This window comes from Arachis hypogaea, chromosome 11 (assembly GCF_003086295.3).
Source record: "Arachis hypogaea cultivar Tifrunner chromosome 11, arahy.Tifrunner.gnm2.J5K5, whole genome shotgun sequence".
Taxonomy (NCBI): Eukaryota; Viridiplantae; Streptophyta; class Magnoliopsida; order Fabales; family Fabaceae; genus Arachis; species Arachis hypogaea.
Genome location: NC_092046.1, coordinates 105,131,591 through 105,203,679, shown reverse-complemented (window position 1 = coordinate 105,203,679; position 72,089 = coordinate 105,131,591). Strand labels below are relative to the sequence as shown.

Below are 72,089 nucleotides of genomic sequence, written 5' to 3'. Positions count from 1 at the left end.
ATTCTTATTGTTCATATGTTACTATATTCACCTACTATTAAACATGAAATTCGCATTTGGCAAACTTTAAGAAATCCTTAAAACAGAGATTACTAATTCTTGTTACTTACCCTACTGCCATTTGCTTCTTCACCTCCAGCGGTAGACATTACTGTGTTTGCAGGAAGAGTTAATGTCTGGGCCAATTTATGAAACTCGTGGCGTACCGTTATTTGTACCTCTTGTTTCACCCTCAAAATTTTTGAATCAATGTATTCAGTTAAACATTGATACATTGGTTCTGAGAGTAAATTTAAATGTTGGTTGCTGACAAATATATTGTCAAAAGAGGCTTCTGTATTCTTCTTGGAAAGACTTTGGCTACACAATTGCGAAATTAAATTATATTTAAAAGAAATTTTTTTTTAAAGTGTCATACAAGTCTTTTCTTGTGAGAAAATATAAAAAGGGAAAAAATACCATAACAAGAACATATTTAATATTAATTTACTTTACATAGGATTAAGTTGTAAAAAATAAAACTGATAACCGAATACTGAACAAATAATTTTAAGACAGTTGACTTTTATAAAGCCGGAAATATATAGTTGTTAATGTTAAATATTTATTCATGGTTAATTAATGAATTTATGCATAAAAATTATTAAAACGGTAAAAAATTTAACGAAAATGTAACTAGCCAATCCATCCTATAAATCCCGATTATTGGAAATGTTGCAGTTGATTAATATAAAGTGTTTCTTCAACAATGACTAGTTAAAGGAAATATCAGACGTTTTCAAAAGATTAAGGAGATAATTTACATCTTGCACAATATATCACTCTTTTACTCGTCCTTGATATTAAAAAAAAATTAATTATTTAGATATTAATATAATATTACAAATATTATTACAGTTAAAAACTTAAGGTATTAATTAAGTAATTAATACCATACTTAAAATAAAGTGCTGTGTTTTTTTTTTTTCAGAACCAAATGTTAAGATAAATTAATACATAGTATAGTCCGTTATAAATTTTTTTTCATAAAATAAAGTTTTTTGATAAAGGAGCAATAATAACTATAATAAAATAGATTATAATTACAATATGATATGAATTAAAAATATTTTTAATGTACTCACCCATATAATTATCTATAACAATATATAATGGGAATATATAGGAAATACAGAGGGTTTGGTGTCCAATAAAATAGATTATAATTACAATTTTTGTGCTTTATTTTAAGTTTGTTAAACAAAAAAGTTCTAATGTTACCCCGCTTTAATTTTTTAGTTTTACCACAAATGAAAAAAAAAAGACTTTGTTTGTATTAAATAATAAAGAGAATACTCGAAAAAGAAAAAGTTAATTCTACTCTTTCATTATATTTATAGGAGTGTAAAGTATTCGCACAAGTGTTACAAAATCTTTTTTTCTTACTTTTTTTTTAAATTAGTATTCACTTTTGATTGTAATAATTATAAATTAATACATGGTGATAACTAATTGATATTGTAGAGAAGATCGAAGGAGACGAAGAGAGAACAAGCCAATATAAGCATGGAGATGAGCCAATGATAAATATGTAGATAGATAACGGAATAAAAAAGAATAATGAAAACAAAAATTAAAAATTCTAAAAGAATAATAAATCTAAAGATGATTTGAAATGTTGAATATAAAATTATGAAAAATAAAAATTTTTTAGCTATTACAATTATATGGAAGAAAAGAGTGATTTAAATATAAATTATTATATATACTCTATATTAAATAAAATTGAGAAATAAATAAATTTATAAATATTTATAATTTTTTATCTGCATTGTTACACATAATAACAACTTAATGACTTAAGTATTATACCTACATTAATTGAAATATAATTATTCTATATATTAAAAAATTAAAAAACTTATAGATTTTTTTTATTTTTTATTTAATTTTTCTATACAAAATCATTGAATGATTGATATCTTAATTTTTTTTTAAATGGTAAAAGATGATTTAACACGCAAGTATGAAACAATAAATATCTAAATAATAGTTATACATCTAGATATCTAAATCGAACAAAAAAAGTAATATCTTTAAAAAATCTTAAATAACAGTAAAGTTAATACAATGGATAGTTATGGATCAAAGCGATGAACAAAAAACGAGAGCTACTATAATGATATGGTGGAAATTGATTGTGGTAGGGGTTAGTAGAAGAAGAAAACAAGAAAAGGGAATAAGACAAGGTTAATAGTGGAGAGACAATAATAGTTATTGACATAATTTTAATTTAGACAAAACATGATATAAATAAGATCACGTTAATATTAAAATAAAAGAATATTTATCAAATAAATTTAAAAAATAAATAATACATTAACAAACAAATTAAAATAAATTTTTTAAAAACAATAGAAAAACGGATGAACAGTCCGTTGAGCCGCTAGTTTATATAACATGGCTTAAAAGTGTAACATAGTTGCTGAGATTATCGCAGTCTAATTTTAAATTGATCGAAAAAAAAGTTGAAGGTGCTCTAAAAAAATTATTGTTAATGGAATTTAAGTATAAAAAATAATTAGTGAATTATTTTCTGGAAGTCAAATAACTAATGTACAAAGTAAATTAAATTAGGAAATCATAGTTGTGGTTGGCAAAGATTGACTTTAAAATCAATTTTAAGAAAATTCGTTTACGTAATATAATTAATAAATATAGATAGGCTTGTTTATATAAACAAAAATCACATGTACAATAATTCCAAAAATACGCCTGAAGAAAAAATAATTCCAAAAATTTCGAAAAATGCACTCTAATTCATATGTGGTGGCCATGAAATAGGATTGACATGGGCGTGCATTTCTGGCACGGCGCCTACGAAATCAATGGGGAGGTTTTTTTTCACCTGAGCCATCCTAATATCTATTATCATGGACTTTCGCTTCATATTTTCACATTATTATTTTTAATACTGATTTAATAATGGTACGCTTTTTAATTGTAAATTATTCTACTGTTTTTTAAAATGTGTGATGATCTTATTTAGGGAGTATAAATTTGAGTTTAAAAATTTAAAAAAATTTGGAGTGTGTGACGAACGGATTTTTGATGGTTTAGAATTTCACAAATGAATTCTCGTTGTAAAGTATAGTTTCTAAACCAAGCAATAATCCTTTCATACAAAAAGTTGTTTGTCACTAGTACAAACCCCTAAAATTTATAAACCGAAGTATTGGACCTCGGGTCGTTCTCCCTAGGAATTACAATAAAGTGTTTTGTTATTGGTTATGAGTTATTTTGGGGTTTTGGATAAGAAGCATGAAAAGTAAATGGCAAGGAAAATAAACTAACAACTATAAAAGGCTCTTGGCAAGGTATGAAAATTAGAAGTCCTATCCTAGTTATCCTTCTCAATTGTGATGAGAATTGTTCATTGCTACCACTTAGTTAACCCTTACTAATTAAAGGAAAGTCAAGTGGATGAATTGACTTGAGCCACAAGTCCTAGCCAACCCCCAAGGAAAGACTAGCTTTAGTACACTCCAAACCAATTAGCAATCTCTCCAATTATCAATCAACAAAAGAATTAGATAACTCAAGTGTCACTAATTACTCTACCTAGGCCAAGAGGAACAAAATCTACACTAAAACTAAAAGAGGCATTTCAACAAACACATAGAGTGCAATAGAAGTAAACATTATTAATTGCAGGAATTAAAGGAATCTACAACTACAAAGGCAAGAGATCAACAATAGAAAAGCAAAGAAGAACAATTATTATGAATTACCTCTTATTGAATTGGAAGAAAGTAGAAGGAACAATACTAGATCTACAACAAAATATAAGAACAACATAAAGGAAATTACAATAAAAGAATAGAAGAAGATGAATGTAGCAACAAAGAATTGAGAGATAGGAGTGGAAGAAAGCATGAGATTAAAAACCTAGATCTAAGAACTAAACCTAACCCTAATCCTAATTCTAGAGAGAAGTGAGAGCTTCTCTCTCTAAAACTCTAAACTAAAATGATTATTTGTCAAAGGATGATTAGTCAAAAGTGTTGGTTGCCATCCCCTTAATCCTTCATCCTTTTATTCCTTTCCCTTAGCAATTTGGCGCCAAAAATGGGTTCAGAAACCCTCTCAAATCGCCAGGCACGTGTTGCATTAGTGAGGTCATGTGCCCTCATCGACGCGTGCGCGCACGGTACGCGTGCGCGTCCCTGGCTAATTCTGCGATGTGCGCGCGTGCCTTGTGCGCGTGCGCGTGCATGGCGGACTTTGCTTCTTTGCCTTTTTATGCTTCTCTCCACTTGTATGCTTCCTTCCTTGCTTCTTTTGATCCATGCCTAGCCTATTTCAATCCTGGAATTACTAGCAAACACATCAAGGCATCTTATAGAATCAAAGGAGAACTAGAATTCATCAAAATAAGGCTTAGAAAGCATGTTTTTACACTTAAGCACAAATATGGGAGAGATAACAAAATCATGCTAATTCCTAGGCTAAATGTGACAAAAGGTTATCAAAATACTCTAAATTCAATGCAAAACAAACCGTCAAATTGGGGTTTGTCAACCTCCCCACACTTAGGCCTTAGCATGTCCTCATGCTAAAATAAGAAGGAACTAAGGGTTATGACATTTATTGAATGCAACTAAACTATATGAGTCCTATCTAAATGCAATTATCTAAAGCAATTGGAAATGCTTAGTTCAAACAAATCAATTCCCAAGAGAGCATGCATAAGCACAAGAGCTAGGCATATAGGAACTAAGTCCAACCCACAATTGTATTGAATTGTCAAAAAGAGTTCAAACTTGCAAGAATATGGATAATATGGGTGAACACATGTGATTGAACTTTTGAACCTTCACCGGATGTGTATCCGCTCTATTCACTCAAGTGTTTAAGGGTTAATTCACTCAATTCTCTTCTAATCGTGTTTTCTAAAATTTGATTTTTTTCTAACAATCAACACTTATTCAATGCGTGCATACATTCATCATGAGGTCTTTTATTTAGGTTGTAATGGGGTTAGGGTCAAGGTAGGATCATTTATGGTCAAGTGGACTAGGATTTGAATCTTTGATTAGCATAGACTTTCCCACCTAACCTATTTAATTACCTATACAAATGCGAGCTATTCTAACTACCCATTCTTCACTTTTTCGTACATACTCATGCATTTTCTTTTCATTTCTCAATACTTATGCATTGATTCTTATTGAGCTTCACTTTGGGGCATTTTGTCCCCTTTTTTTGCTTCTCTTTTTTTTCTTTTTCTATATACATTTTTTCTTTTCTTTTCATCATTTTTTTTATATACATATTATTTTTTTTTTCTTTTTCTTCTTTCAAACTAAACGCGAGAACATCAATGCATAAGGTCTCTACATTTAATCAATACATGAATATGTGCCCAATTCCTAAACATAAAAGTGTGCTGCCCCTTTTTATCCCATCCAATATTCCCAAGCCTCACCAACTTGAATAATACACACTCTCACTAGCCTAGGCTAATCAAAGATCCAAACAAGGACTTTTCATTGGTTTTCCGCCTTGGGCTTGTAATGAGCTAAAATAAGAATGAGTTGGTTAAGCATAGGCTCAAAATTGGCTAGCAATGGAGAGTAAAAGGTTGGCTATTTGGGTGAGTGGCTAATGAAAGAATGACCTCAATCATATAAATGCACAAACACAAGAAATAAACGGATATATAGAATCAAGCAAATCAAGGATCACAATCATGGAAAGAGAACAATTTCACACAAGAATGGAAAATAAGTGGTTATAAAATGTAACCACATCAATAGGCTCAAGTCTCACAAGCTTGTGTTCTTAGCTCATAAATCATGTTCCACAAAATATATAATTCTAGCAAGTTCTATGAAAAGTTTTCCACTCAAATCAATTGGTGCCCTATAGATAGAGATCTTGAAAAATTCTCATTATCTTGACTAAGCTTATTGTGTATACATATGCAAAAATAAGAAAATGCAAGTAAAAATCCTAAAATCCTAAAATGAAATGCAAAAGTATTGGAGTTAGAAATTTGTCACCCAAGATTGCCGATCGGTCGGACGACCTCCCCACACTTAAAAGTTTGCACCGTCCTCGGTGCACTCAAAGATGAGCAAGGGGGTACGACGACTCTCTGGATTGCTATGTGTTCTTTCTTCCGCTTCCATGGTTGCTTGTGGTGCATTTGTTATGAAAAACAAAAATATAACACCATAAGATGAGAAGATATAAAAGCAAGGAAGCATACATTGTTGGAATGAGGTAAATCACTAGAATGAGGTGAGTGAATTAGTGTGACATTAAGAAATATTAGGTGTGTGAATTCTAAATTGCGCGGTTTAGAATACACATTAGCATAAAAGCTATGTCACAAAATAAGCATGCACTTCACTTATCCTAGTGTGCTTGAGATGCTTTAAGTAAGCTTGTAAGGTAAGACAAGCATTAGAGAAGCATGAAAGCATTCAAGTCAAACATATGGATGGATATAATCATGAAATACAATGCATTAAGGTAAATGCTCAACATTATCCATCAAGAGATTGCCTAATCAAAGAATACGGTTCAAATCACATGGTGGCTAGCTACAACATGCAATTCAAAAGAGTTATAAGCTCGAAGACAATTCTCATCACTTGCTATTTTTCAAAAGGTAAGCATGAAGAACTCAAAACCAAGTAACAAAATATAACCTCAGTCATAGAATCCAACAAAGATTATCTAAAATTATTCATGCTAAAATAGCATTTAGGCAATAAGGGATATAGCAATGTATAGTAAACAAAGTCAATACTCCAACACTTATAATGAAAAGAGAGAAAATAAAATGAAAACTAAACTAAAACTAACTAATCAACTAGCTAACTAACTAATTTGTTAACTAAAATAAATGGTTATCCATGGTGTTTGGAAGTGTTGGATGAGGGGTAGGAGAAGGGAAGAAGAAAGGAGAAGGAAAGAATTGGAAAGAGGAGAAGAAAAGAAAAGTGGATGGGAGAAAGAAATCCGCGCGTACGCACGCATGGCGCGCGCGCGTCGTTGGCTTATTTCGAGAGTGGCGCGTACGCGTCATGGGCGCGTGTGCGCAAGTGGGGTTTGTGCCAGAGGCACAACGTTGGCGCGGCGCAGGCACAACTCTCTGGAAAATGTATGGAGGTTGGAACTTCTCAATCCGCGCGTACGCACGCATGGCGCGCGCGCGTGGATGGTCGAAAATGCTGGAAGTGCGCGTACGCGCCATGTACGCGTACGCGTGGATGGTGCTCTGTTTTTCAAAAAAAAAATTTTCTATGTTTTTGCACCAATCCATGCATTCCAAACCTCCAAACAGCTACCAAAACACCATAAAACCTTATTTAACATGCTTAAACTACCAAACATACTCAACTAACTAAACAAAACATGAAATTAAACTAATTCTACCAATATATACAAAAGAGAAAATGAAAGGATTTTACCATGGTGGGTTGTCTCCCACCTAGCACTTTTGTTTATTGTCCTTAAGTTGGACTTATGGGGAGCTCCTCTCAAGGTGGCTTGTGCTTGAAGCTATCCTTGAACATCCACCAATGCTTGAATCTCCAATAAGCTCCATTCTTCAATTTTAATATCTTCAAGCCTTGATGGAGTTCTTCACAAACCATGGGCTCCCAAAATTGATCCTCATATATTCCCGGATCCCATATCTTATTTCCACACCCATCTTCAAGTTGATTATCATTATTCCATTTGGGTGGCATGACCTTAGAATTCTCAATAAAGTGACCAAACATTCTCCTAGACCCAAACAATCTAGCTCTATGCCAAACCGTGCAATTAAGCTTTGAACATGCAACCATAATGAGCCTAGAATAATGTTTCCAACCACTAGCCATTTCCTTTTTGCTTTTAAAGCCACAAATATGTCTAAGTTGACCATCCGTCTCAAGCAAACCAAATTCAAGGGGAATAATAAAGCTTGAGTATAAGGAATTTACCCACTTGAATGAAAGAATGGATGGTGGTGGCTTGGGGAGAGGTATCTCCAACGTGCTAGCAAGCCTTACTCCCTTGTGTTCTTCCTTATTAATCTCCACCTCTTCATAAGCTTCTTCACTTCCAATCCTTTGTTCATCAATTTCATCTAACTCTTCCTCATCATTCAAATCATAAATGGGAGGTTGAGAGAATTCTACCTCCACATTGCTTTCTATCTCATTGGGAGAAGGTTCTTCAAATTCAAAGGATTCACCACCAAGATGGTTGGATGCATGATCTTCATCACCAAGGGAACTCAATTCTTGCTTCATTCTCTCCAAGTCTTCATATAGAATATGCCTTGGAGGTTGTGCACATTCCTCCTCAACATCAAATTTACTCTTCTTGGAGGGATTTTCTTTGATTTTAGCTTCCCATGGAAGTTCCGCATCTCCTAAGTCTTCAACCACTTCTTCCTCTTCTTCAATGTTCATAGGTTCCTCCAATTGTTCTAACACAAAGTAGCCTTCCTCCTTTTCCACCGGAGTTTCCAATCTCTCCTTCATGCTATGCTCTTCTTGAGCCATGGGAGTTCCTTGAGTGTCCAAAAGTTGGGATGCTAACCGGTTTACCACCGCATCCAAGGCGGTCATGAATTGTTGCACATCCCTTGTCATCTCCTCATGTCCTTGAAGAAGAACACCAAGGGTTCCATCCATTAGAGGTTGGAGTGGATAAGAAAGTTCATTGTCTTGGAGAAAGGGTTCATTATAGGAAGGTGGTTCTTCTTGGTGAGGTGGTGGTGTGTATTGAAGTGGTTCTTGGGAGTAGTAATCTTGGAATTGTGGTTCCATGTATGGCTCATATGGTTCAAAAGGAGGTTGGTATGGTGGGTAAGGATCATGGTCATATGGAGGTGTTTGTTGAAAATAGGCTTGTGAGTGTGGTTGAGAGTCATGTTGAGGATATGACTCATAGGCATATAGTGGTGGTTCTTGGAAATCACAAGGAGATCCACCATAGCCATTTGATTGATATGCATCAAAGAATGGCTCTTCCTCATAGTGCATTGGTGGGGGTTGTTGCCATGATGATTGATCATAAGCATATGGCTCTTCCCACTTTTGATTGTCCTATCCTTGATACACATCTCCATTATAGCCCTCATCACCTACAACATAGTTGTAATCACACTCATAGCCAAAATGAGAATTCATAATGGAAAGAGAAAACAAAAATCAAAAGATAATGGAAAATAAGAGAAATAAAATTCTACAACTAGCAAATAAAGCAAAAAAAGGAAGATATTCACACTATTCACATATGTACAATAACCAATAACATAACACCATTGCAATTCCCCGGCAACGGCGCCATTTTGACGAACGGATTTTTGATGGTTTAGAATTTCACAAATGAATTCTCGTTGTAAAGTATAGTTTCTAAACCAAGCAATAATCCTTTCATACAAAAAGTTGTTTGTCACTAGTACAAACCCCTAAAATTTATAAACCGAAGTATTGGACCTCGGGTCGTTCTCCCTAGGAATTACAATAAAGTGTCTTGTTATTGGTTATGAGTTATTTTGGGGTTTTGGATAAGAAGCATGAAAAGTAAATGGCAAGGAAAATAAACTAACAACTATAAAAGGCTCTTGGCAAGATATGAGAACTAGAAGTCCTATCCTTGTTATCCTTCTCAATTGTGATGAGAATTGTTCATTGCTACCACTTAGTTAACCCTTACTAAAGAAAGGAAAGTCAAGTGGATGAATTGACTTGAGCCACAAGTCCTAGCCAACTCCCAAGGAAAGACTAGCTTTAGTGCACTCCAAACCAATTAGCAATCTCTCCAATTATCAATCAACAAAGGAATTAGATAACTCAAGTGTCACTAATTACTCTACCTAGGCCAAGAGGAACAAAATCTAACTAATAGCTATAAGAGACATTTCATCAAACACATAGAGTGCAATAGAAGTAAACATTATTAATTGCAGGAATTAAAGGAATCTACAACTACAAAGGCAAGAGATCAACAATAGAAAAGCAAAGAAGAACAATTATTATGAATTACCTCTTATTGAATTGGAAGAAAGTAGAAGGAACAATACTAGATCTACAACAAAATATAAGAACAACATAAAGGAAATTACAATAAAAGAATAGAAGAAGATGAATGTAGCAACAAAGAATTGAGAGATAGGAGTGGAAGAAAGCATGAGATTAAAAACCTAGATCTAAGAACTAAACCTAACCCTAATCCTAATTCTAGAGAGAAGTGAGAGCTTCTCTCTCTAAAACTCTAAACTAAAATGATTATTTGTCAAAGGATGATTAGTCAAAAGTGTTGGTTGCCATCCCCTTAATCCTTCATCCTTTTATTCCTTTCCCTTAGCAATTTGGCGCCAAAAATGGGTTCAGAAACCCTCTCAAATCGCCAGGCACGTGTTGCATTAGTGAGGTCATGTGCCCTCATCGACGCGTGCGCGCACGGTACGCGTGCGCGTCCCTGGCTAATTCTGCGATGTGCGCGCGAGCGCCTTGTGCGCGTGCGCGTGCATGGCTGACTTTGCTTCTTTGCCTTTTTATGCTTCTCTCCACTTGTATGCTTCCTTCCTTGCTTCTTTTGATCCATGCCTAGCCTATTTCAATCCTGGAATTACTAGCAAACACATCAAGGCATCTTATGGAATCAAAGGAGAACTAGAATTCATCAAAATAAGGCTTAGAAAGCATGTTTTTACACTTAAGCACAAATATGGGAGAGATAACAAAATCATGCTAATTCCTAGGCTAAATGTGACAAAAGGTTATCAAAATACTCTAAATTCAATGCAAAACAAACCGTCAAATTGGGGTTTGTCAGTGTGCACTCCAAAATGTATATCTGTGTACTCCAATTTAATTAAATTTTTCAAAGACATATCCGAAACTATGACTTTTTCTGTATCCCATTTTATTTTTTATTTTTTAAATAAAAATTAAAAAAAGTTTCAAAAACAAAATTAATGAAAAAAAATAAATATTTTTAATCAATCATGAATTCCAATTATTGGAGTCTTCACCTGTTTTTTCATGATCCTAAAAGTAGTTAAACTTTAGATTAATCATTGTAATTATGGAAATAAGTTAGCAGTATGTTTATATTATTAATTAGTCAATAAATTTTGAAAAATTGTACAAAATTATAGTAAGATGACTAGTAACTATAAGCCTGATATTGACCTAAGTTTGTTTACCAGTATATAAGATTAAAACATGAAAATAAAATTATAAAATTATATTTATTAAATAAGGTATAAACACATATATTATATTTAGCCACATAAAATTAATATATTTTGTATTTGTTTTATACGAAAGAAATAAAATATTAATTAAAAACTCAACTTTATTTTTATTTTTTATTATTCTTATCAGTTGTTTGTAATTAAATTTCTTGTCATTATATATATTTTGTAAAATTTTGTATGAAAAAAAACGATAAATACACTTTTATATTATAGTTTTTATGTTTAATTTATTATCAAATAAAATATAAAAACTGACTACTAAACTGTATATCTTTGTTCTTTGTGTTGCTTTGTATATATTTTGTTAGCATTCTGTATTCTCTCAAGTTTCATTAATTAATAGTGGAAATAATTTTAAGTTATCGATAAATAAAAAATAAATGAGAACTATAACTTTTATCTTCATAATAAAAAAATTATATTTTGAAAAGATTAATGATTATATATTTTTATATATTATGTTACGTATCTTGAATATGTATACTGTATTTAACATTAGTGGTCGATTTAGTAAAGTTTTTTAGTGTTCGTATAAAATAATTATCATGATAGTTTAAATAGATTAGTATCTGTTGAATAATTTTTAATTTGTAATAGATGTACCATTAAATCATATGACCGTAACTAAGTTTATCCATATTTGGTATGTAATCTAATAATCTTACCATTAGGGTGTGAAAATTTAACCAGTAATGCGGGATAATTGAACCTTTAAAATTTCGAATAAGAATAGTAGTATATAATTCGTGAATTTTCATTGGAGTTGGTAATTTGAAAATTTAATAATTAAGAATACCTTTAAATTGAGACTTACCTGGAGGATACGTCACAAATAGCATCTTGCGCGGTGATAATTTCGTTCTGCGTAGCTTTTTTTTCCATATCCTTTTTTTGCGTTGAGTTTACTCTTTAAACAAAATAAAAACACGTAAATAATATCAGATTGAGTTTTAAATAAGTTAATCATCTGTTAAAATTTTATAAGATAATACTAACACGTAGAAAATAAAAAACGAAGCATGGTATGGAACGAACAAAAATTTAACAAAAATTAAACTGAAATAAAGTTAGACACCAAAAAAACTAATAAAAAACTTGACGTTCCGAACCTCTTTGAGCTGCTCCTAGTTGCACGACCAGTCATGATGTCACTTTGATGGTAATGTGAGTGCTGAAAAGGGTAAATAACAGAAAAACATAAAACAAGTTATTAAGGAGGCCTGGATATTAGAGACTATGACAGTTATTTATAATGTTTCCATTGTCGTTTGAAATTTGAAAAGGTAATACTATCTAGCAAAAAAAGGAGGTTTAAGTTAACTTCTTTTCTTTCAATTTCAAATTAATTCGACTACACATGTGATATTTGTTACGGATTTTTATTATCCAATGGCCGTTTAACAATATTCAAATTTAAATTACTCTTTGCACAGGTGGCAAACGGTTTGAACTTCAATTTAAAAATGTTGCCATTTCAGACTTTAATTTAAATCTTTAATTATATTTCACTAATTTAATTTATAAAAAAAATCTTAGCGTTTTATTTATCCTAAAAATTATAAACTGAAATTAAAATTTATAACTTGTTTCAACAGATTTAAAATAAAATAAAAAATAAACGTTGAATAAAAATAAATGTACTAAAATTTGAATTTCGAAATTAAAAAAATTACAAAAATAAATATATTACTTGAACATTATTTTTTAAAGCACCTTATGAATAAATATTATATATCAAATAAATCATGATATATTGACACAACAAATATTATCTCTATATTGTTTGAAAAATAATAAACCTATGCCATTAATAACAACATTAGAACTTAAATTTAAAGGGTAATTGATATCATATATTGTGAAGATACCTAGAGTATATTAAAACGGTATGTTTATAATTTAAAGAGAAAAATTAGTCTATATAATTTTTATATAACAAAAAATTAGCCTCTTTCAACTAATTTAATTCCTTTATGAATAAAACTATCCTAATAAGAAAATCTGTAAGATTAAATTACATCCAACAAAATTATATGTGAAAAAATGGTTAGAGATTTTTTAATTTAACATAATTAACGAAAGAATTTATTTAATAATAAACCTATTTTATTAAAGCTTGAATGTAGATACTAATTATCATAATATATTGTATAAGTATGAATAGTGTATTAACATAGTATGATATTAATTTAAAGAGAAACATTGTTCTGTACGTTTAATTTAAAAAATCATCTTGTTTAAATTATTCGGTAAGTGGATCGATTTTTAAATCGTAGGTTGAAAATGAGCAGATTTTTTAAACTTCCTTGATGGTTAAAAGTGAAGCAGGTATATTTTTTTTTCTCGGGAGTTAATGTAGAATTTTACAAGTACATGCATGTAGTTCTAGATTACAAGAAATAGGGGTAAAATAGAAAAAGAGTATTTGATAATACATCTTTCATATTTCCATTATATATTGTTACAGGTGTTTTAGCGAGGAAATTTATTTTCTGTAAGATTTATTTAAAAAATTACTGTGTTAAAATTATTTTGCAAACTATTCTATCTTTATAATTTTACGTTGAGACTGAGCGATTTTTTTTAAATCTCTTCGATGGTTGAAAGTGACGCAGTTATATATTTTTGTCCTGACTTAATGTAGTATTAACAAAAATTAAGTACGTATTTCTACTTTTAGATTATAAATATCGGAGTATACTAGGAATACATAATTTGAGACCAAATTCTGCGTATTCTGCTGGTATATTGTTATAGATACATATTATTATAGATTTAAAAAGAAGGCAATTTTAGAAAAAATCATGTTACTTTTTAATATTTAATATTAATAATGTGTTTTCGGAAAGTTTGCACAAAATCACCGTTGACTTAGACTTATTTATTTACGTAAAGTTTGTTTATGGACTCGCAAATCTGTTTAGTTTTAATACAGTTTAAATTGTGTTACTATAATTTTTTTTTATAAATTTTATTTTTTTGTAAATCATTAATAATGTAAATTATAAAATTTGTATTACTTTGTAATTTAAAATTTTCTGATTTATTAAATTGCATGTGTTTGAATTATTGTGCTGGTATTATTAAGTTTAGTTATTAGCTTTTCTTAAAAAAAATTTAAGGTTGTTAAATTTTAACTTACAAATAAATACATTTATGTTATTTTTAAATTAAAATTTTTTAAATAAAAGTACTCTTATTATTTTAATTTTTTTATTTAAATAAACATATTCGTATAATTTTAACTCAAATTTAAAATTAAAAGTGTTTTTCACTAATCAATTGAATCTTGAAGAGACATATGATATTCAATCGATGGTGTTGTACGGCCAATTCGATTGATTTACCAAGAAACACGAATTTATTGGTGTTTAGAGATGGATCAAGGAAAAAAATTTGTTGATTAATAGAAGATGTGTTTCGTTGTTTCTTCTATTTTTATCATTATTAAATATGATACACGAATAAGAGATAATAATTTATAAAATATAAGATAAAATTAATAATTAAATAATATATAAAAGATGAAATTATAGTTAAAATTAAATAAGAATTATGTAACAATTATTTAAAAAATTTAAAAAACCTATCTTGTTACTGAAACTATATAGTAGTCCAAGTATGAGATATTCGAACCAACTAAATTGTCCAACGATATCTTCTACACAGAGAGGATGACTCATGATCAACATTAATCTCATGAGCATCGTTACGCGTAAACAAATCTCCAATAGTTTACATCAATACCATCTAAATTTTAAAATTAAGAAATTTTTAAATTCGATTTAAAAAAAAAACCATTTTTTTAGAGAATTAAAAGCAATAGTTTATCGTTCTAGCATGGGTTGGAAACGAAACTTTAAATTAAATTAAATACTTATAAAGTTATTTGCAAATAAATCATATACATAAACTGAAATTTAAAATCTAAAATTTCCAATTATTTATTAACAAAAAAAAGTCCAAAACCATATCGTTACAAGTTAGATATAACATACGTGGTTTCAAAAATTGAAGAATATTAGATGTATAGGCGTAATAGAATAATATTAATTATCGCTATCAATTTGTGTTTTTTTTAATTAAGTACGGTAAATGAAAACAATATAGATAAGTAAATTAGTGCACCGGGATAGAGAGGAGTGATACATTAAAGGTAGATAACTTGGCTCATGATCACCGTTAAATAAAACGGAATATCTAACAATAACAACAATACCATTTTAATTTTAAACTAAATAAATTCAGCAATTCGGTTAAAAAAAATTCGATTTATTTTTTTTTTAGTTTACTTGCATGATTTTTTTTTTTAAATGGTACAAAAACAACAAATATCTTTTTTCAACCCAGATCGTTACAGCCTCCACCGATTTATGCACGTGTCTCGATGCACATAAACCGCTATTGTCAGTCGCGGTTTATTGCTAAGCATCGATAAACAAAAACCGCGACAGCTTCTAGCGGTTTATGTGTTCCCCCATTTGCACGTAATATGCAGCTGGCTATAGCGGATTATGCGTTTACGTAAACTGCTACTGCTAATAGCAATTTCTAAAGATATAGAAAAAATGTGTTTGCGTCTTTATATTAGAATGAGATATTTTTGGATAAATTAAAAAAGGGAAACTATCACTTCAATTTAAAAGTTTAGTGTATTCAATTCAAATGTGGCTGACATGATGTAGATTGAAAACAAATTGAATTCCGTAACTTTAAATTTGAATTGCTAAAAATTCAATATTTGAAAGTTTAATTTCTGAAATCTACTCTGTCATTAGCCCTTATAAATTCGGAGCACACGGATCTACTCTAGTCAAAATTTTTTATAATTTACCTATTCGTACGAGAAAAATTTTAGTGAATTTTAGCTTGAATTCACTATTATCACGAGAACATGTCTTCGAGGGGGAGACGTAGGAGGCCGAGCAAGGAAAGAGGTAGATCTACCATCAATGTAACAAGCGAATCAACGGACAGCATTGACAAGAATAGGACAAAGCAGAGGAAAAGAACACTAAAACAAATAATAGATACATCCTCAAGGTAACCGGTCTAATTTTATTATACAACTAATTTTTTTTTTTATAGTATAATCGGTTTGTTTGATTAATATATGTAAGTCCAATTTTGTATTTTTCTTAATATTAATTTAATTCTGAACTATTATCCCGTAATATTTAATATAATAGAAAAAAACCTGTTTTATTATTTATTAGTACATATCTTTAGTACAAGATTTTAAACATTTTGTGAAATTTTGTAGATCAATTTTAATTATAATTTTTAAAACATGAATCATTTTTTTTTGTGTAAATAATTATTCTGCACCAGAGCTCATTGAACAATGTATCAGATTAATATTTCAGCGTACATTTAGTGAACAACGAAGTAATCATTTTTTCGCCTTCAATAAGCTACATTCTTTGTGATAATTTTTTAATAGGATTTAATTTTTATTAAATTTTATGTAATATTTAGAATACAATATTAACGCTTATTAATTATTTAGTATGTGTTGATGCTTTAAATAAGTGTTCTTAATTTGTGTGTTAATTGCAATATTTAAAATACAGTTTTCATGGAAGTTTAAATACGGGTAACAAGAAACAAAAGGAGGTGAGTTCACCCCTTAAGAAGAACCATTCTCAACACGGTGAAGCTCACTCACCACCCACCTACAACCAGTACCACCACCATTGTGAACTTAGTTTTACTAATGCAGTTGATAAGATGACAACAGCCATAACCTGTCTGACGAAAATTCTCGAAAAACAAAACCAAATGGTTTATCCATTGTACGTCGTTAATAGAACTAGATCGGACAATCCGTACATAGAAAATCTAGCTATTAATAATACCACGAATATTAATAATTCAAAAACTGATAACAAAGTTGACATAGATAGAATAATGAGCAAATTCATTCGATCCCAAGAATGTCAAAAAACAGTTGTACAACCCACCCTACACAAACTCCCCCTAGCAACGATTCTGATAACCACGCAAATGACGTGAATCTCAAGGAGCTCTTCAAAACAAATGCCTCTCCATGAAGATCATCTGAATTAGATTTGAATTCAAATACGGGAATATATATTGGTAAAAAGGGTACCTCATCATTTGTGCTGTCGCGGCGTTCATGTGGCCCGAAAGTTCCACAGGTATGTGTATAAAAACATGAAATTGTGTTGTGATGACTTTGTTTAGTATTACTTTTTTTTTAATTTTATTGTCTAATTACACATGATGATGATGTCGTGTTTGCAGTGGATGCCCATTAGTTTTAGACCACCGAAGGACATGATTCTAACGACGAATGAAGTTGCTTGTGCCGCCTATATTTTTGGCCCGGATTTAAGGTGTCAAGTTAATCGGTAAATCCTTATAACACTATTCGATTTGATGCAAGTCTAATTTATCAATTCGTAACGATAATTTTCTAAGCTAAATATTTGTATATGTATTCGTAAAGGGATGAAGTACTGGTGTCAACTCGTACCGCATATGCAAGTAGAGCAAGTTTAGCCACATTAATTCCAGGAGAACAAGTCATCCAAGATGTAAATATTTATTTTGTATTAGTTAACATTAAAAAAGTACAAAATGTTAATGGTATGTATCGTAAAATTGAAAATGTACAAATTTATTTGTTTGTAGGTTATAGATTCCCTTACTTGCATTCTCACACAAGATCATAAAAAGCTTAACAAGTTGCCATCCATATGGTTTCTGCCAACAACCTTTTCGGTAAGTTTCACTAAAAAAATACCCCAAAAAAATCTGTATTTGATATTTTGTTTACATTAATTTTCAAGCCGCATATGAATAATTTGATGTATTATTTTTTTATGACAATATATCAAGCAACTAGCACTTACATGGTCTAGACCACCGAATCAACTAAGGGAACAATATGCGGATAAGTACATGCATAAGATTGAGTATTTGAACAGGGTAAGTCCATTATTTTTTAGTAAATAATATATGATTTATTTAATCCAAGTTGTATGTTTATCTTAAAAGCATAGATTCACAAACCTCGTTATTTTGTAAATAAGTAGATTTTTGTCCCCATCAACGACCTCAATGAGCATTGGTTCCTGATGATCATAGACGTGAAAAAGGAAAAGATCTTTGTGCTTGATTCTTGTAAAATACAATTTAGAAACTATGGTAGGCTATTATCAGTTAAAACCATGGTAAGTGGTCCAGTTTGATTTTGTTAAAAGTACAATTAGTTTTTAAACATTTATTTTCTATTAATTTTGAATGTTTTGTATATAACGAAAAAAAAAACGATATCGTTTGAAATTATGATTTGAATTTGTATTTTAATATCATTGCTACTTTCAGTTTGTAAGTGATATAGTAATTTGTTTAATTTGAAATGAAGGTTCATTTGTTAACACTAATATCAAATTAATAAATTTTAAATTTTTTATAGTCTAACCATTTTATACATGTAATAAAAATTAACCCGTTACATTGCTTGTACTACACAGTAACCAACAATATTTTATGTCACACAGACTATATTCATCGAACGAATGTTAGAACACAAATCTTTCTACAATTCTAGTGAAATCACTGTACCTCGAATTTCTGAGTTTCGTGTCGTGGAACCGTCTGACCTGCCACAACAGAGGAAAGGCTCGTAAGTAATATTAATTTAAATTTTTCTTTTGCTGTCATGTCTATTGAGTTTGTTATGTACGAATCATGTGTTCGATTAAACTGATGAATTAGTACAATCACACATTTAACTAAACAGTAATGACTGCGGTATCTGGGTTGCTCAATGGATGAAAGAGTGCGGGTGGACTGATGATTTTGGAATCACGGTAACCAACTTGATTCATTTTTTAAATTTTTCATTATTATTAGGACGAAATGTAATATGTATCTAGGTATATATTAATTATTGTAATTGCATCGTACTTTTTAAAATTATTAGGTCTATGACAGTGATAGGATGAGGCTAGCAATCGATTTGGTTAGCAAGGAATTCAATTTGAAGAAGTCAGAAGTTATGGATAAGGCACATGCATATATGAAAGAAATACTACAAAAACAATCACGACTGCAGAAGGATATATAGTTTATTTTTTTCATCGCTTTTGATATTTGACGAGACACGTCATATTTTGTTATGCACGTTTTAACTTAAGTGATTCGTTTATTATGGGATATTTCGTTCTCTAATCGAACCTATTGTTGAGTCATTTTGATATTTATTTATGTGCTTAATAAAAGAGTTAACATAGTGAACGAATATTACAAGAATGTATATTAATTTTTAAAAAAAAATATTAAAAATAAAGATAATTTAAAAAATTAAATATAAAATTTAAAAAATATTTTTCATCAATTGATATAAAGTATGAATATAAAGAGTATTTGGAATATGAATTTTTCTCTACTTCAAATTAGATACTACTAAAGATAAATAAGTACAGTTAATAACGTTTATAAATAGTTAATTATTTATAATGTTTATAAATTATTTATAATTTATTATGTTGTTATTACAACATAATAAATTTATTTAATATTCATTTAATTTAAATCTATTAATTTTATATAATATAAATTAAAAAAATTTTATACATTTTTTAATGTTTTTATTTTTAATGTTTAAATTGTTATGTCCAATTAATAAGATTAAAATTAAAATTAAAAAAATTAATCTTTTAAAAAACTACTGAATATATTAAACTGCTAATATAATATTTAAGCAGGTCAGTACATTAATTTAAAATTATTATACATTACAAAAAATATTTTATTTTAATAATATTATTTACTATGACTTTTTATAAATTCCTGCAATATTGATAGGAGAAGTCTTTTCTTCCTTTTCATTCTTTCGAAATTCTATTTACATGATTTTATAAACCCGTTTAAAAAATTTTTAATCTTGGATAAATAGCCGCCTCTTTCCATTTTTCCCAAAATTTGGCGCAAAAGGAAATCTAAACCCGCCCAAACCAAAACATTCTTCTCCATCCTTCCCTAACTCCTTCGTCTTTGCTGAGCTTTTGTTCCCTAAACCCATCTTCTATCCTTCTCTAAACCCATCTTCTCGTCAGAAACTCTGTTCCTTGGCTGCTGCTGCTAATGGTTGCGTTGCCGACGCTCTTGCTTGCTGTTCGCCTGTTGCCACACTTCCTTCCTTCTTCCTATGTCTTTATTTAGCCTTGACCACTGAGCCACGAACCACCGCAATAGTTTTTCTCATGTGTTATGTAAGATTTAGAATGACATCGGAGTTATATTTTACGTGTTGTTGATCTTTGGGACAGGTGAAAGGAAGGCTTGAGGGAGGGCAATTGTATACTCCCGCCTATGTGGCCCGCATGAATGCAATGGTTTGGGGGGCAGCAAGGGGCATCACAGTGCCAACAAATTTGACGGTGTTGTGGAGCTCATTGCAGCAGTTACTGCAGGAAATGGGCGGCACCGGTGGTGTGGCGGTTGATGGATCTTTCTTCCAATCTTTGTTTAATGGACTTGTGAAGGAAGGCGAGATTCAAGGATCAGTTCGTGCAGGAATCCATTGGACACAAGTTGTAAGTGACATGTTTGCCATCGATTATGCATTGTCAAAGTGATGTCCAGATTAAGGTTTTATGGTTTCTTTCTTGGGCCTTTGTTTTGGTTGAACCCTTGATGATCCTTCTCTCAATGTTTGGTTGGCAACAATTGGAAGCAATCTTATCTTGTGTTGATGTATTGCATTTCCAGTTTTTACTCTTAATCCTCTGATTGATAGTGTCCAAGGTGGGAGTATTAAAGTGCTCTGCTATCTACGTTGGTGCTAATAATTTAGTTCCTCATTCAAACATTAAAGGAATTTATTATAGTTTTCACTTCTTACATCACATCACAGGAGTTTGCCATGGCTCAGAAGGAATCTGTGGATTGATTGTTTTCACAGGTATAGACTCACTTCTAATTACTCTTTTGTTGACCATATTCAATCTTTTTTATATTTATAGTACATCATCGGAGCTAGATGGCTGTATTATTTTTTCCAGTTGTATTCTTTGTCTTTATCGTTCATGTTGTGCTGGCTTCCATTGCATGCTTTAGAATTCTTTTATCAGCTATGAGGTTCTGCACAAACTTGGAATTCCACAGCCCATTCAGTTCTTGCAGGTAAGCATCTTGTCACCATGTCAATTCTTTTTTCCAAATAAAGAATACGATGATCATGCACCCACTCCTGTTTATTGAGTTAAAGTATATACTCTTTATGGTGCCTTAATCTCTTAGTCTGCTGTCCCTTAAAGACTGACACATGTCATTCTTTATTTATCTTCACAAATTGAAGTTCTTTTGAATTAATTATCATGTTGCTCGTAGTTTGTTATTTTAATTTATTTATGAAAATCTTTTTGTTTTTGTATTTTTAAAGATTTTATCTGAATCTAAAAATACCATGCAGTGTATAGGATATAACATATGATACATGAATATCTTATACCATTTGTTTACCTAGCTTATGTGATGAAGTCTAAGTTTGTGCAATCCAATTTAGTCCAGATATTTTGAAGGAAAACCTATAGTCACAACATTTGTTCACCAATCTATGATTGACATGATAGATGCTGCTACTGAGGATGCTATTGAACGTGGTAGTTGGTAAGGTCCTTATTATGTTCCTTGTGAACTTTTATAGCAACTCATGTTTGTTCCTTGTGTCCTTTCCTAACATTGTCGCAGGAGTGATTCTCTTTCCTTGTTGCCCTCATCTTTCACACCTCAAGATGCAGATAAAAAGCTGTCCCTCTGTCAACAGGCACGATTGGCTCTCAAGGTAATATTTGAGTTTGATTACATTCTACATCGTAAAATTTAGGTTCCCCTCATCTGTTGATAAATATAATTTACCTTGCAGTCTAATAAAGCGCACATTTTTGGAGAATTTTATGTATTAAGCAGCAGCTTTAAGAAGGTATGGTGATTGATATAAGTAAAAAAAAGGTACTGTTGAATAAAAGATCAGTAGCTGCTGCTATTTTTCTCATTGGTTTCCTGTTGCCATTTTTTCCTTTCTATAGGACATATGTGATCGCGTGGTGAAAGAGTTGGAGACATAAGGTGTTTCAGGGTCTTTTGGCTATAAGATGTCTGATGATCTACAAGTAGCCAATGAAGCAAAAAGATACGATTCAGGAAGGTAGAATGAGTCCAATGAAATGGCAAGTGATGCTGGGGCCAACAAGCATTCTAATAAAGGGTCCAAGAAAAAAAAAGGGGGAAAGCCACTGGAAATGCAGCAGCAAATCTATCTGAAAGTGGTCCAGCTAACCAGGAACAGGCATCCACAAAATCTAAGAAAAACCTTTGAAAGAGCAAGGATACATCGTCACAAACATCAGATTCAAAGTCAGGTTCAAGGAAAAAATTAGTTAAATGAAGGACGACAATCTTAGTAGTCCCTCAGAAGAATGGATCGTGCAGAACATTACTACCCTGTTTCCCGAGTTTGAAGAACAAGGTCTGTTGATTCTGACTTCAAATCTTTCCTTTCTTCCTATACAAGTTATTCTGTATTCTCAAATGCAGTGCTGTAAGTTTTATAGGTCTAGATGATCCTGAAACAATTCTTGAGCCTTTGGCTAACAAATTAAGGCCTACAATAATCAGTTCTTGGATGGATAAAAGGAAGGCATTACTAACAGAAAATGCAGACATAATGAAATGATTGCTTGATAATTTGCAGAAGAAACTTGATGAGGTTTGGTAAAGTGGCACAAACACAACTTTTGTGGTCTTTTATACATACAGTTTACTATCGTAATTGTTTTTTCCGTGTTTCCCTGGTGGCATTCTTTCTTAAACATGCAGCCTTATTAGAAAAGCCTTGGAATTGATTGAAGATGATCAATCAACTTATGTAAGTTCTGTTATGTTTTTTAGAAGTTTAATTATTCTGTTTTCATTGTTGAAATGTGCAAATTGACATGTAAATGATGGCAGGTTGTTTTACATAGGCATTTACTAAGAACAGTAGCAGCTCCTATGGTGGATATGCTTCTTCATGATCTGGTAATTCTATACAATGAACTGTCTGTAAACGTAATATATATCTTGAGGGTTTAATATGGTCTAACACAATAGATTCATCATCTGCAGGATGAACAGAACAAATTGAAGAATGGTGTTGAGCTTCAGGACGCTCCTAGTTCTGAATCTATTTCAGTTAGTCCTGGAGACAGAGTTGCAATTGTAAGAATAAGATGTTATTTGCATCAACGCCTGTATTGGTGGTGTTTGCTGCTGAGCATTAGTAGGAGCCGTAGAATGAGTACTTACATTTTGTTTATTATTTCCTTTTGTAGTCCAAGAGTTTTCCTAGACCTCTTGCAGTTGCAGATAAGGCTCTTGCTGTTGTAGAAGCATTAGAGGGAAAGGTTGGCATTTCTAATTTTACAACAAATCTTCTTGTTAAGGTTTATGTAATTCATTGCCAACCATTTTTCAATTTACAGTTGCAACCAGTTGGGTGAGAATATCATTTTTTTTAAGCATCAAAGCTATTCTCCTCTCTGATTTGTGAACAGTATAATTCAATGTTTTAGAAACCGAACCGGACCGGACAGTCGAACAGATTTAAGTGCGAACCGACAACATTAAAAAAACGGTAAAAAATCGTTGAACCGGACGAGAACCGGTCGGTCGGACCGAATCGGAACCTGGCCGGTTTACACAAAAAAGGTCAGCTCCTTCGTTTCTTTCTCCCTTTCTCCCTTTCTTTCTTTCATTTAGAAAGAAATCACACAAACCCTAGCACTGTAAGCCTACACCACCGCCGCAAGGAGTGGAATACTGCCGCCGTCCGTCGCACTCAAAGTTCGCCGTCCGTCGCACTCAAAGTTCGTCATCTAGCTTCCCTCGTGCTCCAAGTCTTCAACCCCTCTTCGCTGTCACCGATCGCGGCTGCTTCCTCGAGCTCGGCGTCCATCGTCTTTGTCTGCTCAGCCGTCCTTCCGTCTTCGTTCAGCTGTGGTCTTCGTTCGCGTTCTTCGCCGTTCACGTTCGCTAGGCGTTCACCGTTCGCGTTCACTCGCTCTTCACCGTTCGAGTTAGCATTCGTCTGGAAACCACGTTGCTCCGCTTCAAACTCTGCGACTAACCCGCGCGATCCGCCCAGCCGTCGAACTACTCTCTTTTGTCACCGTGAGTTCTCTAAACCCGCCACCAGACAATACACTCACACAACACCAATACTCTTCTTCAAACTCTGCATCTTCTGATTTCTATTACAATAAGTAATTATTTGACTTGGAAGTGGTTTGGATTTTTTCATAGACTGAATTAAAGTTATAGTAGTTATGTTCTCTTCTCTGTCACATTGAAATTAAGTTTTGAATTCTCTTATTTCGTTTTAATTTTACCGCACTCAACATGTTTGATGAAATGCTTTTTTTTTTTGGGACTGTTTGATGAAATGCTTTAACCATATTTCTGGTTGGTTTTATAAATTCTAGCTTCTAGAAACTTAGTAAATTGATTGCATGTGAAATTAGAATAATTGTATTTTAGTAATTGGATCAACATGTTTGATGAAATGCTTTAACCATATTAGCATGATGATTCCACTTGCATTAGTGTTCTTCTGGTAGATTTTAATTGTTATTATGAACTTGTTAATTTGCTAAGTTCTTGTGTTCTTCTGTTACTTTTAAATTTTTTTTTTTGCTGTGATTTTCTGTTCTTGAACTTGTTAAGTTGATAATTTACTAAATTGTTGGGCTGCTGTTGTTTTAATTTGCCAAATTGTTAGGTTGATACAACATAATTTGTTGGATTTTCTATTTAGGTCATGTTCTTGTTTATTTGCTAAATTGTTGTTGTGTATTTATTGTTTATTTGCTGGATATTGGTAATCATTGTCTTTGAGATTATTTACTATGCAGGTTTAGTGTCATCACTGTTTTGGGATTTTTTATAATGTACTAATGTTTGTTGCTGTTTTGTAATTGCTGGTTGCAGGTTTAGTGTGATTATTGGTTAATATTTTGTAATGTTTGGTGCTGAATGCTGATTGTTGAGTTCAGATATGGTTGTTTATTTTGACTTGGGTAAAGAGACTTATGGTCATTTTTTCCTGCCTTATACCAATTCAGAGGATTATTTACAGAGGATGAGCACTTGTTTATGTATCTTGAGAAACTGTCTTTGTGTTTTATGAGCATTTGGTGAAGCTTGTATTGTACCTATTCAAAGTTTAGTTTCACCAAATGGTCCTCAAAGCAACTCATCCAAAATGCTGCTGCACAAACCCAAGTCTGTTGTCTCTTAAAGCCTGTACCCAACTTCATTTAGTGAAAGCCTTTCTAGCACTACTCCAATACCAACTTTGTTATTAATAATGTTATCAAATTTATTTATCCAAGTACTATGCTTATTTTTTAGTTGGATTTATGATAATTCATTTGATATTCTTTCTATTCTTGTCAGATATTTCTTTTTTGTCAGATATTTCTATTCAGTTGAACTACTGGTTAGACCAGTTAGACTAATAAACCAGTGAACCAGTGACTAGAACGGTTTAATGACCGGTCCAGTTCTCAGAACCTTGGTATAATTAGAAGTTGAATTTGAATGTTCAAACCATAATGTTGTAGTATTCATGGACGCATTTAGAGCAGTAACTGAAGAGAGGCAATGTGTCTATTATTTAGTTGAGCTTCAGTAATGATTTGACCTCCAGTTCTTCTGTAGTGATTCAAGCCTTGCAATGTGATTTGATGTTGAATATTCTTTTTTTTCCTCAGTGCATAGCCTTTGAAAAAACTCGACACGAAACTCGAAAGAACACTTTTACATTCATATCGTAAGGTATTCATGCTTTCACCCGCATAAAGCTTTATCAGAATTTATTTGAAGCTACTAGATTCACAAATATACTGTCAATAACACTGGTAATGTATTAAATATCAGATTGGTAGACCAACTGAAAATTACCCAAAATATTAATGAATAAGTTCTTTTCAGCTGAAAGGAAAATTCTAATTTAAGTCCTGAGGAACAAATTTCCAAATAAACAAAACAACAACAACAAAGCCTTGTCCCACTAAGTGGGGTCGGCTAGGAACAAATTTCCAAATAAGAGGAAAATATTTATCAGAGTTGGCCTACCATTAACTTTTGTTATTTGAATATCAGGAATTAACATCCCAAGTTTCTGCTGAGACTGAACCTGTATCCCTTCTGCCAAAAGTTGTGTCATTACTTTATATCCAGGTAACTTTGGTTGTGTCATTTGTATCTTCTATCCAGATCCCCCTGGATTCAATGAAGTTGGGATATCTTATTTCCGGTATGGGGTCAGTGTCGATGTTTTCATGACTTATTTGACACTGATAATGTCTTCATGACATTGTTTGATTAATTGACATGCTCATTTTTATTAATTACAGGTTTATATGATGGTAAAAGCTGATGCTAGGGAAGCAATGATCACAATTGTAAAAAGATCATCCTTTTTTAATATTATACTCTTGCGGTGCCAATGACGGTTGGAATAAGCAGTATTTCTTTTGCTTTTGCAACAGATTAACAGAACGAGAGGGTGGACAGATTGACAGATCCCTATTGAAAAACATTGTAGATATATTTGTTGAGGTTGGTCTCGGGAAGTTGGATCATTACGAGCAGGATTTTGAGATACAAATGCTAGATGATACAGCCAATTACTACAAAAGCAAGTGCACATTATGGACTGAGGTTGACTCCTTTCAAGAATCTCTGTGGAAGGCAAATGCATCAAGAATTGGCCCCTAGATTTTGTGTTCTATTGGTTGACCAGCTCTAATAGTGTGTGTAGGCTCTGGAATGCTTGGGAAAAGAGAAGAATAGAGTATCTCATTATTTGCACTCTAGCACTTGGCAAAAATTGTATAAGGTCGTCTTTTGACTTATTCTTGATTACATGGATTTACCTGATGTTAACTATTATATCTTTTGGTTCATCAACTGCATCTACAATCACATACTGCATGATAATGATGTTTAACTAGGGTACTGTGCCGGTTAAACCTTGTTTTGATGATTAATTTAAATATTAATGATATTTTAATTAGATTCTGTTGTTTGTGAATTGACATGTTATCATATATACTTGAATAAATTTGGGATATACCTTTGGGTGATAACTTTGTAACTGACAAATAACAGCTAGGTTTTAATACTCATGGAGCAAAGTTTCCATGTTGCTAGTTTTCTGTTTTAAGATGTTGAGTGTCATTGCGAATCGGTCTCCCGTCACACAAATGCGGGGGATGTGAGTATTCCCCAAAATAAAATTCAACTCAACCCAACTATATATTGGTAATGTACCCAATTTTAATTGGTTCGGATATCAGAATTAAAATCGTGAAACTCAATTATCTAATTATCTAATATATTATATTAAATAAAAAAATAATATTTATATAACTTTTACTAATTCGAATCTCACTTTAGTTTTCATTTATTTTTTTTATTTTTTTCCTTTTATTTTTTAATTTGTCTTATAAATTTAATTTTAGTCGGGTACTGGATTACCCAATCCAACCCATATTTCATCAGTTTGGCATAGTTTGGTTTCAATTACAAAAGCACATTAATCCAATCCAACTCGAACCCATGAAATTTAATCGATTTGTTTCTCAAATTCACCCAAATCCAACCTGGCCTGATTACACCCATAGGAGCCAATCAGTGACGTGCAAACATTTTTCTTAATGAACTTATTTATACCCCCCTATGGATCTACATATATATATGGGTTATCTGGATTGGTGTTTTCGGTTGAACTAGAACTTAACATGTGTCAATCGTTGAACCTACATCGTCATGTACAACCAATTTAAGCCATTTTTTGAGTGAGTTGCCACCTCAAACCTCACAAGAAACAAGAAAATTCAATTTACCAAAGGACTTAACATTGTCTCTTCCAATCAAAACTCTACTATGTCTATGTGCTTCATATTATGAAAAATACAACATTAGTGTTATGTTTGTGCCTTCTAAGAAGAAAAGAGCCTATAAAACAAATAACCATGGCAACCCTGCACTGTATCTAGCAGAGGTGCAACTTGGCATGCATCATCAACATCGCGATTCTTCCATTTCTCTAGTATACCTTCGGCATAAGGAGCAAGTTGATGATGCAAAACTGTAGCAACCATGATGACTAATCATATTCAACCTTGCAGCAGCAGAAATAACACCCCTCATTGTGATGTACATATAAGCTCTTTGAGAATCAGTACTATCTAATCCTAGTGTGCCACATATAAGTCGAAATATAGGAGCATGGTGAAAAGATACAGTACCTGACCCCAAAGAAGCAGTACCTGACCCCAAAGAAGCATTTCTCATTGTTTTCAGAGAAGGGAGTTCCGAGAACACGGCCGAACCTACCCTCATTAGTGCAGACCCTTGTGAGATCGATGCCTTTCGGCTGACTTCATTTGTCAGTGTGGCATCCAATATTTTGTCAAGATTGAGCCAGGTTTCCAACTTGGGCGACACGGAAGCCAAGTGCACGAAAGGAAGGAGTAAGCCTCCTGTGTTCTCCAAGACATAGATAATGAATGTCTTGAGTTCATCTGGATTTGAGACCAGGTTGGACTGAACTGATGCTTCAAGGCCAAAAGAGTTAGCAAAGCCGCCGGTAGGTAGAAGAGAATCAAGCAACTGCCATTGGCTCCACTGTGCAATGGAGTCTGAAAGGCGAGGTCCGTTGTCACACCCTTCACTTATTTGCATTGTAAATGATAGTCAGCTGGGATCGACGACAAATATTAGACTCCCACAAAAGCCTAGAAGAAGAAACCAGGCTTATACATTCAAATTCTTTAAGGAAATTGAAAAACTTGCAGACATCATTTGAAAATGAATTACATATCATACAAGAAATAAAACTCAATGTCTTGACCAAAATTGAGCTCCCAAAAGCGTGATTATGAGGTCACACAAAGACAACTCAATCATTGCTCCAAACCTATCTTCAAACAAATGCTTAAAATCCGGAAGAACCGTGAAAATTCCTCGGTTCCCTTTCTTTAATTATTCTGAACTCTCTATGCCATGCTTATTAATATTAACCATAATTCACTTACGGAGGGAGTAGGACATTTATTTATCAGATCACATTATGAATTTGAACTCACTATGTTGTTCTATGTCCAAACAAGGATTTGCAAAAAATGTTTTTTTCAGTCCAATCAGAATCATATCTTACAACATAACAAATCGGCATGTTAAAATCAAATTGCACAAGAGTTGGAACAATCTATTAATGGTGATTCTACATTATGTGATAAAAAGACAAAACATTCAGTAGTTCCAACCTACAAACAAATACACCTATGCTATCACAAGAGGGGGGGACTAAGACTTGTTTTCTTGGGATTTATCATTGTCCCTGTTCATGAAATGGAATCCCATAATATACCTATATTCTCCGATACCAAGGCAACGGGAGCAGTAACCAAGACCGCTTCCGCCACAAGTTCTACACCATTTTGGCCATTCGCCTTTCGGGAGCATTTCCAAATGAACCTTGTTTGTCCTTCCCTTCCCACAACACTGGTGGCAATCGACTCGTCCACTCCCCTCACAGACTACACAATGTGGATCCGGCTTCTTTCTTCTCTTCTTCTTAACATTTGACTCCGTTATCACAACCCAAGATGGCTTAGTGAGTGAAATTAGGGATCCATGGCGGCGGAGAGAGGAGACAGAGGAACAAACGGAGATGGGGGAAGGAGATGCAGAAGATTAGGGCTCATTCTGTGGGAGCTTGATTTGGGGAAGAATCAAATATTGATTTTTTTGTAAATTACATAATTACCTACTATGGGCTATAATTTAATTATCAATAGTTTAACTATGGTTAACATAGCAACCAATTAGAAGATGACATGTCACGGGGGGTAAATTACATGTTATTATAGGAAGGGTAGATTAGAATTCACCTAATAAATAATATCGTATATCAAATATATTATACATGAATCGAAAGTATATTCTTGAGTGTCAAATAAAAAATTAAGCTAATCTTATGCAGAGTTTTAGCAAGTAATAAATAGCAGTGTTGCTCAAACTCAAAGTATGATTCCCTATCTTCTTTAGACTTGCCAATTGGGTCTCACTACTATGTATTCCTTCATCACCATCATATAACATTGTTCCCTTTTTAGCATCCTCTTTCGCATCAATGATAATGTTCTTGAAGCTTTTGAGAAACATGGAGTCAAAGAAGCTTTTGAGAAACATGGAGTCAAAGAAGCTTTTCAAGTGATCATTTTCCTGCAGCAGGCTTTTCATCCGACTTTGTCTATTTACATTCAATCTTGGTTTTGTTTCTGAAGGAAATGCCATATTTCTACTAAGATATCTCACAGCTTCAGCTGACAACTTTTCATGCTTTAATGTGGAACATATTCTCATCTTTTCATGATCACTTATTTCTGCATGAATCTATGAATTGTATCAGCAAAAGCCTTTAATTAAGCATCAAAGTGAATTCATCATAAACACTAAAAACCAAGAACAACATCTTAATGAACACAATTCAAGAAAAAACTAAAGTACCTTTAGAAAAATATCCGTGGCAATGTATAATTGATCATGAGATTCCCTTGCAGCATCTGTGAGTTATATTTGTAATTGATCATGAGTTATATTTCTACTAATGCCTCTTTCAAATCATTAAGTGGCAACACCTTTAGTGCGACTGGGCAGGTTCCAAAGATCCTTCAATTTCAAATATGCTACTTTTGTAACTCCAGAAACATTTGTGAATTATATTTATCAGAACATCAAATTAGGAAAAAATACAAGACACACACACAAAAGAATGGAAGCTAAGTAGAAAAGAGTGATACCAGAAATTTGTAGCTCAAGTGATCAAAGCCCTCTTGTAGCATCTAAAGGCTTAAGTCTTGGGTATACATGGTTCCCTTCTAGACTCTTGAATAATGAATGGTGACATAACAAAATCCACATAAAAATTATAATCCTAACATGAACAACACACACCAATAAATTGAGTTATATTAAATTCAATTGAATAAAACAAATTAGTTATATATGGAAGAAGCTTGCTTGCCTCATCTCTAAAGGCATAGACACCTTTCTTCTTAAATTTCCTTCTTCTCGAGATCTCAAAAACACATGCCTTGTTTTTCTGCAATATAGCTAATATTCTGTTAGAGAATGATCAATGACCAGTAACCAAAGGAGAAATTGTTTGTGATAGAATGTTTCTCATTCACATTATCAAGGTTTTTCCAATACCAATTGACCAAGAATTATTTTACCTGCCTAGATTGACCATTTCAGCCACCGATGCTGGTTCTAATCACATCTCACATTTCAGCACCCACACCATCAATGATGTCCGGCTCATTATCCTGGAATGCACAAACACAATAGTCTTGGAGAATATTTTGCAAGCCAAAGTGCCCATTAGATCAGTCTCTTCCTGTAGTCTCTTCTTCGCACGGGTGGTGATTATGGTGAGGTGGGTCTCTGTGAGAGTGGGTTAGGATTATGTCTTTCCAGACATCATCGACAGTTTTGGACGGAGGAGGAGGGGATGAAGAAGGTTTGAGGGATGAGAGGTGGTTGTTGTTGTGGTGAGGCACCGCGTCTGAAACAAATTCAAAGGAATTTGGATGAAATCGAGAAATTGAATTGAAACATGAAGGTATTTCGTGAGGAAGAGGGTAGGAGAAGAAGTGGAGGGCCATCGCGAAGAGGAAGAAGACAACAGGGAGCTGGGTTTAGTCTCAAGTTTTATATGGGGACAATTTTAAAATATCAAAAATTTGTATCTTTTATAGTAATTTTTAATAAATTATAAATAAATTAAATCTAAACCATTAGATCGTCGCTTTTTATTTTTTTTATGGAGCTAGGAATGGTGTGAGACATCATTATGGGGTACATGGGTGCATTACTGGAGTGTGGTGTCAGCGGAACTAAAATCGGACGGTCCGGATTTTGGGTGAGTAATCGGACGGTCCGATTAGAGGGGAGCAAATCGGACCGTCCGATTTGTTGCTTGCAAGGCCAGGTGTCGAGCATGCAGTCTCCCCAGCAGCGGTGGCCCCTCCATGCATGACTATCTCCCCCTTGAAGCCCCACTCTCCTTCAGAAGTCATTTTCCCTTCCTGCATCTCAAGTTTCACCATTTCTTCTCTGCTTCTTCATCCTTACTAGCAAAAATTTTTGCTTCTTCCACTGTAAAAAAAAATTTACAATGCCAAAAAAAAGAAAAGCTAAAGATGTTGATCGTCCTGAACTACATATTATCAATTATCTCTACCATTCTAATTATGTAAGTTAAATTTTTATTTTTTTTTCAAAATTTATGTTATTATTACAGATTTATTATTACTATTTTTTAGAAGTTTAGAAATGCATATTTAAGGATTAGTTAAAATATTATATATTTAGATTTAATTAGTTGTAATGAATAAGAATGTTTGAATTACATTAATATAATTGGTTAGTAGAAAATATATGTTTAGATCTTGGTGTAATAATTTTATAGATTATTTGTTTACGGCTAGTCTAATTATTTCTTCTAATAATCTTGAGAATTATGGATAAGAATTAGATTTTGTGTAATATATGATATATGTTATTGATATATTTTGTTACGGTAATTTCATATTGTTATTTATTGTTGGATATTTAAATTGATTTAATGTAAATATATTGTTGTAGTTGAGGATTTAATAATAGGTGAAATATTATTAATTGAATAAGAATTAGATTTATTTAATTATTAGTTGTTATTAATAGTTAGTTAGTAATTATAAATGTTGGGGATGTAAGAATTATTATTATTCGTTCAACGATGAATATGTAAATAAATAATTATGTAACAAGAAATTTAGTCAAATATTTACGTAACAGTATGTTGGAGTTAGATTAAAAAGTTAGATTATTAATAAGTATTAATAATTTTCATGTAAAGTGTTGAATTAGCATAAGTATAAAAATTTAATTAGCTACTACTATTAAGAAATTAGTTCGATCGAAATATTTTTAATAATGATACTTAAATAATTACTAAGTTAGTTGTTTCTATATATGCGCATGCATGTTACTTACTAAGTTAGTGTAATTAGTCTAGTAAATTAGTTACTATTATTACAGAGTTAGGGCCTTTTATATTGAATTAGGTTTACTAATAATTTAGTAACAAGAAATTTAGTCAAATATTTACGTAACAGTATGTTTGAGTTAGATTAAAAAGTTAGAATTATTAATAATTATTAATAATTTTCATGTAAATTGTTGAATTAGCATAAGTATAAAAATTTAATTAGCTACTACTATTAAGAAATTAGTTTGATCAAAATGTTTTTAATAATGATAGTTAAATAATTACTAAGTTAGTTGTTTCTATATATGCGCATGTATGTTACTTACTAATTTAGTGTTAGTCTAGTAAATTAGTTACTATTATTAGAGAATTAGGGCCATTTATATTGAATTAGGTTTACTAATAATTTACTAACAAGAAATTTAGTCAAATATTTACGTAACAGTATGTTGGAGTTGGATTAAAAAGTTAGAATTATTAAAAGTTATTAATAATTTTCATGTAAAGTGTTGAATTAGCATAAGTATAAAAATGTAATTAGCTACTACTATTAGGGAATTAGTTCGATCGAAATATTTTTAATAATGATAGTTAAATAATTACTAAGTTAGTTGTTTCTATATATGTGCATGCATGTTACTTACTAATTTAGTGTTAGTCAAGTAAATTAGTTACTATTATTAGAGAATTAGGGCCTTTTATATTGAATTAGGTTTATTATTAATTTACTAATAATTTGTTATGTTTTTGTAGAGTTCACGAAATTTGACATGTAATCACCTGTTGCCTCCGGATAGATACAATCATGCTGTGAAGGATCATTTACGGTTTATTGGTTTTTTTCATGTTTCTCAAATTGGAATAGTTCAATGCCAAAAAGGCCTAGTAAATACTCTTGTTGAGGGGTGGCATCCGGACACACACACCTTTCACCTTCCAGTTGGTGAGTGTGCTGTGACACTAGAAGACGTGGCTTTGATTCTCGGTCTTCCGACCAACGGTATGCCAGTTATAGGAGTGACTTTGAGTAGTCATGAAGCCTTAGAAGCTGAGTGTTTGCACCATTTTGGAGCTGTGCCGAGTAAGTCAGATTGTAGAGGAAGCTTTATAAAGTTGGGATGGCTTCGGGATTTAAAGGAGCGACTTCATTGCATTGATGAAGACAGTATTCAAAGGTACGTGAAGTGTCACATTATGTTGTTATTTGGTACGATATTGTTTGGAGACAAGTCTGGGGTAGGTGTGCACTGGAAGTTTCTGCCATTGCTGCGTGATTTTGGTAGTATCAGACAGTATAACTGGGGTTCGGCATGCCTAGCACACCTGTACAAGTCGTTATGCAGGGCTTCTCGTTTTGACTGCAAAGAAATCGATGGTCCGTGGTGCACAAAATTGTTACTCTCTTACAATTTCGCACACATGACCAGCAAGTGCACTGGGTCGTCCAAGTAATACCTCACGTGAGTAAGGGTCGAATCCCACGGAGATTGTTGGTTTGAAGCAATCTATGGTTATCTTGTAAATCTTAGTCAGGAAGTCAATTATGTTAATCAGTTGAATTGCAAATAAACAATAGAGCATGGATTAAGGGTTACTTGTTATGCAGTAATGGAGAATATGTTGGAGTTTTGGAGATGCTTTGTCTTCTGAATCTCTGCTTTCCTCTGTCTTCTTGTTCACGCACGCACGTCCTCCTATGGCAAGCTGTGTGTTGGTGGATCACCGTTGTCAATGGCTACCTTCTATCCTCCCAGTGAAAACTACGCTCACACGCTCTGTCACAGCACGGCTAATCACGGGTTGGTTCTCGATCCGGTTGGAATAGGATTTACTATCCTTTTGCGTTTGTCACTAACGCCCAACCTTCAGGAGTTTGAAGCTCGTCACAGTCATTCAATCCTTGAATCCTACTCGGAATACCACAGACAAGGTTTAGACTTTCCGGATTCTCATGAATGCCGCCATCAGTTCTAGCTTATACCACGGAGATTCTGATTAAGGAATCTAAGAGATACTCATTCAATCGGATATAGAACGGAGGTGGTTGTCAGGCACACGTTCATGGTTTGAGGAAGGTGATGAATGTCACAGATCATCACCTCCATCACAGTTAAGCGCGAATGAACATTTTAGATAGGAACAAGCGTGTTTGAATGGAAAACAGAAATACTTGCATTAATTCATCGAGACACAGCAGAGCTCCTCACCCCCAACAATGGGGTTTAGAGACTCATGCCGTCAGAGAATACAAAGTTTAGATCTAAAATGTCATGAGATACAAAATAAGTCTCTAAAAGTTGTTTAAATACTAAACTAGTAGCCTAGGGTTACAAAATATGAGTGGACTATGATGGATGATGCAGAGATCCACTTCTGGGGCCCACTTGGTGTGTGCTGGGCTGAGACTTAAGCAATTCACGTGCAGAGGCCATTTGTGGAGTTGAACGCCAGTTTTTATGCCAGTTTGGGCGTTCAACTCCAGCTTTTGATCCTTTTCTGGCGCTGGACGCCAGAATTGGGCAGAGAACTGGCGTTGAACGCCAGTTTACGTCGTTTATCCTTGTGAAAAGTATGGACTATTATATATTTCTGGAAAGCCCTGGATGTATACTTTCCAACGCAATTGGAAGCATGCCATTTTGAGTTCTGTAGCTCCAGAAAATCCACTTTGAGTGCAGGGAGGTCAGAATCCAACAGCATCAGCAGTCCTTTTTCAGCCTGAATCAGATTTTTGCTCAGCTCCTTCAATTTCAGCCAGAAAAATACCTGAAATTACAGAAAAACACACAACTCATAGTAAAGTCCAGAAATATGAATTTTTCCTAAAAACTAATGAAAATAGACTAAGAACTAACTAAAACATACTCAAAACTATATGAAATTATCCCCAAAAAGCGTATAAAATATCCGCTCATCAGTCCGCTAACACTGTTGCTAGCTTGGGCTTGGCTCCGTCTACCACATCTTGCGCCGGTTCCTAGGGAGCCCCACAGTTTTCCACTTGCAAACAGGTAACATTATTGACTTACATCGTATATTCATAGTTAGCATAGTACTGTGTTAATGAGATAAATTATATTAGGTGGCGTAACTGGGACCGTGGAGGTGGATGCTATAGATATCTTAGTCTTGCTCACTTTAGGAAGGCATTTGATGATCTTCAGGAAGGCCATGTTTGTTTTGAATAAAGGAGTATATGTATGAAATTATAGTGTAACTGTTGGATGTTTAGTAATCAGTTGTTTCTTTTGTTGTGTGCAGTTTGTGTGGCAGGCCTATGCCGTTGATCGCATTGAGCCCGACACAATTCCTCCAGAAATCTACATGGACTCAGTTGTGTGGAGCGCTACGGTGCCATTAGTATCATTTGAATGCATTGAGTGGCATTCAACCGATCGGATTACGCGACAGTTCGGTTTCATTCAGGTAGTCCCTCACCAGGAACGGAGTTTGGAACCGGCACACGGGGAGGTCCTTACTGGTCCTAAGAATCTTGACTGGACCACAGCCCCGACTCATTCATTTTGGGTGATGCAGTGGACCAATAGGTATAATCACATTCTTACTGATAATCCAGTGGCTCCACATCATGCATTAGAGATTTACATGGATTGGTACCGTAAAAAATATGGGAACCACCTGAACTTGTCGGATCTTGTGGTGCAAGAAAATGATGATGGTAATCCAGTTAGGGAGGATGACCCCCAAGAGCAGGAGAATGACCCCGAAGAGCAGGAGAATGATGAGCCACAGTCACCACCACCCCAACCTCAACCTCCAGAAGAACAACCACAGTCCTCGAATCCATATGTACCTCAGACATTGTTTACCCCGTCTATGCCTTTACATCAGCAGTACTGGGGTTCTTCACAGTTTGACACAGGAGAGGGGGCTTCATTTAGCCAATTACTTGGGTTCATGGCTGCAGATTCTACCCGGTCACATACTAGCCATCAGCCTGATATTATGGCGGGTAGGTATTCCTTGGATGCGAGGTTTCCGTGCCGCACCCCCTCAGTAACTTCTGGAGGGATAGTATCTGGAGACTCTAGTAGGAGTGAAGGTAGTCGAGGAATTCTTATCAGCCAAGACCCACGACGTGTTTCAATGGGTCTAATTGAGGAGAACCCTACAGCAACTGAGCAAGCGGTTGATGACTATCTAGTAGACGAGCCGGAGGACGATGAGTCCGAGGATGATGATATGGATGAGGATGATGACAAATCCGGAGACGATGACCCTGGTCATGCTTATGATGCAGGCTTGAGTAAGAGTTAACTCTTTTGTTGTTTCACTAGTTATGGTAGGTTCATATTAGCATTTGATGTTGATTGAGGTTAGGTTCGTAACTATTGTGATAGATTCATGTTTGGATGGTGCTGTTCATTAGTATTATAATGGTATTCATGTTTGATGGTGCTACTCATTTCTATTATTAGATTCATGTTTCGTTGGTGCTGTTTATTAGTATTATAATGGAATTCAGGTTCGATGGTGCTACTCATTTATATTCTTAGATTCATATTTGGATGGTGCTATTCATTAGTATTATTAAATTCAATGTTAGATGGTGCTGTTAATTAATATTTTTATATTCACCATTGGATGAGTTATTAAATTACTGTATATACAGGTGAGCCACGGACTCCAGCTGAGATAGGCAAAGCCTACAATATGAGGGTTGATCCGCCTCATCATAGTGCTAATCGATTCACCCCATCTGTGTTCAAGAAGGCCGCCAAGAAATGCAAGAAGTTTGTGAAAGATGTAAAGTGGTCCATGAGAAAGTAGTGGATGTTGTTTTTTAGAAGTTCAATGTGTATGAGTAAACTTTTCTATGTCGTTGTTAACTACCTTTTCATGACTATCATTTAGGTTCTTGTTTCGATTATTACTATGTTTGAAAAAGGCGGAAATATCATGGAGTTATATCGGTTGCTATCGTCATATATCAATAATTTTTCCTTCAATTATTGTTGTTGTTGCAACCTTGAATTTTGATTGGAAATGCACATGAATGTGATTAATTTTTTATCCAAATTTTGTACATAGCGTAGTTTAAAGTGTGAAAAGTTTGTTACAAATACAATACTAATGCAACTTAATAGCAATAACAACCATCAAGCATTGTTGCCTACATTAAGCAAGACAAAATGTCATATATCAAGCACAAATGTCATACTTTAAGCAGGATAAATTGTGAAATACATAACTCTACTGAGCATTGTTGCCTCCGGCTTGACGACATCTACTACGGCTGTGGCCCTCGGCCCCACATTGCCTACACCTCCTAGGACCACGTAGCATTCTTGTGTCCATCTCGTTCAAGAAACGAGTCATCCTTGGGCGACTTTTGGCAACCCGTCGCAAGAACGGATTTGGCACGAATCGAGGCCCGTTATAAGCAGGCCATGTAGTAGGATTCCCAAGTGGCCTAAACCTGGCTCGGTAAACACGTCGAATTTGGTCCATCTTATAAACGTCATGTAAATACACTTGCCAATCTAGCCGTTGATTCGCACAACAGGCAAACACATGTCGACAAGGAATACGGTCCACCTGGAACTCACCACAGTCACATCAGTGTCGATGGAGGTCGACGGCATACTCCACTCCACTTGGCATCTCACGCACCTCAAAGACCTCATTCTGTCTGTCGAAGCAACTCACCTGGATGTTTCCTGATGCAAGTTGATTTGCATGCAATTTGGAGGTCACAATCTCAGAAAAAACATGTCCAGCATTAATCCGGGCCTCCGCCTCGGCTCGTTTTCGTGTGAACAACTCATTAAGCCTGTAGAACGTCGCCTTGACAAGTGCAGTGATAGGGAGATTTCGTGCACCCTTCAAGACTGAGTTGATGCATTCCACTAGATTCGTGGTCATGTGTCCCCATCTGTAACCACCGTCAAACGCCAATGCATACTGTTCGCGGGGGATACGGCTTAACCAGTTAGTATAAGCCTCACCCCGTTCCCGTAAACGCTGGAAACGCAACTCGTACTCGCGGACTGTCCTCGAATATCCTGTGAAATAAGAAAAACAGAGGAAAAAACATAGATAAGAATCACTGCATGAAGATAACTCTATTAACTATGCACTTCGAATTACTAGGTGTTACCTATATTGACCACAAGTTTCTGCAAGTAAGGTGCCTTAAACTTTCTTAAAAAATTCGACTCTATATGCCTGATGCAAAACATGTGGAAGGCTCTAGGAGGCGACCAAGCTCCATTATTGCGGGCCACAGCTGCATTAATGGATTTGTGTCGGTCAGAGATCAGTCCCACACCATCTCGAGTAACCACATGTTGTCGCAAGTTGCTAAGAAAGAAGTGCCATGCATCAGAAGTCTCTCCCTCCACAATAGCAAATGCAATTGGGACAATATTGTTGTTACCATCCTGTGAAACCGCAACCAACAAACAACCCTTATACTTTCCGTACAAGTGTGTACCATCTACCTGGACAACGGGTTTAGAATATCTGAATGCTCTGATACATGGATAGTAACTCCAAAAGACTCGAGACAACACTCGGATATCAGTAACCAAGTCATCACCTTGATATGCAGGCATAGTCTCAAAGTGGACGAATGCTGATGGCTCCTTATGACACATTGCCTCAAACCATATGGGCAAAGCTTTGTACGATGCTTCCCAACCTCCAAAAATTTTTTTCACTGCCTTTTGCTTAGCCAACCATGCTTTCCGATAGCTGATGGTGTAATTGAACTTTGACTGCACTTCCGCAATAACTGATTTCACCTTTATCGAGGGATCAGCCTCAACCAACGGCTTTATCGCTTCTGCAATAGTGTTCGAATCCAGCTTCGAATGATCCTGTGATATCGTTGCTCTAGTACAAGTGTGACTACCATTATACCTCCTTATAACCCAACAGTACTTTCTGCTGATCATGCTAACCCTGATAAGCCAATCACAACCTGATCCATACTGCGTACACTTGGCGTAAAAGGTTAGCGGCTCCGACTCATACACTCTGTAGTCTACACCTCTTCGAATAGTATAATCTTTCATCGCCATAATAACAGCTTCCCTGAAACTGAATTCCATTTCAACAGCAAATTCACCATCTGCGACAATAGAAATTTATGCCACAAAAACAGTTGTACCTTAAAATAATTAAAAACAGATATTTCACGACTGAAATTAAAAGTCAAATCTATATATAACTTGTAACACAATCATACCAAAAATTTCATCTAACATAAATTAATCTTCATATGTCAAATCGATATCTACCATGTTAATCTACGGTTTAATATTAACATAAAGAATCGTTACTCAATACAGTTATACTAACATAAATAAATTTTACATCAAGTAATTATCTCAATTTTACATCACGTACCTGCATTCATATATTCAGGAAACTCCGGAGCATGCATGGCTTCCAAATCCAATGCTCGCATGAAAGATGGTTCCTCAAACGGATGGTCGTTCGCCAACGCATTTGCCACGTCCGTCACACTTGCCTCCCAAGTGCCGTCACCTTGAACTTCATCTCCCTCTTGACCAACAACTTCGTAATTGCTTTCAAACTCTTCTTCACTATCACTATTGTAATCTTCTCGTTCGATATTTCGGTCGGCCTCAGATTGCTCAAACTCAATATACAACTCAATGAACGGCATCTGAGCGCGACTTTCCATATACACTGAAAACATCTCTTGCATGCTCGCTTCATCAGTTACATATCTGGTTTGAAATTGAACGAATCCGCCAAATACCGGTATAGGATACTTGTATAAAATGCATGATATTTTTCTTGCCACCGCTAAATCTATCTTCTCACAAATCACACCTTTTAGTTCCTCGAATGAGATTATGAACGGAATAACAATATCTAATGGATTTTCACAGACAAATTTCACTCCTTCAGATGTTTCTAACAAAATCCGACCAAAATAATATACTTTTAAGAGGACTCTATCATCCATATCTCTCACTCATATTACTATAAATTTTTCACTCTCAATTTTTTTACACTCAACTGAAACAATGGAAATACACCTAAAAACTAAAGAAAGAGCTAGAACAGCTCCAGGAAGAAGAAGAAGAACTCGAGTGAAAAGAAGAGATTTGGAACTCGAATGGCACACAGATATATGTATACACTTACAAACAAAAGTAATCGTACCCCCGATTTATATCTGGACCGTTGAAATATTCATATTATATTAAATTCGGACGGTCCGATTTGCATTTTGCAAGATAAAAAAAAAATTTTTAAATTCCCTGAAATCGGACAGTCCGATTTCAGTGTCCAAAATTCGAAATTCTCCCTCCCTACAATTCGGACCGTCCGATTTATAACACCAAAAATTCATATCAAAGAAATCGGACGGTCCAATTTTTCTATTCTAAGATTGACGTAAAGCTGTTCCACATACCTGTATTGCACCCCTAGTTTCCATAACAAAGCATAACACACACAGGTTTTCAATATCAAAAAAAATGAGCCTTATATCGTTTATTAATTTAATCCAACGTTTTAAATTTCATAGTGCATCGATAAGCTCAAAAGGCTTGAGCTAATTTTAGCCAGACCCGTCTTATACTACCTTACCTGAGACTCTGACTTCAGTACTACTTCATCAACGCAGCAACACAAGAAGTAAGAATTCGCATTTGGCCCATATCTCTCACACTCTCACACTCTCTCCTCTTTTACATCACCGATCACGATTTTTGCTATTTTGAGCCCTATTTTTGCATGCATCTACTGCAAAGTGCAAACCATCTTAGAAAATAAGCAACATTGCTGAACCTAGTTTTTCATTTTCAAGTTACGGTGATTTTTTTTTAAATTATTGTTTTATAATCAGTATTTTACTGCTGTATAGATTGAATTGATAAGCTAGTGAGTACACAACGAGTTCCAAAAAAAAAAAAAAATTAGCCATTATAACCTTTCCAAGATTCAATAATGTGTTTGTTATATTATTTATTCAATAATGAATATCTGCGTATGAAGTATGGAATCCTTTATCAAACTACGACGAATGTAAGCATCTGAACTAGATATCGAAGATTGTTTTACTATTTAATACTTTTTCTTCCTAAAAGACTCAAAACACATATATTGAAACTGAAATGCAAACATGCAACACTGAAACCAATCAGATTCTAATTAGCTTTATTTCTGTTGAATTTCTAGAAGAAATAGAGGAGAGTAGCTTAAAGATGGACACTGCAGAAATTGTGGATTTATCTAGTGATGATGAAGGGGGTGAAGCTGGTTCCAGGGCTCTCCATTTTGATTCTGATATTGCGAGTGGTGCAAAGCAACAGAATGTGACCAACAGAGGCCACACACCCAAACATTACAGATCTCGAAGCCATTCTAATATACAAAATTCTGAAGAAAATATGAGCCCCAGCCGTCCGAATTCTTGTCATAGTTGTTCTGGTGATTTGAAGCAAGGTCTGTTGCCCGTTGGTGACGACGCAGGCCTCTCTGATTCATCACCAATTTGTGCAGCACTACCTTGTAGGCATTTTTGGAAAGCTGGAAATTATGATAATGGGCTTGTTCCTAAAGTCAGAGTCTCAAGTAATCAAACATAATTCCTCCCAAATTGATAGAGTGTAGTTTTTCTAATGGGTTCCATGATTTTAGCTCACTTAATCCTTGTTGCTACTCCTTTTTCTTGTCGAATCGTAGATGCAGGCAACTATCTCAATGTCCATCCTCTGTTCCTTCATTCGAATGCAACTTCACATAAGTGGGCATTTGGTGGTATGCTCAAATGATCCATGTAAACTTTCCCTTTATGAATTTTTTTTATTTTTAATTGGTCTTTTCCTTTGTTTTCCATTTGCAGCCATAGCTGAACTTCTGGATAATGCAGTTGATGAGGTGATTTTTCAATGCATGAACTATGAAATTAGCTGAATTCTTAAATGGGTTTTAAGCTATATAATTTTCTTTGACCTTGTATGGCTAACTAAGCTACTGGTTATGAATAGCTTTTTCTTCTCATTTTGTTTTCTCCCTGCCCTAGAATTAGTTTTCTTTTTGGGTCTTGATTTGCCAGTTTTTAACACCACCATAGACCATTTAAGCAGTGGAGGAAAATTGTAAAAATTTAAGAACTGTAAGAATCTTTTCACTTGGGAAAAAATTTAAGCAACATTTCATAACACCATAGACCAGATGTCCACTAAATAGAGGTTGAATTAAGCAGATAACATTTGGTCTTGATAATAAAAGTCATTATGTGCCTTTAATGCATCAGTTGTGCAATAGTTGGTTCTTGACGTTCATGCTATAGGATCAAATTTAGTACATACATTTTTAACTACACTTTGATGTCAGATTCAAGTTATACCAATATTTTATTTTAAAATTGTTACTATATAGATTATTGGAACTTCTTATTGTCTATTTCATATGCTGTTCTGTTCCTTTTATGCATATTTGCATTTCATTTTCTTATTCTTTATTTACATCATAGGCTTCTGTTCAAATGCTAGATCCAAAATGGGGCTACCTATGTTATTGTAGATAGAATTTCAAACCCAAAGGATAAAAGTCCAGCATTATTGATTCAAGGTATGTTGACTTATAGGAAGTTCCTTTTTATATTTTTGGAGTCTAATTGTTTGCTCTTTATGTGCACACTTGGCAATCAGATGATGGTGGTGGAATGGATCCAGAAGCAATGCGTCGTTGCATGAGTTTTGGATTTTCAGATAAGTCAAAATTTGCAATCGGACAGTGTATGGACTATGGCAATATTTTTGTGGTGATTCTGCTATTCTCTTCTCTATTTATATTTCAATTTGGCCATACAGATGGAAATGGCTTCAAGACTGGTACCATGAGACTGGGTGCAGATGTCATTGTCTTCAGCCGCCATCTGAATAACGGGTAGGGGTCTGAAAAAGTGATTCTCTTCTTACCCCCTCCCCCCCCTCTTCTTTTCTTTCTCTCCTTTTAATAGCATTGGAGAAATGCTGAAATATAAGGTGATTTAGAACATAAGTAAAGTACTATTAGTCTACTCTTAGGAATTTTAACTTTTTGTCAATGGAGGATGTAAGCATATACATGTTTATCATCTTATTGGTTATTTCCTTCCCAGTCTGTTGATATCTTATTGTCTTTGCTCATTCATGTGAAAGGATGGCAATAGCTTCACAAGAATACTGAATTTATGTTGACCAGGATACTGACTCAAAGCATTGGGCTTCTGTCTTATACATACATGATGCAAACACAGCTTGACAGAATTGTAGTACCCATGGTAAGTGATGTGTCCCAATTTTACTACTTGGAGGGTTCTTGGTTATTTGGTTCATTGATTGAAACAGTACTTATGCTGATTTATTTATTTGAAGTGAAATGATAACTGTATATATGAGGGTCTAGAGGATTTATCTAGAAAACTAGCTATCGCTATGTTCTGGTGTCCTTCATCCTGATTGGTTGAACTTGAATTAGCAATTATCATGTATCCTTTTTGGGTAAATTATATATTGTCTCCTTAAATTATAGCCTTTTCTCAACTTAACTCCATTATATCTCTCAATTTCACTTAATCCTCCATCTTTGTGGCTTAGTATGTGCGGATTTAGTTCCTAGAAATGTGGAATTAATGGTATTGTCTGCGGTGTTGGAGAATTTGAACACGAAAGAAAGATTGAGGAGGCTTAATATCATTCATGAAGGGGAGGGTTCTTGTGGGATGGAGGTTGAGGATGTTGGGCACTTATTTCTATATGGTGATTTTGTGGGTGAGATATCAGAATGGGGGAGTTGAGTAGGTGATGCCTAGAAACACAAAGGAGGCATTGGAGGTGTGGTGTGGGGTGGAGAGGGTAATGGTGAAAAGAAATGCGTTGATGGGACTGTTCTTTGCAACAATATGCTCAGTGTGGAAAGCACAAAATGAGCTTGTATTTGCAAATAAAATACCAAGGAGGGGGGGGGGGGTATGGGAGGCAGCGGAGTATTGGAGCAGAGTTTTGGTGGAAGAAAAAAGAAAACTAAGGAAAATTGGTTAGAAAAGATGGTGGGTGTGTGTATGCTATTTACCTGGTAATGGAAAGTATGGGGTTGGTGGATATTTTGAGAAAGGGAGTGGGGCTGGAAGTTTATGATGATTGAACTGACTGATGCTACCTTGGAGCAGTTTCTACAAGTTGTTCTTGAGGAGCTAGAGATCTCAAATGAGGAGGTGGAATTCATGGTACAATCGAGACTCATTCTTGATGGACTTGAAGGGAAGAAGATTAATTCGTTTTCATGGGAAATAAGGTTTGATTGGAATACAGTGTGCAACAAAGAATATGCTTTAAAGATACACAATTTGTATGGGAAAGTAAACGAGAATTCAGCTGGTGGAAACAACAATGGGAGGAGCTATCTCATCTTGTGTGTTCTTAGTAGGTATATGGTTCATGGGTCTATGATTAGATTTTTCATAATCTTTTTAATGGATTGAATGTACGGGGGTGCTATTCATCTGTGTGTGTGTGTGTGTGTTTTATTGACCAAGTGATCACGTCTATATCAGGTGCATTATCAGATCAATACATCAAGCGGATCCTTCGGAATATTAAATGACCAAGAGCATTTTATTTCCAATTTGTCCATAATGTTGCGCTGGTCTCCATTCACATCAGAAATAGAACTTTTGAAACAAGTTAGTTTCTTATTTATCTGTTGATCATGATTTTGCTGAAACTGCTTATCTTTTTTATTCTTTAGTTTTTCTTTTGTCATATTGGTGTCTTGCTGTCAATAGATTGAGCTATTGTAGCAGGTGCTAGTCAAATTTTGAAGAGGAGAGCCAGAGGCTCTTTCTTATGGGAGGGAATTTATTGTTTAGCATTGCTGTGGTGTCTAGTTGATCGGGTCAGTCTATACTTTGTTTTTAGTGTTTTCACTTTCTGTTACAAATTCTCTGAGACTAAAGAGTTTCATTGCAATTATAAGCATTGTTTTCTCGGGCATATCAAGAGAGAAATTGGTGGGTTTGAGAAATAGTAAAAAGGTTTTGCAATTTGCAGTTTGCATTCTAGTGCTTGAATGTTCAGGAATCAGGACTGTCTTTTACGAGCATATGAAATATGAGTTCAGGGTTGATGCCTTTAGGAACAAAGAATAAAAAATTAATGTTAACAGGGTGCAATTTTAATGATATTTTCCGAAGAAAGCTGATTGAAGAAGTTGATAAAATCAAAGGAAGGAGGATATAAGGGAAGTGGAAAGACATACCTAAAGGATTGATGCATCAAATAACCTAATAGCCAGTACAGGCCAATTTATCGATACAATTCATAAACCTCTGCTTCTATTTAACAGCATGCATAACAATATCCTCTAAGAGGAGTTAGGAAACAATTATTTAGTCCTATAAGAGTTTGAGACTATTAACTCAGATATTACAATAAAAAGTCATTAACATGCAACTTCCAATGATAATTCCCCCCTTAGAAGGAAGAAGCACACTAATTATAGTAGCAATTTACCTACTGCCCATGTGGAATAATACAGGCAGTCTGATAACTTTTATGAAACCAGTGTATTTAGATAATTTTATTTTTAAATTTTGTTCCTTTTTTATGCTAGTATATCCTGAGTAAGGCTGAAACCTTTTTGGTTTATCTGGTGACTCCTTTATTCCACTTAAAGAATTTCAGGTGCCTGGACATATAATCAAGTCACAAATTCTTGCAATAGATTTCATGATTTCATTTGCTTTCTAATTGGCCTGATAATTATTATCATTCTACTGATGGATGATAATGGATCTGTAAGATGGGGCAACATGAGGAATTTGAAACATGAACAACCTTTTTGAAATTATTACTTGCTAATATAACATTATATTCTTGTAGGTTTTCCCAATTTATCGTTTAATTGCACATTTCCTTCAAGGATTGTGATTTATTTTGGAAATTCTATTTTTGGCAGCTTGACGAAATTGGATGTCATGGTACTAAAATTATTATCTACAACTTGTGGTTCAACGATGATGGCAATTTGGAATTAGATTTTGATTTTGATACCGAGGTGATATTTTTTGTTTTTATGGTTTTTTAGCTTTTCCCAAACGATCATGCTTTAATTTCTTGTATGGAACTTTGATATTAATATTATGGATGTAGGATATTTGTATTGCTGGGGATATCAAGGAGGAGGTTGATGCACTTTCTTCCTGGGAGACATTGAATGAGCAACACACTGCTAACCGGCTTCGATATTCTCTACGTGTATGGTTGATTTTGTAAATTGTATCCAAGTGGTTTAAGAAGGGCTGATTTTTTTTTTTCTGATGTTCTTTAGGTTTACTTGTCCATATTGTACTTGAGGTTACCAGAAAGCTTTACAATTATATTGCGAGGGCAAGTTGTGGATCTACATAACATTGCAGACGATCTTCAGTATCCTGAATTTATCTTGTATAAACCACATAGTTCAGATGAGGTTCTTGTCTAACTTTTGAAAGGCTGCTTCCCCTTCTCCTCCTCCTCCTTCTCTCTCATTTTCTTTTTAACTATATTGTCTCAATGGAAAAATTATCTTGGATTCTTACCATGATCCTTCACCTAACAGCTTTTTCCTTTAGGAGAGTCGATTCTTTATATGCTAGATATGCATATATGGTCGTTGTGATATTGGCAATTAATCTTTCAAACTTCAGGGTAGTGAGTTTCTTCTGTGGAATTTCAATAAGCTAATAATATTTCCCCTTTTGGATTAACTGCAGTCTGCAGTTGTGACAACAATTGGATTTGTTAAGGAAGCTCCTGAAGTCAATGTCCATGGCTTCAATATATATCACAAAAATCGGCTGATCCTGGTAATTATAACTCAACTGAGATCCTAATAAGAAAAGCTGATCAAATGGATGTGTAAGTAGAACAATGAGCAAAACTATTATAAGTACATCTATTTTGATATTTTGGTTTGGAAGAGTACAATTATGTTGTTCATGTAGTTGATCCTGCTTAATGGATTAAGGCATGGTATCAGTGGTTGTTCTTCAAGGGTTGCATGGAAACTAGAGGAAATGATATGCTCTATAAAATAATGGTCAAAGGAAGGAAACTGACATGAACAGAGGAGCTTATTTTTGTCATGGAGTAATATCCCAGATTAGTTCCTAAGGAGTATTTTTTGTCAGATACTTTAGTCCCTACAAGTTTTAGTTACCAAACCAATCCTTAAAAGTTTTATTACAAAATTAGTTCCACATTAGATTGCTCGTTTACGTGAAAGAAGTGATTTGAAAATTTTAAGAATTCTCAGAGACTTTCATGTCCTTTTTAAATAACAATGGAGACTGGTTTGTCTAACTTTTTTTTAGCAAGATTTGACGTAAGACTGATTTGCCAAACAAAATAGAAGGTTGGGGCAAGATTTGACACAAGACTGATTTGCCAAACAAAATAAAAGGTTTGGGATTGATTTGGTATTTAAAATTTGTTGAAGACTAAAGTATTTAACTAAAAATTTATTGGGAATTAATTTGGGCTATTTATCTTTGGGAAGACTGCAGTATGGAAGCCATGTGTTGCAAAGAAAGGAAGGCCATGAACACAATCTTATTCGAAAACCATAGTCTATAAATAAATCATGCCTATTCTAATAAAATTGATAACCTTGTCATCTCAAAGTCCTTATACGAAATTTTGCTACAAATTATGAGGGTTCATCGGTGCGTCAATTAGTTGATATTTGACGAAGGAACTGTAAATTAAGCTAGGAAAGTATAGCATGATCAGGTTAAGTTAACAAAGAAATCCCCCCTTCTTTACTGGCATCATGTGAAGTTTGTATTATTAAAATGTGTAGTAAGCCTAGCTTAGTAGTGCAAATTCACATGTATTAGATTGTCCAACACAATGGTACTATATAATAACAAAAATGGAAGTCTTCGTATGCATCTTAGAAAATTGGCATCCCTGCTATCAAATAGATATTACTAGTTTTCAAAGGTAAGGTATCTTCATTTATTTGTTTATCTTTCTCTGTTGTTCCTACACTTAAAATATAAGCTCTAACTTTTCTATTTACAGCCTTATTGGCAGGTTGTGAGCTATCTGAGAAGTAGAGGCAGAGGAGTTGTCGGTAAGCAGAAAATAACTTGAGAATATTTTTATTCTCTTTATATGAGAGATAAATATGTTATTGTGGGAGCACATGTTTAACAAGTTCAATTGCATTAACTTATATAAAAAGGAATGCAAGTCAATATCACAATGATAGTAGACCGAATTCATTGTGCTTTTACAGTTTACTTTATTTGAGTATGTAATCGAAGATGTTACACTTGTGTTCACCTGATAATTATTTGTTAGAGATGTAATCGACTTGTGGTGGATAGGTGCCTGACTATGTTACTCTTGTGCCAGGTGTCCTGAAAGCAGATTTTATTCAGCCTACTCATAATAAGCAAGATTTTGAGAGGACTTCCTTGTTTGCAAAGCTTGAACATCGCTTGAAGGAAATGACGTGGGAGTACTGGTATGGTATTTTTCTGTTAGTGGTCATTTGACAGCATGGGTTGCTGAAATAATATACTCCTGGTTGTATATTCTACTCTTAGAAATGAAGTGTTAGTAATTTCTTGATATCCATTAACAAAAAATATCTTCAATATATCTTACATCATATCCATGATGGTATCTTCAAATTGATTTTTATGTATCTATTTTATTACTTCATTTCTCATTATTTTATGAAAATTGATATTTTTCATATTTTTCAATGTCTTTTCTCTCATTTCTTTCTTCCTTTTGGAAGTGAATTCAACATGATAGTGAGGTTGTGTTTGATTTGGTGTATTGTTAAACTTAATATTGAATAGTTTAGAATAGTTTTCTTTATTATATAGTATAATGAAAAGTGCAAAACTATCAAACCAACAGAAATAGAGGATCATATATTGTTCAACTTTTAAATTTCATTAAATTAGTTAAAAGGATATTAACTATATTAAAATAAATCATATATAATATTTAATATAATTTATAATTTAAAATAATTAACAGAGCTTTTAGTAGTTAGCTCTAAAATAATAAAGTTCTAGTTCAATGGTATTCTCTCAAATCAATTGTACTTTTACTTTTAGTTACATAGTTGCTCAAGTTAGATTAGAATTATTAGTGATAGTGTGAAGATAACCATTTATTATAATGTAACATTTTATACAATATTGTACCAAACTTGGTGTGCTTTTATCCTAATATAGTTACAAAAATAATCTCTATAGTCGATCATGCAGTCAAGTCTGAATTTTCGTTTCGTTGTTGGATGTATAATCCATACTCCCGATTATGCACTCGAGGATTGTTGAATTAACAATTGTTATACATTAATATTTGTCATGCCTGGATACTTATAAAATTTTGTAGGGATTCTCATTGTCAACTACTTGGGTATCAGAAAAAGAGGCCTAAGTCTCAGGTCCCCATTGATACTTTGCCGCCAAAACCACCTGGCTTTGAAATACCGGTTGCATTGAACAAAAGTACCTATCCACATAGCACGTTTGAGCAAGGTAACTGCTTATTTTAGAAACAAGATTTCCCGTTGCTAGCTTCACCACTATTATCCAAACTGATGATTTCTCATTGTGGTTCAAGTATCTCCTACTAAGAGGAAAGAGAGACATGGATCTATGGACCTTCATAAGATGAAAAAGCAAACAAGGGAACAGGATTTCTCAACAAGTGTTGGTTGCAATGATGAGAATATACAGGTCTGCATTAGAATGTTGATTGTAATGTTTTGACTTTGGTTTGTTAATATTCATGCATGTTGTTTTAGGAAACTTTTTTATCCAAACATCTTCCAAGTTATTATTCTAATTACAATTAATACTACTCAAACAAAGAGTCTTTATATTCTAGTCTTTTTTATCTTGTCCCTTATTATTATTATTATTTGGAGAACTACTGTCATTTCTCCTTTTATTCCACTTGATTTCCTTAGATTTCATGCTCTGGCATTGTAAATCATTGAAATTTGTTTTAATGGTTCTTCCACCCTTGCTTTTTGTGTAGACTACTGCATGTTCTGAAGACCAGGAGGAAGACCAAGGCACTATACACTTGATACAAGTGAACACAGAACTCCATGCAAGGTGAATAAAAAAATTTTACTTACATAGTCATTGCCAGCACTTGATTACTTGGAAGGCAGTTATACAATTACTGGGATTGGCTTAAATCTTGTTGCTACATACCATATTTACAATTCTTACCTTATCTGGAATTGAGCAACACCCATTGTTCTTGCCTTGGCATCTAAAATATAGCATGGCAGCTCTATGATGCAAAGACTCATTCTCTTTATTCCCCCTTCCCCTGCAGGTGTTTGGAATTTGAAAAGACAAATGAAGAACTTTGCCACAAGGTAATTAATTCTTACCCAGTTGTCAAGGGTACTGGGATACAATCAGAAAACTCCCTTTCAGTTTTCTTCCCTCTTTTTCATATTTATCAAAGGACGTTGCTGAATTTACATCTTAGTTTCACATAACCATCACCACAAAATAGAGACAAAACAGTGTAGCCGTAGCCCGTAGGGATCCAAAGTTTCTAGAGATGGCCCCGTAGTTTTACCGTTCATATGTTTTTTGTGTTAATGTCTATCTATACACAATTGCCCCACTCAGTCGGTTGTTGTCAATGTCTCTCTAACCCAGTTGTACAGAAAGCTCACGAGAGGATTGAAATCTAGCCAATTTTTTTCAGTTTGTGCATTTATTTGGAATCTGTTAAATTTAGAACCTTCCATAGAATGAAAATCTTGTTGTTTGACCTTTTCAATTTTGACCATTCAAGAGGAATCATGATTTTACAGGTGACAGAGCTTAGAAGCAAAATTCAAGACGCTAAGATTGAGTATAATAGCCTTTTGTCTCAAGTGCACTACCAGGACCTGATGCTAACATGTATTATAGATGGTACACCTCTTGCAGGCTAGCTTTGTTTCTCCAGAATTTGTTTTTTGGTGGAAGGTTCTCTAGTTTTAAATGATGTTGTATGATATGGGGATGGATTCTTCATGTGAAAATATAAACATGGTCATGTGCAGATTTTTTTGGCTCCAATATAGCTCTCGCAAGAGAATATAATATATAGTGAAAGTTATGTGAGAGTTTAGCCCAGTCTATATAGATAACTATTTTTACCTGTAATTATATGAAAGTAAGATACATCCTAATATCTAGCTTTTTGTAGATATATGATACTGTGAGCTTTAAGTAATTAATGCCAATTCTACTATAGAAATTTTATTCTATAAAGGAGGATAGAGTTGAGCTTCTCTACCACTCCCCCTAAAAGGATTCCTTTGGATCCTTACAAGTTACATTCTTATGGTTTTGTTGGATCATGTGAAACGGTTTGTACTAAATGCACATGGCTTTCTCATCTCTAGAAAAAATGTTTGGTTTTCTCATCCGAATTCCAAGATCTTGATTTGGGTAACAGTTATGTTCTTAATTTCTTTGCATGCTTCGTTTTCTGATCGAAAACTTGCCATGTTATTATTTGATGGAGTATTTCTTTGGTCTTTAAAATATTGAAATTGATATCACAGTTTTTTAAACAAGCTTTTGACACTTATTTAATACTGCTAAATCAAGTTGTCGGCAACTATTATTGCTAATTTGTTATTCATCTTATTGGTGTAATGGTATCATGTTGATTTGGTGGAAATTTATTATATATCCAAGAAAATGTTAGTTTTGTTTAACCTTTTTAAAATTTTAGTTTGAGTTTCCTAAAATTAAATTATCATAAATATTCAAGTATTAAAAACAATATCTATGGGGAACTAAAATATAAGGACTTACATTTTTGTATAACAAAGAAAAAAGTTAACAAAACCTCAGCTAAAGTTTATAATTTATTTTTACCAAAAACAGTTTAATATATTGAACATTATTATATTTAGGAACTATGTCGTGGGAAAATGATAGAGAAGACACAAATTTGGAATCACAAATGAATACGTATAAACAATGCCGTATCACACAATTTTTCACTAGTGTGTTTGAGCTTGAAGTCAGCGTTTGATGATGTACCAGTACTGTTCCCGCTAACTAAAATGTTTAAAAACACAAACTTTGTGGGAAAAGAGAAAAAAAAAAAAAAAAAAAAAACTTAATAGTTTATATGTTTGTATTATCCACACCTTCCTTTTTGATATCAAAGAAGCATATAGCTGCTGTTGTTGTTGCCATTGAATTATTCTTCTTATCTGGTGAAGGAATCAACCCAAAGGAGGAAGAGTTCATGTTCATGTTCCAATACTCACCATTCCCTGTTTTATTATTGTTATTAGCACATTTTGCAGCAATGCCACCATCTGAACTTGAAATGGAAACTTTCCTCCAATTGCACCATATCCTCAACATGATGTAAATCATAACCAAACATATCACTGTGGAAGTGAAAACAGTTGCTACTATGATTGCCGCCACTTGCATATTTGATAGCTGCATTTGCATTTTCCCCTGTGATGTGGAGCATGGTACCAATGGTGGGCCACACAAGCCTTCATTTTTGAGGAATGAGCTTCTTGGGAACCCCGAAAATGTTGAGGGAATCTGGCCTTCAAGATTGTTGCTAGAAAGATTCACTACATGGAGGCTTGTGAGTTTTCCCAGTGATGAAGGAACCTTGCCTTGTAGCTGATTGAAAGAAAGATTTAGTCTTTCTAGCTTCATAAGGTTTCCAAGTGAAGATGGAATCTCACCGGTGAAGCGATTTTTACTCAAGTCTAAGATCACTTGCAATTCAGCAAGATCCCCTAGCTCTTCTGGTATGGAACCTGTCAAGAAATTCTCTGAGAGCCTGAGCTCATAAAGCTTGCTGCATTGCCGAATCATTGAGGGGATGCGGCCGGAGAGACTATTGCTTTGTAAGTTTAGAACATTGAGGCAAGTGAGATTTCCAATCTCTTGTGGGATATCCCCTGAGAGATTGTTGTGATGCAGAGAGAGTTTAAGCAAATTTGAGCATTTACCAAGCTCAGAAAGCACCCTGCCATTGAAGTTGTTGTATGAGAGATCTAGCTCACCAAGTGTTTGTAAGATTGCCAACCATGGGGGTAGTTGGCCAGTGAACCTGTTATTACTCAGGAGCATGTGTTGGATTTTGTGAGAGTTCGAGAGTTGAGGTAACACATCTCCTGTTAAGTTGTTGAATGACAAATCGAGGAAGTTAAGCTCAGTAAGGTAGAAAAACTCCGAAGGAATGGCTCCGGTGAGATTATTGTATGCGAGCCGGAGACGGCTGAGGCTTAGGGAATTGCCCAATGTAGAAGGGATGGGACCTGAGAAGCTGTTGTTAGTCAAGTCCAGTATAGTTAGAGAATTTGAGCCAGTGAGAGGAGAGAAACTTCCACTGAACCTGTTGTGGGAAAAATTTATGATTTTGAGGTTCTTGAGAGCAAGAAGTGAAGGAGGGAGAGGTCCTTCAAAGGAGTTGTTGTAAAGGGTAATTTTGAAGAGTTCTGAAAGATAACCGAATGTGGGTGGTATCGAACCAGACAGGCTGTTATCTGCTAATGCTAATATCTGAAGACTCTTACAGTACCCCATGCTCGGAGGGATTGGACCAGACAAGTCATTCTGCCTCAGATGAAGAACAACCAAGTCCTTAAGCTTGCCTATAGTTTCTGGAATCGGCCCGGTAAAGTGGTTTCCAAAGAAGTCGATTTCCCTTAAGCTTGTGCAGTTTGTTAACTCTCTCGGTATGGTTCCAGACATCTGGTTATCATAGAGGTAAATGGTGTTCAATCTATGAAGCCTTCCGACCTCCACTGGGATTGTACCTGTGAAAGAGTTACCAAACAGGAAAAGGCCTTCCAAGCTAGTAATATTTCCGATTTCCGGAGGTAAGGATCCAACAAAGCTGTTGTTGTTGAGCACAAGATCAGTGAGGTTCTGCAGCATGTCAAGGTAGGATGGAAGCTCTCCTTCAAAGCTATTGTCAGAAAGATCCAACTGTTGGATTGAGGAACAGTCGAGTAGCTCCAAGGGGAATTTTCCATACAGCATGTTTTGAGACAAGAAAAGCTGCTCAAGCTTTGAAGAACCTTTGAGGCAGAAGTTGCTTGGAATGCTACCAGTGAAAGCATTATCAGACAGAACCAGGGACACAAGATTCTGTAATTTGGTATTGAGGAGTGGTATTGGTCCTGAAAGGTTGTTTTCGGACAAGTCTAATGTCTGCAGCTGGGTTAGACTGTTGAGCTCAGAAGGGATTTCTCCATTGAGTTTGTTTCCAAGCAAATTCAGGTATGTCAAGTTGGAAAGATGACTCAGGGTTTTAGGAATTGATCCAGAGAGAGTATTGTTGGCAAGATTCAAAATTTTCAATGATTTAAGAGAGCCTATAGAGGAGGGAATGTTCCCATCAAGCATGTTGTTTGATGCTGCAAAGGTTTCAAGCATTTCGCAGCCTTGAATATCTTCAGGTATGGTGCCACTAAAGCTGTTACTTTGCAAATCAAGAGAAACCAGATTCTTCAATTCACCGATCCTGAATGGTATGCTGCCATTGAAGTTGCAGTAGCCTAATCCCAACACTGTCAACTTTGTTAGGTTAACAATACTAGATGCAATTTCACCTTCCAACATGTTGTCACCTATTCTAAGAACTTGCAAGTTCTTCAAATTACCTATCTCTAAAGGAATGTTCCCAGAGAGAGAATTTGAGTATAGGAGAAGTGTTGTTAGATTTTGAAGCTTAAAAAGCTTTGAAGGGATGGAGCCAGTAAGTGAATTTGAAGACAAGTCAAGTGTTTGAAGATGTGAGAGGTGGTCAAACTCAACTGAGATGGAACCTGATATTCCTGAACCAGAAAGGTTCAGACCTATAACATGTTCTTGATCAAGTGAACATGTTAGACCATTCCAGTTGCACATGTGAGTTGTTGGAGACCAGTTGCTCAAAGCTCCTAATGGATCAACAAGTTCTGATTTTATTCTGAGAAGCCAATAGGAATCTGTTTCATTATTGGCCATACTTGAAACAAAATCAGTGCCAATTATGGCCAGAAACAGAAAGAAATGGCTCAAACAAATGTAACCCATTGCACAGTGTTTTCCAATCGTAAGTTTCATTATGGAGATTCAGACACCTGATCAATGGTTCAAATGGAATGCTATAAGGCTAAGAGATCCATTGTATGTGAAATTGTAGAGAATAAAGAAGGAAAAAGATCAAGTTTAAGATGCTGAGTATGAAAATGAAAGTACTTAAAAAAGGAGAACAGGATATGAAGGAAGAATAATGATGAAAACTGAAAAGTGACAAAGATTCAAGTGCTATGAGGATGTGAGATCCACCTTTTAAAGTAGTTCTACTGAAGCAGCCATGCCTACTCTGTTTAAATAGAAGGTTGGCACTTAATGGTACAGATAAATTGCATGGATGTGTTTGTGGTAAATGAAGGGCTTAACTTGTAATTTATATTTTCTAAAAAATTATAGTTATTATTCCTTTCTAGCCTTTTAGTTTCACAAGGGATTTGATGCCTCTCTCTCTCGGGAATATAATATGAAGAGTTTAACTAAGTACAAGAAGCTATAAAATATATCATTCCCTTGGATAAAAGGTTACACAAAGTAGGCCAATTTTTTTGAGATAAAAAAACAGATTAATTAATTATCGCAACAATTAATGAATGCTAAATAAAGCAAGTTATGGCTATTTTTGGCTGATTTTCTTTGGTTACCAAACATTATGTCTGTCAATAACGACTCTATTGAAAACAAAATATGTTCTTAAATTCAATAAGTATTTATAGAAATATTTATAAGATTAATATTACACGACTAACTAAATTTATTATTTCTTGGTTAATATTCTAAATCTTAAGTACTAAATTGAGTAAATTCCAAACTCTAAATCTTAATAGTATAAAAATAAAATATTAACTAAGTCTTAACTAATATTGATAAAAACAATATTAACCTCCTAAAATTTCTTTAAATAAAGACACATGATAAAATTACTAATTAAAAAAGATTTTATTAAAAAAATACAAAGTTTAAGTTCTCAAAATTTTTATTATGCATTTATTAAACTAAAAGGTTCAAAAAAAATTTCTAATACTAATTTTATCAATTAGCTAAATTCTTAAATTAGAAAAAAGACTCTTATAGCAGTATTATAAATTTGAAACCAAATTCTTAATACAATACAAATCGAATATTTATCGGCACAAATAGTCCACTTTCTATATGCAAAATAATTTGGTTCACATTGTTGTTGTACAAATTCATAGCATATGAAAAGAAACTTTTAGAAGTAATTTTGGATCACAGAAAATAAATAAAGAAACTTGAGCGTGATTTGACTTAACAAGCTAAGAGTACCATTAATTTCGAAATCAGAAAATTTCAACCACATTACACCATCGTAATACTAAGATTTCTTCTTAGGATGTTTAAAACATGACATACCGTGCATTTGCCATTATATTCTGTCTGCTTGCCGTGATAAAATTCTTCAAGTTATCAAAGAAGAGAATAATAATAAGAGAAAAAGATAAATAAGTCCCAACTTTATAATTCGAAGATATGTTTTTACTAATTAAAAATATAAAAATATTTTTTATTTTTTAAAATACGAGATATTTAAATTTTTTTATTTAAAATATATAAAAATAAATAAGTTTTTTAGAGAGATTTAAATGTCTTATATTTTAAAAAATAAAAAATATTTTATATTTAAAATTAGTAGAAGATTTATTTGTGTTTAAGATAAAATGTCTCGATCTATTTGTAGTTTCTCTAATAATAAAACTAGTAAAGATTTTCAACTTTATAGCATATGCATGATTATACATGAGAAAGTGAGTCACTATGCATAGGGAAAATAATATGTGACTAACGAGCTTAACTTTTTACACTTACGTTCTTTTAATTTTCTTATTCTTTAAGATTATTTCCCTTTTTAATTTTTTATTTTCCTAACTAGTTTTAATTTGCTTCTTTTATGCACAGGACAGTATTAGGTGCCATCATCGTCGTGTTCTATATGTGTTTTTCTATTCAACTATCAAAATTGATTATAGAGGGTTAAGGCATCTGTTTCTTCACAAACCTAAACACACCTAATCTTATATTAAATTATGAGAAGAAAACACGAGAGACAAAACAACCTCATTGGCTTTGGTCAATCACTCTTCATAATATTATACAATACTAGTCTTAAAGAGTCAAAACCATTTGAGGTTTGATGTGCAACATTCAAACCATGTCGGCCTAATTAGCTTCAATAATATTGAATTAATTAAACACTTAACTTTAGTCTAAAAACTATAAGACTTTTTATTTAAAAAAAAAAACTCAACACAATAAAGTGAAGATAGTACAATGTACAAGAAACAAAAGATAAAATTCTCAAACAAGATATATTCAAACACTAAAATAAATAGGATAGGATATAAAGTGGAAAAAAATAAGAGTACTACTCCAGAACCGTGTTCATTATTGTTCGGAAATTCTTAGCCACACTCTTCATTGTTCGCAAAGGATCTCTCCACCACCTCTATTCGTGATTTCTGAAAGACATTCTCATTTCTACTAAACTAAATATTTCAGATCACTGCATAAAATTCAGTCATCCATCCAACTCTTATGAGTTCCTTTTCTCATCATAGCCACAACCCAACATTCAAAGTGCTCTTCGTAGCTGCAAACATGGCCTACAACTAAGACCTATCCTCCACTAAGACTCATCCTTCAAATGCGTCTATGGAAACTCCTCTAGCCACTCTAGCCTCTAGGGAGACTATGAGCCTATCAATCCAACTATAGGACTTTTCTTTGAACCATGTATACATTCTGTCATTAATTACCAGACCCATCAGTTCCATATCAATTAACCATATGCTAAATTCTTCTGCTAACACTGCTAGACTAATATTTCAGTTTCTCTTTCCAACATGTACCACCCCATTAAAATCATCCATGTAGCAGAAGAAAACCTGACAAAAAACTCTTGATAAAATTCAATTCCTCTAAAAAAATCTAGCTTCTCTTCACTCACTTGAGGGCAATGGCTATACACTAGATCAGACAGAAAGTACAATAAATTTTTCAAAGGATTCCTTAACCACACAACCACCGGCCACCTTTAGAACAGTTCAGCTTTTTTAAAAAATTATTATTTCACATGAGCACCAATCCTCTCCATGTTTCCTCTGCCCTTACCAACTCCAAATCAATAGAATTATTCTTCCAAAGACCAATAACATCAAACCTTGTGATCAGCTTCTTTTTAGTCTCAACTAAGCCTAACATCTCTATCTTTTGTAACTAAAATTTTAAATCATATTCTTTCTGCCTACAGCCCCCAAATTCCTCACATTCTGTGCGTTAAAAATCATTTGACATAATTAATTTAATTAATTATGACACGCGTTGCTAAGATTTTTCAGTAAACTCCTACACGCTCCCCCCCCTCCCCCCTTCTTTTTTTTTTTTTTTTTTTTTTTGTCTATCTCCTTTTTTGTGCCGGTGCTTCATTCTATGCTTGCAAGATCTCTCCATTATTTCATCCTCTGCTTAATAAGCAATTACTCCAGATTCAACTACCAAACTCCAACTCACAACAGCCATCTTCTTCACCTTCCTTAAATCGGTCCCCCTCCAAACCCACGTCTTCTCTCACAGCCCCCATCACCATCGTCCTCCGCCACATTCCCACTGTCCCGGCCCTGCATTTCATAATTGAGATAGGAGAACACAAATATGAAAATAGAAAGATACAATAATATTTGAAGTTAGAAATAAATCTCATCCATTACATGCGTCATAAATCTGGATGTTAACTCTACCAAATTGTAAAAGTGATCGTAATTTCATAAAATTTATAATTCAATCAAGAGTTTTATTAAATGTATTTGTTATTTGGCCATGTCTCTGGTGACTATGTTTCTTGTGGCTATTGGTGGCTAAAAATGGACCAACCAATGAAGAGATGACATGTGATGTTGCTTAGTGTTGTGGTTATCGTAGATAAAGGTTCCGTTCCCAAAATCCAGCAACACAATGAAAAATGAGGAAGAAATTTACTCCGACGACTGGCGCAAACCTATCATCGACGATCCAATCTTCAACTAACCACTAGTCGGCCACAACCTCAACCCTCAAGTTGGCCATGAACTCAAAGCTCCATGACGCCAAGAAGTTGCAGACGAAAACTCCAGACCGGCGATCGCATCTTCAACTTCCACACTTGCACGAACTCAACCTTGCCTCTGAACTACCACAGTTGTGCCTTCATAAAATTCTCATTTCAGCTTCTACAATTTACATCCTCAGAATTTCTATCAAAATTTTAATTTTGTTCAAATTAATGTTTCATTAGTATATTGTTTATTTCTTCTTTTTCTCTGCGAATGTTTAGTAAAGGCATAAACTTTATCCAGTTTGATTAATGAATTTATCGCAACATAAACAGGTCATAATCACGGTAAACACAGCTTCCCATCTCCAACGGTCAAAATATCATATATGCCACGCCTGCAGTCATCTTAGCCACCAGATGGACTTAGACACCAGAAACTACACCTTGTTATTTATGTGAATAAGGTGTAGTAATAATGATATCTTATACAAATATTATAATTCCTATATTTCCTTTAAGTAGATGGATGTGTCTTGAAGAGGGAGAGAATATTGGTTTCTGTTTATTACAAAGATTATTCCTAATTCATAGAAGCCAAAATGCATGAAGACAATTAGACAAGTATCTCAAATTATCTTAAGTTTCACATTCACCTCAATACACTTAGTTTCAGTGGTAGCTTTCTACGATCCATATCTGATTAGTTACCCAGGATTGAAGCATAAGCAACCTTATGTCCAGTTGGGTTTGTCCATGTCACATTCATAGCCCCCAGAAAAGGAAACATGATTGTAGTTACCAGCGTGGACCACTAGTAAATAGTGTAGTGTGTGCCTTTTTTTTTCTTTTCTGATCAGATACATTAGACAGTTTCTAATGCTAAATATTAAATCACAAACTTACACACTCAACATTTTTAAGAGTTTTTATCCATCATCTGGTATAGTCAAGATTTGAACTCAAATGCAGCATATCAAGAGACATACTAATATGTCATTTTATCTATGCTTCAGCGGCTAGTATGTGCAGCATATTAAGAGATGGGAGTGTTTACTGTTTGGATCGGTCAAAACTCATATGATCCGGACATTAATTTTACTTGTGGTTTGGATTTGATGATTTTTAAAAAAGAAATTCGATGCGATCCAATCTAATTTCAAGTGGTTTGGATCGGATTGGATTGGATTTGCGATTTTTATAAATTAAAAAAATTAAATACATATAACAAGTCTCAACATCAAATTTTAAATAATCAACAATAACATAACAAGTCCCAACAATATCTTAAAAAAACTAATGATAACATAACAATAGAAATAAAATTATAGATTAATTAAAATAAATAAATAATGACATTTTGGACATAAAATATTTATTAAATAATAATAATACATGAATAACATAAAAATATATAACAAATTGAACATTCTATAAGTATAATTGTAGATATAATAATAAAATAATAATATTATAGCACACTGTGCAGTTTGTATTATATTGGATCGATTATGAAAAGTAGATTTAAAATCCAATCTGATCCAACAGTTTACAAAAGATAGAATCCAATCAAATCCAAATTAGTATGATTTTAATTAATTTTTAATTTAGATTAAATTGAATAAACAATTTAAATCGATTTGGATTTCAACACCTCTATTAAAACACATATTAATGTGTCATTTTAACTAGGCTTCAGCGGCTAGTGTGTGCCTTTAATTTGGTACTACTTACTCACCCACCCAACCAACCAATTCCAAGTGCTTGCTATCACGCCTCTATGCTCCAAACCACTGTGTGCTCATTGCAAAAAGGTGAGGTGGAGGGTGGGTTGGTTTGAAGCCATTCGTATATGTTTAGGAATGTTAATACAGTCCCAAATAAATTAGGAAGCTTAACACCTTTATAAAAATAACATACTTATGTGTACTATATTAGGTTATGAATTTTTTATTTTTTTTTCCTCTTTTGTTAAAAAATATATTTAGTCCATTCGAATTCTTTTTAAAAATATAATTAATCTAATTAGTAGTTTTAAATCTCAATCATTCATATAAAATATAACAAAATAAAAAGTGATTATTTGTTTAATTAATAAAAAATATATATTTCTTATTTAGTAAAAAGTATTTTAAAAAAATCATATTTAACTTGTATCACTTTAATTTTATAATGTCAATTTTATTTTCTATTGGTTATATAGTAACTATATCGTCTGTATTATCTTGCATATGATATAAGAAAAAATACAGAGAATTTAAATTTGGGTTAGTCAATATTAATCAACTTTAGAATTTAGATTTATAATTTAAGATTTAAGATAATTATAATTTAAGATATAAAATTTCAGATAAATAAAATTGTTTTAAGAAAATTGACTGTTATTGACCGAAAAAGTTCGTTTTCTCACATTACTAAATAGTAAATAGTCATTGCAATAGCTATACGTAGCATTATAGCAATTAAGAGGTTTAAATTTTATCCAATTCTAGCTCTTTATTAGGGTACGGTTTATGACATCTAGTTCATAATGGACAAGAATAAATTGAGTACCAACACGAGGGAGGAGGGACACACAAAATAATCAATGAAGTTCCAAATTGAAATATATAGTACAAATACAATATAAATGGAATGAATGTAATTAAAACTAAGTTTAACTAGGGAACTAATTTTTTTAGTTAAAATTAATTATTTTCTTTTTTAAATTATTTTTTATTTTAAATTTTAAATTTTAGACTATAAATTTAAATTTTAAACTTTAAATTGGATTAACAAAATAATTTTATAATAAAAATCTAATGTTAACTAATTAAAAATTTATTTTTTATATTTTATTCATTTAATTATTTTTGGAAAAGGAGCATGAGGGTTAGGGAGTGGAAGAGGAAGATGAAATATGGAGCATTGTAATTTCTTTGTGAACTTTAAATTGATTTAGGTTTCCTTGAGTGCAATGCTACCATGGATGAGTTCTTTTTTAGCCATTGTATGAGGAGAAGCTTGTGGATTGTTGTCACTGCAATTTGGGTTTTTTTTTTTGGTGACTTGTTTTTTTGGGTGACTCACTGCAATTTCTTTGAATGAGAATAAGGACAGTGTTAAAAGAGAAAATATTAAAACTTAAGAGAATTTTTGTAATTTTAAATTAAAAAAATAAGGTTCAAAATAGAATTATTTTTTAAGATTATATAGGTAGCCTTTAGAGAGGGTTTTTTATTTTAATAAATTAATTAATTATAATAATTAATAAAATAAATATTTTAAAAAATATACCAAAATAAATATTTCCTTCTTATCTCGTTTACAGTGACTGTAAACGAGATAAGAGAGAAAAACGTGACATGTGTATATCTTCATTATCTTGTTTACGGCCTGTTGGTTACTGTCTATGTCTATCAAAGACATAGACACAGTGACACACGTCCAATGTTTGTTGTATAAGACACAAAAAAGTGAGAAACGCGGTTACACACAAGAATACATAGAATACGTATATTTTGTATCTTTGAATTTTTAAAGGTGGACACAAATTATATCATTTTTTAGACAATTTCACTATTACTAATTTTATAAAATTTCTAACATTACCCTCCATCCTACTTCATCTCCTTCCACTTCATCTTTCCTAGTAAATCTGAACTCCTCCATCTCTTCACCTCCATCTTTCTCTTTCTCTTCATCATGGTCTATTTCTCTTCCAGAATAGCTACATATTTTTCTCTTCCTCCTCTTCATCTTTTTGTCTATTTTCCTAATCTCTTTTTTATTCTTCTTCTTCTTCTTGGCCTATTCCTCTGCCTCTTCTACTTCTTGTTGTATCTACCTTTGTTGACGCCCAAATCCTCCATTGTTACTGCTCTATATCGCATCTATCATTGTCTTTAATGTCGTTAGCTTCCAGATCTGTCATTCTTCTTCTCTTTTTTTCGATTTGCTTCTGCCTTTGCCTCTCTTGTTCAAGAGTTTCATCATTTTTAAAATCAAGGTTACAACAATGGCTACTAGCCTTGTTGGTGGATTTTTAAACTGAAGATGAAAAGAAGACTTTAGTGTTGTTGGAGGCAAATGGTTAGGAATGTTTGTTGATGAAGTGTTCTTTGTTTTGTTTTTTTTTTAAATAAATTATATTTTATTAGAAGCTAATTAGGACCATTTGTTAAATATCTTGGATTATTTTATTTGATTAATTTCTTTTATTAGTTCAAGAGTTGTTAATAGTAGTAAAAAAATAGAGGTGATTGTTTAAATAGTGACAAAGAGAAAATGGTGACGGTGGTGGTGATATTTTGTGGTAAGGGCAATGTTGATATTTTATGAAGAGTTAATTTATTATTGTGTCTTGTGCTTACTTATCAAACAAATTAAAAAAATACGTGTATCACTATGTCTATGTCTTCAATGTCTATGTATTTGTGTCTATGTCTCAAACTACACATAAACCAAACACAGTCTTACAGTATAAACGAGATACGTGTATTTATAAAAAAATATTTTTTTCAGAAAATAATAAAGAATATTAATAATATCAATAATCCAAACTTTTAGCATGGAATTAGTAAATAAAATAGTTGATAAAAAAGATTAAAATGGATATATTTGATCAATTAGTACTCAAAAATAGTACATAAAAAATTTTAGATTAAAATAAAATCCAATTGGATTGATTTAAATTTTGAAAAATAAAAAATTCGTACGTGTTCAAGTTTCATGAAAGAATGGGAGAGTGATGGACGATCAGAAAAAGAATGGGAGATTGAAAGATAACCGTTTGCCACCAATTGTTAGGAGAGGTTAATGGGGATAGTAGGAGATGAGATAATGGTTTCATCATGCAACTTGAACACCTACGAATTTTTTATTTTTCAAATTTAAATTAATCCAATTGATCATATTTTAATCTAAAAGAGTAAAGTATCGTTTTTGTCCCTAACATTTGGGGTAAGTCTTATTTGTGTCCCTAACGTTTAAATCGTCCTATTTGTATCTCCAACGTTTATAAAAGTGATTCAATGTTATCCTACTATTAATTATACTAACAAATCAGATTATATTTTTCAATTATTCTCAGTTGGATGTATTCATTCTCAATTAGGTCTCACTTGGATATGTTCGATTTTAATATTATACCCATTATTTGTGTTTAGATTCAATTATGTCCCTAGAAAAGTGAATTATATAAATGTTGTAGGAATTAGTTTCAACTTTTGATGAGTTATTTTTCGAAGTGGACCATCGATTCTATCTCAGACATTTGTATTCTAATTTCAAGAAAAGATTTTTAAAACTTAAACTAAAGCACTCATGATGTATAATTGACGGCAAGATAACATTGAATCACTTTTACAAACGTTAGGGATACAAATAGGACGATTTAAATGTTAGGGACACAAATAGAATTTACCCTAAATATTGGGGACAAAAACGATACTTTACTCTAATCTAAAATCTTTTTTTATGTACTCTTTTTTAGTACTAATTGATCAAACATATTTATTTTAATATTTTCTACCAGTTTTTTATATACTAATTACATGTTAAAAGTTTGGATTATTGATATTATTAATATTTTTTATTATTTTTCAAAAAAAATATTTTTTTTACCAATACACATATCTCGTTTAAAGTGTAAATAAAATAAGAGAAGACACGACACATGTGTATCTTGTTTACACTGTAAATAAGATATATGCAAAATTATCTCATTTAAACTGTAAACGAGATAAAAAAAATATTTATTTCAGTAATTATTTTTTAAAATATTTACTTCAATAATTATTATAATTAATTTATTTATCAAAATAAAAAATCCCCTTTAGAGAAGACTACGAAATCATTTGTCTTAGTTCAAATAACATTTCACCTTTTGGGTTTACGATAAGTCAGAGATGGTAATAATATTTGGCTACCCATGTTAAAAATATAAAATATATATTAAAAATAAATTAAATAATAAATAAATATATAATGACTGATTTTTAGTTGTATAAAGCATTTTTGAATAATATTTGCATATAAAAAGATTTCAACTATACTACATTTACACACAAAAAAATTAGTTATTAAATTAGTCACATAAATACGCGTTAAAAATAAATTAAACAACACGTGTATTTATACAAAAATACATAATAACTAATTTAATAACTCATTTTTAGTATAGAGATGATAACTTTTGAAAAGATTTATAAAATACAATATACAAAAATAATTTCTGATAATGATAGAATAATAATATGTTAAAAATTTTAAGAATTTTTTAACCCAGGATCATTCATGTTAAATTATTAAGAAAAAAAATACTTGAATGCGAAAGCATATTTTAATTCGTTAGCCTGATTAAAAAAAATTTGGCTCTTGTGATTTTTTGATCTTTCTCAACCTAAATCGCTACTCTTTTATTTTATAAGAAAATAGTTACAGAGGCGACTTTGATGTATTAATGACTAAAACCCTGAAGTCATTATTTATATTTGAGCATGACACTTATTAAACCCAAATAAAATAATATCTCTAATTTTATTCTCTTTAATTCCAAATCAAAAGTAATAATGACTTATTCAATTCACCATTTATGACAATAATTGAGATCACCGTTATATAAGTCATTTAATATGAAATAGTTTAATTTGTGCTTATAATTAATATATATATTGTCCATAAATAGATTATGAAATAATAATTTCCTAACAATCTCTAACTTGTGCTATACATACATATATAATTTTCTGAAATAATCACATCTTATAAACTTTGTTCGCGCATCTAAATTCTATTTTTCTTAATAGTTTAACAATCTGGTCCGTCTCATATATCAATTGTGAAATTATCGCATTTTTTATCACATTAGTATTACAATGAAACCACGATAATAATCATACTAATATATTCAATAACATAAATCAAGTTTGGATAAAAAAAATTAGAAATTACATGTGAAAATGATCTTATACATGCCTATTTTTAATTGGTCTAACATTAATAAACTTTATGAGATCATGAGTTAGAGTGAAAATGAAACTGAATATTTTATTTCTGTAGAAACAATTATTATTCATAAATTTGTCTAAACCACATGAGCATGCAAATGTACACTCTCAATAAAACAATATATTATAAAATGATATGATACCTATATGAATAGTATCCACATAAAAGATCTTGTGTGTTTGTTTCTGATAAACCAAATATGCATGCATTTATGGAATTTGTGCTAACTTGCTCATTAAATACTAAAACGCTGTAAACTCTCTTGTTTAATAACAATTTAAAGTATTAAACTACTAACATATTATCACAAAATAACCCCAGTGGTCTTTCAAATATATATATATATATATATATATATATATATATATATATATATATATTCATAATTTGTAATAGGTATTTGTAGTCACCTAATTGAATGCATTCAAAAAGGTGTTTTATATTCAAATACTTTAGTGAAAAGAGTAATAAGTGTCTCCTTAATACTTTTTTAAAAAACTCTTTCAATGAGCATATAAATATACCAACAATGGATCAAAATTTTCTTAACATCCAATAAAATCAAAATTTGAATACCAAATAATCTCTAACTTTAGTTTCTAACTTCTTATGTATGAACATATAATATTTTGCTATAACAAAATTTATTTGTCTACTATTAATGGACTCAAATATCTCTTAAAGATATCAATAAAGTATATTGTTATCCATCAGACTACTACCAAAGCATAATAAATTTTATACACTTTTGAGTTTTATAACTTTCTTGAGGCACCTAATGAGATTATAATTGTCTCCCTTAGAGTTGAATATATAACCTTATTTACAGTTCTATATGCCATTAACATATAAGAATATTGAAAATATACTTACTTCCACCGAATTAATATAAGTTATCAATTATATTTATTTCAAAAGATCATATGAGTATGATTTAATGAAATATAAGTTACTAATGATAGAAAGTTTCTTTTTTTTTTTCAATTTTCAAAAAAATTCTATTTAAAAATAGACTAAAATTGGTATATATAACTTTAAAGAAAAATAATATATTCACACAAGCTACATGTCATATGAATAAAATTCATATAATGGTGGGACTAATTACAGATATCTAATACAACATTAATATTTAGTCTTTGAATAGAATTATTAATTTGTAAACGGTATTTTTAACCCAATAGTCAAACATTAATAATAAATTCTGTCAAACAATAAATCAATCATTGGACAAATTTATTATTCACATGGAACCAGATAAGTATCACATGTTTATTACTACAAATGCGCATATAATTTGATTAAGTACAGAGCTTTCTTTGAGCCGATCCATACCTACATAAACAACGTACACATAACTTCATTTAGTGCGACTTACCAAATATTCTGAACAAAATTCTGTCAAACAATGAGCCTATCTTTGGATCGACTCATTGTTTATATGAAAACTTGAGAATTATGCCTATTTATTACTGCATATATTTTTTATTAATTGGCCAAACACCAGCCTTCTTTTGACTCTATTAGTGGTTGCATAATTAAATAGAAAATAAACATAAGTTTCAATGTTAATATTTGGCCCAACAATAAACTTCTTTTGAGTTGATTATTGTCTGTATAAATAATAAGTATTGATTTATTCTTAACTAGTTACCAAAGTGTGAGCTTCCTTGATAGAATAGGGGATAGTAAATCAAATAGCACAATTCTTCGAGGCGTGTGTTACATACACTTTCATTTAGGCTTAATTCACCTTCACCAATGTACAATGGTGTACAAAATGGGTTACTGACGAATTTTCTGTAGGATACAATAAAGAACACTTGACTTGTTTATGCACTCACACAATCAAGTTTTACACTAAATGATAATTTACAGAATAATATTCTCTATTCTTTCTTTTGCGCATAAAGAAAGTGTTGAGATGGATTGTTCAGCAATAATGAAATGAGAAAAATTTATAGATATGGAGTACATGCAACATGTAGCTACGTACTCAACAGACACAATTTTTCAGATAGTTACAACCTTTCTACAGACATAACTTTTCAAATAGTTGTAACTTTTTAACAGGAATAACTTTTGAATAAGTCACAACTCTATGAAAAGATGTAACTCTTCAAAATAGCTTTTCACATATTTTGAAAATATATCTCACAATCCCCCACCATTGTCAAAATTTCATTTCAATCCTATCATTCTGGAAGTTTTATGCTTTCAATAGAGGTATCTTGTGATTTGAACCTTTACCTAGTAATCAGTGGTATTCACTCATCCGAATTTAAAATGGTAGACAAGCTTTGAACCATTTAACTCATATGAACAAGCGTGCACTGATAACACATAAAATTTCGGTATCATTTAGATGTTATATTAAATACAACACATTTAGTATACTACATGGCCTTGTGTCTTGTATCCTTTTGTGAGTTCTTTAAGAGTAAAATCTTAACTCCAAGAACCGGCCTCAGTTCACACTCATATAGGTAGACTCTATCAAAAGTATCCCATAATTAAATACTTCAACAATAATATACTTGCTATAGGTCTATTAAGAGCAAAGCTCATCCTATTCTTTTATACTATTATGGTTCCAAGTACTTTTTACCTTGGAATGAAAGAAATAATTATGGGTACTTACAATTACTCTAATAGTGTACTTTACCGCATTGAACTCAAGACTTGATGTTACTCAAGTGTGAGTTGGATTTCCACTGTTGGTAATTATTTAAAATACAGATTTTAGTCCCATCCCTTTTGATGTTTTAAACACCAAATCCCTTGTCAATTCTTTCATCAAAGGATCTGCAAGATTTTATTCTAACCTTATAAAATTTATAAATATAATTCCATTACCAATAAGGTTTTTAACATAGCTATGTCTTACTCTAATGTGCCTAGATTTTTCATTATAAACTTGACTATAAGTCTTTGATAATGTTGTTTGGCTATCACAATGTATAGAAATTGGTGCCATTGGTTTTGGCCAAATTGAAATTTTATGTAATAAATCTCTAAGCCATTCAGCTTCCTTGTTTGTTGCTGCCAAAGCAACAAATTCTGCAGGCATGGTAGAATTCGTTATACAAGTTTGTTTTTTGGATCCCTAAGAAACAGCACCCCCACTAAGGGTAAAGATCCAACCACTTGTTGATGCATGATCTTCTGTATAATTTATCCAACTGACATCTATATATCCTTCTAAAACAGAACGTTCACCACTATACAACAAAATATAGTTTATTGTTCCTTTTAAATATTTTAATATTCTTCGAACAGCATGCCAATGGTCTTTACTTGGATTGCTTGTATGCCGACTTAAGCGACCTACAGCATATGCTATATCTGGCCTAGTACAGGTCATAGTATACATTAAACATCCAATTATTTTTGTATACTCAGTTTGTGAAACAGACGAACCTGTATTGGGTACTAATTTAATACTTGGATCAAAAGGAGTACTCACCGAATATTCTTCAAACTCATTAAACTTTTTTAATATTTTTTCTATATAATGAGATTGAGATAATCCTAAATTATGATCATCTCTAACAATTTTAATTCCTAAAATTATATCTACAACTCCCATATCTTTCATATCAAAATTACTAGACAAAAAATGTTTAATTTTTTCTACCTCTTCTAAATCAGTACCAAAAATAAACATATCATCAACATATAAACAAATCATAACACCTTTACCATTTTTAACTTTACTATACACACATTTATCAGATTCATTTATTTTATATCCATTAGCACGAATAGTTTCATCAAATTTTTTATACCATTGCTTAGGGGCTTGTTTCAATCCATATAAAGACTTAACTAATTTGCACACTTTATTTTCTTGACCAGCAACTATAAATCTTTCAGGTTGCTTCATATACACCTCTTCGCCTAGTTCACCATTTAAGAAAGCTGTTTTAACATCCATTTGGTGAATGACAAAATTAAAAATTGAAGCAAGTGCTATAAGCACTCTAATTGTAACAATTCTTGCTACTGGTGCATATGTATCAAAGTAATCAATTCCTTCTTTTTGTGAAAACCCCTTAGCAACTAACCGTGTTTTAAACTTATCAACAGTTCCATCTACTTTCATTTTCTTTTTAAAAATTTATTTAGAACCAATGGCCCTTGACCCATGAGGAAGATCCACTAATTTCCAAATTCCAAGTATTATTTCTCATTATTGAGTCTATTTCATCTTGTATTGCTTCTTTCCAAAAATTTGAATCTCGAGACCTTATTAGCCTCTTCATAGGTCTCAGGATCACCTTCTATATGAAGGCATATAGGTGCAATGTTATCTATCGATTCTCCTATCCCTTCCACAAGGAACATAAAGAAATCTGGTCCATAAGTCTTTGCTTTTCTTATTTTTACTTTTTCTAGGTTCAATATTTTCAACGGATTTATTTTCTACATTTTCTTCTATTTCTAAGAGAATTTTATTTTTAGGTCTTGGAGTTGAATTAAATCTATCCTCTAAAAAAATTGCATCTCTTGATTCAATAACTGTATTAACAAAGTATGATTCATTAGATTCAATAACTACAAACCTATAAACTTTACT

General features: G+C 32.9%; 2 protein-coding genes and 1 pseudogene across 10 annotated transcripts; 1 reads left to right on the top strand and 2 right to left on the bottom strand.

Moving 5' to 3' along the window:
* Positions 1 to 28,278: 28,278 nt before the first annotated feature.
* Positions 28,279 to 29,264, bottom strand: LOC112721593 (urease accessory protein F-like; annotated as a pseudogene).
* Positions 29,265 to 41,865: 12,601 nt separating this feature from the next.
* Positions 41,866 to 52,674, top strand: LOC112722337 (protein MICRORCHIDIA 6). Of its 9 annotated transcripts, none has more exons than XM_025773327.3 (20): positions 41,866 to 42,020; positions 42,564 to 42,959; positions 43,071 to 43,145; positions 43,231 to 43,265; positions 43,883 to 43,961; positions 44,042 to 44,128; positions 44,204 to 44,279; positions 44,577 to 44,655; positions 45,928 to 46,056; positions 47,331 to 47,429; positions 47,525 to 47,629; positions 47,703 to 47,843; positions 48,127 to 48,219; positions 49,439 to 49,490; positions 49,775 to 49,886; positions 50,777 to 50,922; positions 51,008 to 51,123; positions 51,428 to 51,507; positions 51,737 to 51,779; positions 52,230 to 52,674. In XM_025773327.3, exons 2-20 carry the CDS (start codon positions 42,590 to 42,592, stop codon positions 52,350 to 52,352), a joined length of 2,040 nt encoding a protein of 679 aa, XP_025629112.1. In that variant the 5' UTR covers positions 41,866 to 42,020; positions 42,564 to 42,589; the 3' UTR covers positions 52,353 to 52,674. The 9 variants fall into 9 exon arrangements, with proteins under 9 accessions (XP_025629112.1, XP_025629108.1, XP_072063175.1 ...); XM_072207073.1 differs by lacking the exon at positions 41,866 to 42,020 and adding an exon at positions 42,026 to 42,191; XM_072207072.1 differs by lacking the exon at positions 41,866 to 42,020 and adding an exon at positions 42,272 to 42,410.
* A 690-nt stretch (positions 52,675 to 53,364) lies between these two features.
* On the bottom strand, positions 53,365 to 56,742 carry LOC112722336 (uncharacterized). The gene has a single exon (XM_025773322.3). The coding sequence runs from the start codon at positions 56,503 to 56,505 to the stop codon at positions 53,545 to 53,547; it is 2,961 nt and encodes a 986-aa protein (XP_025629107.1). The 5' UTR covers positions 56,506 to 56,742; the 3' UTR covers positions 53,365 to 53,544.
* Positions 56,743 to 72,089: the final 15,347 nt, after the last annotated feature.

What these genes read in the sequence shown, in the direction of transcription:
- LOC112722337 (XM_025773323.3), top strand. Translation starts at nt 42,590, where the DNA reads ATGGACACTGCAGAAATTGTGGATTTATCTAGTGATGATGAAGGGGGT. An exon ending in TGGATAATGCAGTTGATGAG is followed by an intron (nt 43,266 to 43,882) that starts GTGATTTTTCAA and finishes TTCAAATGCTAG; the next exon opens with ATCCAAAATGGGGCTACCTA. An exon ending in ATTTTGATTTTGATACCGAG is followed by an intron (nt 47,430 to 47,524) that starts GTGATATTTTTT and finishes TTATGGATGTAG; the next exon opens with GATATTTGTATTGCTGGGGA.
- LOC112722336 (XM_025773322.3), bottom strand. Translation starts at nt 56,505, where the DNA reads ATGAAACTTACGATTGGAAAACACTGTGCAATGGGTTACATTTGTTTG.